General features: G+C 38.6%; 3 protein-coding genes and 1 pseudogene across 5 annotated transcripts in view; 2 read left to right on the top strand and 2 right to left on the bottom strand.

Annotated features, from left to right (window-relative positions):
• Nucleotides 1–23,128: 23,128 nt before the first annotated feature.
• LOC145782439 (uncharacterized) lies at nt 23,129–25,302 on the top strand. The gene has a single exon (XM_082594226.1). The coding sequence runs from the start codon at nt 23,218–23,220 to the stop codon at nt 24,364–24,366; it is 1,149 nt and encodes a 382-aa protein (XP_082450352.1). The 5' UTR covers nt 23,129–23,217; the 3' UTR covers nt 24,367–25,302.
• Nucleotides 25,303–27,082: 1,780 nt separating this feature from the next.
• Nucleotides 27,083–57,913, bottom strand: LOC145781985 (nipped-B-like protein A). Of its 3 annotated transcripts, none has more exons than XM_082593705.1 (44): nt 57,847–57,913; nt 55,278–55,437; nt 54,811–54,913; nt 53,758–53,831; nt 53,124–53,191; nt 52,752–52,950; nt 50,995–52,525; nt 50,848–50,893; nt 48,841–49,053; nt 47,548–47,808; nt 47,042–47,221; nt 46,600–46,805; nt 46,437–46,523; nt 44,780–45,029; nt 44,439–44,596; nt 44,003–44,184; nt 43,663–43,879; nt 42,267–42,346; nt 41,950–42,082; nt 41,285–41,515; nt 40,928–41,017; nt 40,499–40,609; nt 40,134–40,396; nt 39,507–39,714; nt 39,097–39,243; nt 38,801–38,935; nt 36,453–36,605; nt 36,187–36,298; nt 35,885–35,960; nt 35,652–35,790; nt 35,268–35,502; nt 34,962–35,116; nt 34,133–34,342; nt 33,928–34,014; nt 33,598–33,732; nt 33,145–33,312; nt 32,629–32,793; nt 31,940–32,035; nt 31,112–31,258; nt 30,657–30,979; nt 30,057–30,237; nt 29,640–29,736; nt 28,809–28,891; nt 27,083–28,395 (listed from the first exon to the last, which is right to left on the bottom strand). In XM_082593705.1, the coding sequence occupies exons 1-44, from the start codon at nt 57,911–57,913 to the stop codon at nt 28,222–28,224; spliced, it is 8,136 nt and encodes a 2,711-aa protein (XP_082449831.1). In that variant the 3' UTR covers nt 27,083–28,221. The 3 variants fall into 3 exon arrangements, with proteins under 3 accessions (XP_082449831.1, XP_082449832.1, XP_082449833.1); XM_082593706.1 differs by having other exon boundaries at nt 35,885–35,957; XM_082593707.1 differs by lacking the exon at nt 40,928–41,017.
• On the top strand, nt 45,039–46,110 carry LOC145782340 (uncharacterized; annotated as a pseudogene).
• A 6,359-nt stretch (nt 57,914–64,272) lies between the features above and the next one.
• LOC145782052 (serine/threonine-protein kinase PLK3-like) overlaps nt 64,273–65,275 on the bottom strand; it is a 5,892-nt gene continuing 4,889 nt past the window's right edge. Inside the window, exons 9-10 of the mRNA XM_082593785.1 lie at nt 65,201–65,275; nt 64,273–65,048 (exon numbers count right to left, since the gene is read on the bottom strand). The exon at nt 65,201–65,275 is cut by the window's right edge and continues 90 nt beyond it. Of these exons, the coding sequence (XP_082449911.1) occupies nt 64,857–65,048; nt 65,201–65,275 (267 nt within the window). The 3' untranslated portion in view covers nt 64,273–64,856. The remainder of the gene's footprint in view (nt 65,049–65,200) is intronic.

The raw sequence follows: 65,275 nt of genomic DNA, 5'->3' as shown, positions 1-65,275 counted from the left end.
TTTCTCTTGAAAGATAGGCTATATTACTAGATAATTTTATGATGTATTTTACAGCAGTTACGGACAAGAAACTTGATGAGTTTTATTTGAAACTATGAAGCTGGTACTGATCGCATTGACGTGGTGATTTCGTAAATTATTAACTTGGTCTTCAAAATTTGATGTTTGGCATTTTGCCCTAATTACCCTGAATTACACGAAGATGATGATTAAACAAAAGTAGCCTACTTCAAAAACGATTTGACCTTTTATTATAAAAAGGCCAACAAAATTAAACTATTTTATCAATTTAAAAACTAAAGTTTCATATCGACCTCACTTAGCCTAACTAAAAAAACTTACATGCCATAGGCTTAATGTTTGATTTTCAAATCCTATTACGAAGGTGACTGTGTTATTGCAATGAACAAGGATGTTAGTTTCAATGGCGAAAGAAGGCTTCGCCATAAAACAACAAACCTATTAAGCTTTGGGTCCACGCTTTTATGTTCTTGTTTCCAACACCACTTCAGTTTTGCGGTCATTCTACCAAGTGCATTTTCTCAATAGGGTAAAAGTTATTGTAGGCCAAGATTAAACGTAAACGGCCTATGTATTGTTATTTCATAAAAATTTATGAGGAAACCCTTATAAAGATTTCATTCGTTATTTTCCAACAAAGTGACAATGACTGTAACTTAGGCTTAGGCTACTGATAGGTTAGCTGGTACGACGTTTTTTAAGTATTCATTGCGACATAGTTGAAAACTTTAACGATTGGTCATACTAGCCTATTTTGGCACAAAATTACAACAGCGGACAGAAGGTTATTTCAAATTCCCTGCCCAGAAACAAAAAGTAGAAAATATAATGCATTGAAGTTTGAAAAATCTGTCTTTCAATTTATGCTCTTCATAACATACCTACGCTATGGCCCTTTTGAAAACATAAATAGGACATAGTCTATTTGTTGATGATGCAATGCGCAAACCTAGACTATTTTCACAAGCAGCCTAATTGAAAGCAATCACTACAAAATTTATAACTTGCACGATCACAAAACTTTTTAGCAGCAAATCACATAAATACGTTCAACTATTTTAGCTAGATTCTTGAAATTTAAAAGCGTAACATTAAAACGTCATAGCCTATGTCTACCAAGTTAAAGAAGGATTGTAACTTACCAGACCAATCAGTAAGTCGATTGCCTTCATTTGACTTTCAACGGTTGAAATAGCTTTTCTGGACACGCCTGGTAGACAAACCATCTACGTGGTTAATGTTTGCCTGATATTGCTAGGTGAGGGCCGATTAAGCTCGCACTTTCCCAAAGCAATTCTAAAAGAGCAGGCCTTCGCTCCTCAAATATTAGTCAAGCAATTTCAGATAATATTCGGCTTTGTTTCTTGGCTATTGTACATTCTGGTGCGCCATCGAGATATAGTTTATAAGATTTAAAATCGGCGGCTGGACGCCTTTCGTACAAAAGCCTACTCTGAAAGCGCGCTGAAAGTGAATAGAAAAGCCAATAACAGGGAACAATTTATCACGCTGTTTCAATTCAAACGAGAAACTTAGAGTACATTTCGCTTCACCAGAGAACAAACAAAGAGGCCCATCGCTTTTCCGGGAAAATCGAATCGTTTCAAAGCTTTCCTTCCCTCGTCAAACTACGTTGTCACAACCAAAACGTCTAACTTGTTTTTGGCAAAAGTAGTTACGTAAACTTTTGAGAAAAGCACGTTTATAGATGCGTTTCCTCAGCAACAGTTCTGCTGCAAAACTTACAAAGCCAAGCAATGTAAATCCACACTTTTTCATGCAATAAAAGCTGTTAAATTAGCTGAATCAGAACGTAGATTGACCATACAACCATTTTTATTGTTTCTTTGAAAAGAATAGGCCATTGATAGCAGAACACAGAGAGCGATCAATCACTAGTATTAACAGTAACTCAGGCTTTGAAAAGAACAATCTAGCTAAAACATAGAATAATTCCAAGAATAACAATTGTCTAACGTGAAAAGAAAAACAATTGTCTAAAATCTTTTCAAATGAAACCCGGTGACGAAATATATTTTTACCCAAAGCATTAAATTATTGCCAAATGCTGTGAATCACAGACTGTTGTAAAAATTAAATTTACCGACGCTAGAATTAAGATTATCTCAAAATACCACGCAGTAGCCTATGTGCGATCGTAAACGTGACGGCATGTTTTATCAATCATGTGGTGAAACATGCTTGACTTTCTCAATTTGGAGACTGGACTAAAATATAACTATCGGTTAAAAATACAAGACAAAAACAATCTATGATTTACATTAATCTGATACGGTATTTGTGTTTTCTAATAAATCAATCACAAAGCCAAGACAAGTGAGCTTATGTAGTCTCCCAACGAAAATACAGATAACTGAAATAAAAATAACAAAGAGTGTGTTCAGGTCACACAACGTAGAGTTCACCTGAAGTATTGCAACGTGGTGTGGTCACTTTTACTTAGTGTGGCCATTTTTTACGTAAGCCATAAAATTAGCATTTTCACTTTCGAGCTTAAATTTGAAAGAAATGTAGAAATATCTTTCTATTTGGCAAGCTCCTGTTTCATTTTCATTTCAAATGCAAAACGAAATAAAATATCTGGGATTTCGAAATGAAGCTTAAACAAAATAAATTACTGTCGAAAAGTAGTTAGGGATGGTTTGTTAGTCGGTAGATGAGATGAAATTGCAGTAGTAGGCTTGTCCGGGGAATCAAATGAGAAAGGAAGGTATATTAATTTGAGTATATGATGAAAACTGTAATTGCAGCGTTGATTCTAATTCACAGCTATTTTCAGACGAGGCTTCATTGTTTTTAGTAGAGTCTATCAGAGTGGCTCGCAAGTCGCGAGCAGTGCTGTATTCGAGGGTATACGGCGGTATACGCAGTATACTCTCTGCTTTTTCGAACAACTAATAGTATACCCTCTGGTTTCTCAAAGAGAGTGCCTATGCTATGTTATCGGCTGCGTAGCCGAGTGGTGAGAACGTCTGCGCGACGTTCGAAAGGACGTGGGTTCGACACCACTCCACAGCATGCGGCTGTGTCTTGACGAAGATACTTAATGGCAAGCCAAAATAAGGGGAGCAGTTGACTCGAAGACGTTACTTCGCTGCTTCCTGTCGTCTGTTGTATCGCATCTGTGATCGCAGTGTGCTGTATGTAATCGCAATGGGCGCAAATAAAAACACGATTATTATTATTATTATGCTATCCTTACTGATTCCTAACGTATGATGTTCTGCAAGAATTATTCATGTTATCCATTAAACTTTAGTCTCGAAGTAGACTTTACTTTACCTAGAGCCGAACTTTTAATAAAAAGGACAATACGAATTATTAAGAGTTTCAAGGAAAATCTGGGAGAAAAAACACAGTTGGCTTTAGCAGCGAAGAATAATTTCATGTTCAGAAATATTCCTCTGATACAGAATTCTAAAATGGTGCCAATTAACGTGAATCAATTCATTCAGAGTATTGTTAGCAGAATTCAAATGAGACTTTGCACTAATGCCGACACTGACAATGGTCACTTGGTCAGCTACTGGTTGATATTGCTAACTTGGAACCTGAAAAAATGATGGAAGGAAATTTGCGTCATGGAGAAGCAGAGGTGAGAAGAATTTGTAAACGCTTTGACATTGATGAAATACAGTCAATTCAAGGATTAAGAGACTTTAGGGAAAAAGTTGAAATTGTGCCCAATAATTTGAAGTCTCTCTTGACAGCTATTTCAACTTTACCTTGTTCGACAGCAGAATGTGAACGTGGTTTCAGTTTAATGAACAATATTATCACAGGTTTAAGAGCATCTTTGCTCATTGATAATGTGAGCTGTATGATGTTTATTAGTTGCAATGGACCACCGCTGGCTCAATTTACCGCTAAAAACAAGTAAGATCCTGGCTGCTAAACCACCGATCAGCTAAGAATACTAGATCCCAAATTTGTAAAAAGGATAAAGATGTAGATTCCTCTCGGCAGGTGGTTTGGAATGTATTCATAGAAAAATAAACAATTTGGTACCTCTCGTCCAATTTTGATGTTGATAATATGGTAGAATAAAGATTAATATTTTGCAAGTTGAGTATTATTTATCATTTTGGTAAATCTGACGGTATACCCTGTGTTTTGTTTACGAATACAGCACTGGTCGCAAGTAGCCTATTTTTGACTGGACACTGACTTTTAAGATGACTATGTTTCCTGAGCGTTTTTAAATCATTAGTTTAGCATTAAACAAGTCGCAAACCATTAGGTTGCCATTTTGTGAGGATTGCTTGAGCTTCGCTTTTCCACTTTTTGATGATAATTTTGTTACATTTGGCTAAACTGTATTTGTAAATCGATGAAGCAAACGAGTTTGAAAAGTTTGAAATTAGGATTTCAGATATCGAAGTCATCTAATATAAATTGGCCAAGCCAAGGTGCATAAAAATACAGTAGGCCTAGTAGCAAAAGAAGGTATACCCAGTGCAGATTCAATGAACTGCTTGTCCTAGATTTTTCTTAATCTCAAACCATCTCTAAAGTCTCAACAAGTAGGCTAGATATCAAAAACACACCTCGATAAAAAACAAAGTAGGTTATTCTAAAGAAAGTAGAAGGCCTTGGCTAATGCTATTGTACTGTGCTTGATTGGAGCATCCTGAGCTAATCGTATAATAAATTATTGCACTTTTTGGAAACTAACTGGTTTTTCATGATGGCACCGTGTGAACTTCTTTGATCAGCTTGACTTATGATAATTTAGATGTCACTTGGAATAGTTTGTCTATTTGTTGAAAACATTTTGCTGTTGTATCGAAAAAAATCATTTAATTTGTGGAGCACTATTAATAGTACTCCACCCATACACAGCTGCGGCTAGTGCAGCAACATCCCGAGCACGATAGTGGTGGGAATGACCTGAAGACAATGTCTATACTCTTGCGTAGTAGTTTATTACAGTAACAAAAATCAACTTGGCACTATTAGAACAAAAAGGGAAGACCGGTCAGACGCCCAGAAATTAAACCAACAACAGAGTGCAGAAATGATTGAATGAAATCAAACTTAAAAGTGAAGCCCATCACAAAGCTCTCCGGCACATGTCGATACATATTGAAAAGAAATGAAAACACATTGAAACGCATTGCTGGTTGCATACTGGAACATACTGATCATCTTAAAAACTATTGAAACTACTTTCCTATACATTTCGACTACACATTGAAACTTCTCGAAACTTACATATTGAAACCAACACATTCTGTAACTTATTAAAAGTTATATAATATCAAGAGTTAAGAATTAGACGAGTTAAGAGATAAGACTCTGGACGTTCCAGTTTAGGAACTAGAACGTAGATTGACGAGGTAGTATGCAAAAGTAATTCAAATATCATAATTAATTTTTGAATTGTTCCAAGTTTTATCAATGTTATTGGTTGTCTCATGGGTCCCAATCCTATGGGACCGATAAGACAGTGTTATGGGACCGACTTGACATACCCAAAGTTGCATAAAAAGTACAAAAAATTGATTGCGAAGAAAGGAAATTAGTTTATTTACACTAAAAGTGACACATCAGCATGAAACGTCATGTTCTTTTTCTCAATGTTCTGAAGCAATGGCAATATCCTTGTGTAGACTGTTTAATATGCAGACGAAACATTTTCTGAAATAGGCCTACATCAAATGCCACTTTGGCGTGTTGTTGTTGAAATTGGTTGTAGCAAGGATAATTTTATTATAATATGTTTTCAAGAAATTGAGGCAACATCCTCATTGCTTGGAAAAAACAGTTTGTCCCATCGGTCCCGCAATCAGCAACTTTAAAAACTATTTTAAAACAGAGGGGGGTTTGCGACACTTTTTAACCTTGAATGGGCGTAAAGTCTTAAAATTGTTTCAAATTAACGTGTGCTAGTTTGCACTAAAGGTCCTTCTTTAACAGAGACCATAAATAATGTCTCCTTCTCTTCAAATTAACACGTACTTTAAAGGGTAGACGTTAATATCTTAAAATTGTTTCAAATATCTTTTTTACTTTAAAAACTATTTTTCTGCTTTCCACACTATTGACAGCTGAAACTCTCTACTATCGCAAACCATGCTCCTTACTTCACTAATTCAAAACAACTTTACTGTAAACCATTGTTATTTCTATTATGCTCTACAGATTTTTTAAAATCCTATAGCTAAAGTTTACTTTTGGGTCTATAAATTTGTATTTTTCCACCACTATTTGCATAATTGAGCTGGATTCTATTCCTTTTTACTTACACAATCGGAGATACACATCTCACGTCCAAAATCAATATCGAGAAAAATTATTCACTAAGAAGCAAGATATCGCGCTGTCCCTTCGGTCCGCGTGTCCCATCGGTCCCGCACCTCTCCTACCTTTAACTAGCCTATCGATTTCAATTTAGTTGTTCTTTCTTAAAGGCATACTAAATGAAAATTTCAAACGGGAATTAAGCATTAAAATGAGTAAACTGAACATTCAAGAATACATTTCAAAAAAAATTACCGAAAAAAATTTGTTTTCAATGGCGCTGATAAGGCCTAAAGTCCAATGTTTCATTTATTTTCATTTTTTTCAAAATGACCAAAAAGTGCAAACACTGCTTGAGAATACGTCACTAAAGACAGCAATAACAAAAGCCACGTTACCACATCTGATGTTTTGAGCAAACTGTCTGATGTTTTGATGTTGAAATGTGTTGTTTTGATGTACATACATACATAGCCTACAGTCAAATCTCCCGCAGTAACAATTATTGCGCGATTAGCTGATTGCTATAGTCTTTAGTGACGTAACTGTACAGTCGCACGCTTCGCTGCTCAGGCCAAATCTCGTTTTGAAAGCTCTGGCAAAAGCACGCGCGCAATCGTGGTCAGACAGCAATGGGGCAAAATTTTATTGAAAATCGTTTTATGGTAGCATGTTAAACACAAAGAACGTGGAAAATCGCCAAGTCAGGTTTTTCCTTTAGTATCCCTAAACTTGTTTCAATAGAATCTAGACCAGTGGTTCTTAACCGGGGGGCGTGAAGTATCTCTCAGGGGGGGGGGGGGGGGGGCGCGAGCTCTATAACAATTTCAATTTTTTTAATTACTTTAATGTCCTAGGACCTATGCTGTTCGTCATATTCCGTATTTTATCTTATTTTATATTGTGTTCAGTAATTCTTGATTTATTAGTTAGACCAGAACTTTACAAAACTATTTTACACTGAACTCCTTCAGATTTATCAAATTTTCTTGACGCTGCTTCATTTTTACTTTTCTACGGCTTCATTTCTACGGCTGAGAGTTGAAGGAGACTTACGTTGTTCACTCTCTGGAGTTAAACCTCGCATTAAAAATCTAGTCGCTAAGAAGCAGTGTCAAGTATCTCACTGATGTGTACAATAAACAGACAAAAATGCAATTTTTTTGGTATGATACTTATTCAAAATCTAGGGGGGCGCGAAGCACATGACCATTATTGAAAGGGGGTACCTAGACCCTGGAGAAACAATAGACTTACAGGCCAATGTAAAGTGTAGGCTTACAGTCTCGTAGAAAACTCTAATGTGACTTATGGAGCTAATGAAAATACACAGAGGACAGACTAACTTTTATAAGCATTCCAGTTTATTGCAGACATGGCTTTTAGCTTACCGGTAACAGCATAAGCAGTATATGTAACGCTAAACGATCTTACATCAATGATTAACCATCATGGGCACAAGTGGCCACTTGAACGTCTTTTGTATAACTTTCTCATGTGAGACCTTCGATCGGGTATTGTAACAAAAGCTGAAAGAGCTTGTACATTTAAAAAGCTGCTGGAGTAGAATACTTTTAAAATGTAGGCTAAGTTACAAAAGATAAGATGAACCTTATGTAGCCTAATGTTAAGATGCTAATTTTATTCAACACAAAACGTTTAGGCTACCGCTGAAAAAATGGCCTAACTGCGCCAGTTCAGTTGTTTTTATTTCTGGCCATCACAGTTTAACAGCTTCGCAAAATGACAACTGCATTTTGACCTGTGATAAGCGTTTGATCACAATCTCATTTAATATTACTGTCGTGTCTTTAAACATACCGTAGCTATTTTAAGAAATGTAAAAAGTTACCTATGAGTAATTATTGTCCAACCGACGCGTATGTCTAGACTTGCCTAAACATGTTGAAGTAGGATGTAGATATTTGCTTTTATACAACAAATCATAAATCACAATTTCTTTGGTCTATGTCACAAATAGCTTTAAACGTAGACTGTTTTATTTAAATCAAGCTCATATGTTCAATTGTTGATAATTTCAATCCAAATGAAATTTCTAGTTTTTTCAATAGGAGACAAAAGCTGGCCGATTAAAACCTGCCCGAAACACATAAAATCACACGAATTTAACAAAAACCGACTTCACATCAACTCATTAAAGCCATGGTAGGTTGTTGGTATCCTAATATTATTGACTTAGTGAGCTACTTATAATCAATTTTTATTTGAAAAAATAAAATTTCATCAAATATCGCATAAAGCATATGACGTATACCAAGTCAGCAAATCAGTTGTGCAGACTGTGGGGTGCGCAAGGAGGGAGAGGCAAGGATGGGTCATCGTTCCTTCGTTCCTCTCCTTTAAAAAATGTTTGTTTCTTCAGCGTTGTTGTGATTGTGTATGGCAGACATGTTATTGTTTGAGAGTGGTCTAGGGTAGCAGGGCCGCGCCCGCATTAATCGTCCCCGTACCCTCTGGCAAGAGCCCATTCATTTCAATTTCTTTGATGTTTTTTTGGCTATTTCTAATTTGCATTCATCAAATGCTGGCATTTGCACAACAATCTAACCTCTTAGTGTAATTTATTAAGTTAAGAATCGATTTCGCTATAATAGCATCTTCAGCTAGCACATGTAAAAAAAGAAGAAAATTTGAAAAATACGTAAAACGAACAAATAAAGCAAACTCCGATGTTATCAACACGCATAAAAATTATATTTTAAATAGATGGTTACATAATATTAAAATCAAAACCTGCAAGCCTAAATCTTAACTGGTGTTCTCCCACGATTTCCAACAATATTCTGGTACAAAATTGGCTATTTGAAATGAAAAAATGTTGAAAACACTGTTACAAAAGCTCGATGTTCAATAGCTTACACCACGTAAGGCCATATTGGCAAACTTCCCGGTTGGGGACCCACCTCTGTTTAGGGGCCGATCCATATTTATATTTAGATGGTAGGCTTCAGCGTTTTTCGGCTATTTAAAACAAAAATGTGACTATACTGCTACAAAAGCTCGACATTTCATGGCTTATGTTGCATCTATCGCAGTGGTTCCCAACCTGGGGTTTGCGGACCCCTTGGGGGTCCGTGAGAAAGCATTTGGGGGTCCGTGATTACCTTGATAAATTTTGAAAAAAAGAAAAAAAAGCAATCTTTTTACTTTCATTTCTCTCTTTAAATGCAAATGTGTCAAGCTCAAGCCCGCGAGAATAAACTGTACCGGTATGCATTAAAATAAATCTATACTGCTGCCTACAGTGTGTACATTAACCTTAAACTACATCTACCACAATGCATGTCGATTTGAAAAGCAAAAGGAAGTCCCCTCTCAAAATTGTTTGAGAGTAAAAGTTTTCTATACGGCATGGCCTACTTGGCTGATATTTTTGGTCATATTAACGATGCTAATCGTGGCATTCAAGAACCAGGTGTGACAATAATTGATGCAGCTAAAAAACTGAAAGCTTTTTTAGCCAAGTTGCCGGTTTGGAAATGCAGATTGGAAGCAGGTAATTACGCTAACTTTCCAATGTTAGAAGATCTTATCTTGATGGATGAAACTCTAAGAGAATGTATTCTTTTGATCTCTATGAGAGAAGAATTTTGCGCACACTTGGAAACCCTGCAAATCTCATTTCAACGTTATTTTAATTTAGAACTCCTGCCGAACGAAGTTGAAACATGAAGTCGAAATCCTTTTCTTTTTGACTTGAACAACATTAGCGATAACGATCTCAGTAGAGATGACCTAATTGATTTGAGACCAACAGAGTTATTACGTAATGAATTTCATTCAAAAACTGTGGAAGAATTTTGGTGCTCACAACTGCAAACCTACCCATTCTTGGCAAAGGAAGCGATTATGGTTTTGTTACCATTCATAACCACTTACCTTTGCGAGGCAGGATTCTTGGCTCTTGTTACAATAAAAACTAAACATCGAAATCGCCAGGACGTTGAAGATGACATGCGTGTTGCATTGTCAAAAACTCAACCACAGTCCACAGTTCAGTCATTTAGTTCAGGAAAGGCAACAACAGCCCTTTCATTAAATTTGCTTACGTTCAAAAGTTTCGGCATGACACTTTGGGTCACCTTAATATTCAAACTCCGCTGACATTTCTTGAACAATTCATTCATTTTCTTATTTGCGCAACTGTTTAACCTGATATTTGCCGCAGGAGTCATAGCGGCAATGTAATATGACACAGTACAGTAGTTGAGTAGCATAATTATTACAATAGTTAATAGTATGTTAATTGAGTTTCAGGCAAAATTTAGGTAGGGGTCCGCAGAATTAATAATTTGCCTAAAGGGGTCCGTGACAACAAAAAGGTTGGGAACCACTGATCTATCGGGTTTTGTACTGTTAATCATCATTTGGAACGACCGTTTTGCAGTAAATCAGCGAAACCAGTAGGCCTAAATTTATGCTATTTTGTTAGACTTATAAAAGAAATGATAATGCCCTCTCGCTTTCTTGGAAAATGCGTTTCAACGGTTGCTTGGTTTTGAATCTTCATCTTCAAACTGACAAAGCCTTGATGGGTTATCCCTGGTAGTTTCGCATAACTTACTTGTAGAGGCTCTTGACGCAGGGCCAGTAACCGAGATTGACAGAATGAAGCTTTCGATTATTGAAGTGTTGTTGCTGGGGAATTATTCCATTCACTAGGTGCCGCTGAATGTAGAACAGTCTTTAGAATATGAATAGCATAAATAAACTTGTTCAACAATATACATTAAATGCTCATGTAACGGCAAAGATATTCGATTTTTGCAGCCAAAAGCGTTGACAAAAGCAGTCAGTTTGATACCTTTTATTTTGTGAAAACTGAGGGAAAAGAACTACACGTGTGCTCTCTACCTGTGCTTAAGTCGAACTGATTAAACTTAACATAGCCTAAACACGTTGCAGTCAGCGCAAGAATGTAGCTTCTGGAGAATCGGACATTCCTCGCGCTGATTGCAACAAGCAGTGCTTCCAGCATATTATTGCAAATACTACAACACCTCCCCCTTAAGTTCAATGACACTACAAAATACAACACCAAAATTAATACATTCCACCAGGCAGGTTAAGGCCAACTCGGATCTTCAATAAGTCGATTCGGTCTCTTAACCTGTCTGCGCGGTCGAACAGGCAAGTCCACGTTGACACTAGCGGAAGGTTTGACATTGCCCGGCGGCTCGATAGGCCAGGGGATAGACGCAGATATTCTCCGTCGGATGAATCTGCGGTTTCTAATTAACAATCGGCCGCTAGCAGTTTTAACAGTGTATTTCCGGTAGTCGTCCACAGCGACTATTTTCCCATAAATGTCCCACAGTCCGGTGTTCGAATTTTGTACTGCGACGTGAGTTCCGATCGGGAATTCAGGAAGACGATGAGCACGATTGTCGTAGTAGGCTTTGGTGTCTTCAACAGACATCTCTTTTCGCGTTTCAGCTTGTTGCCTCTCGCTCTTCCATTTATGAGAGAAGGCCCGATGATGTACTGGAAGGGTGTCTTGAGTCGGTCGTCCGTACAGTTTCTGAGCAGGTGTCAATCCGTCCTTCCTGCATGGCGTATTTCGATACTGCATCAAAGCTTTTGCTAGTTTATCTTCGTCGAGGTAGCGATGCGTCCATGAACGACAAATTAACTTTTTCATGCTCTTTACGGTTGCTTCAACTTTCCCGTTAGATTGCGGATAGGTTGGAGTAGAAGTACGATGCCGCACTCCCCATTCATGAAGAAATGTGGAGAATTTCTCAGACTTGAATTGGGGTCCGTTGTCAGACCAAATAACATCTGGTATTGCAGTGCGAGTAAAATAGTCACGTAAAGCTTTAACGATCACAATAGACGTAGTTGACGGCCAGTCTGTAAAACAATCTACCATAATTAGATAGTGTTGTGAAAAGGGCGAATGGGTTGATTTCTCAACACCATTGGCTCTTTGCACAACGAGGGGAGGTTATCTTGACATTTTTGACACGATAAAATTACGGTTTCAATGTCATGGTCTATGCCGGGCCAATAAACGGCCAAACGAGCGCGTTCCCTGGTACGGGTAACGCCTTGGTGAGATTCGTGTAAATTAGCAAGTATCTCACTTCTAAGTTTTTTCGGAATGAATAATCGACCACCATACACAATAAAGTCATTGTCAACTGATAATTCATGCCGTATCTTCCAAAAGGGTTTTAACGTATTAGACAATTGAGATTTATAATTGAGAAATCCATCGACGATGATCTGCTTTAGTTGGCGATAACATTGGTCGTTTGATGCGACTTCCTTGAGATTGACAAGCCTTAAATTTAAATCTACGCAAGCGTTGAGTTCTGCAAACCTGTGCACAGATTGGATACCGTTTTCGGCTATTTCATCATCTGGTGTAGGGTCCGACACAGGGCTACGAGACAGGGCGTCAGCGGCTTGATTCGATGCACGTTTTTGCCAGTGAGCAGTGAAGTTGTATTCCATGACCTTCGTCCTCATGCGCTGTAACCGTGGATTCTCAATTTCATCTAAACGCTTGTGGTTTAAAATCGAAATTAAAGGGTTATGATCAGTTATGACGTCAAAATGAGGCAGGCCTGCAAGACATTTGTGGCATTTTTTTATCGCCCAGGTGACACCCAGCATTTCTTTTTCGACTGCGGCATACCTAGTTTCTGAATCCGTCAGAAAGCGCGATCCGGCTTGAACCTTACGCCAGGTGCTGTCACTGCATTGTTGAAGTAAAAAGCCTAGACCACTGTTGGAGCTGTCAGTCTGTAATCGCGTTGGTTTGTTAACGTCGTAAAAAGCAAGAAGAGGGATTTCAGACAACGCTTTTCTCGCTTGTTTAAAACTTTCAGTAAATTCCGGAGTCCAGATAAATTCGTTTTTACTGCTAAGCAGGGGTCTCAAAGGGAATAAGTACTTGCTTACAGTTTTGCTGTTGCTAGACAACTGGTTAGCGAGACCAAAAAGCGAACGTAAGTCAGTGACGTTAGCAGGTATTGGGAAGTCACTAAGTGCATTACACAAGGAGCTGTCAGTTTTATAGCCTTCCTGGGATAGTTCGAATCCAGCAAACTTAATGCGTTGTTGACAAAATTTGAACTTATCCTTATGAAGAGAGATCCCTCGTTCTGCACATCTTTGAAGAAATTTTCTTACTCTATTGATGTGATCGGTTACGTTAGAGTCAAATATAATAACGTCATCTACTACCTTTCGACAGTTGTCTAATCCGGAGAAAGCTTCATCCATTCTTCGATTGTAATGTTCAGAGATTGAGCAAATACCAAATGGGGCACGTAGAAATTTGTACCGGCCAAATGGAGTGATTAAGTTTGTTAGCAGTTGGCTATTGTTTTCTAAAGGACACTGGTAGTAACCCTTTAAAGCATCAAATGTTGTGAAAAAACGTGCTTGTTTTGCATCAATGTCGGCTACAGCTTCAGCCGGCGAGGAAGATGTATAACGTTCACGTCGCACAAATTTATTTAGCTTGGAGAAATCGACGCACAATCTAATATTATCCGAATTCTTTTTTGGTGCGACCACGATAGGTGCACACCATTCTGTAGGTTCCGTCACGGCCTTTATAATGCCTTGATTCCAAAAGCTCTAACTCTTCTTTTAATTTATCTCTATAAGCATAAGGCACCACCCTAGGGATACTCACACAAAATGGTTGCGCCTGATCCATTAAGTGATTGATTGATTGATTTATTTTATTTCGTTGTAGGTAAATATAGTACAATAAATACAGCAATAAAAAAGGAATTTCCAGCAACGGGAATCTGCGAAGAGACCATGGGTCTTCGAGTCAAGCAGATACCCCAGATTCTAATAGAAGTTCTAAAATTGCGATAACAGTTAGTTACGAAATTTAAAAGATCACTATACGAATAATCGACATAGGATAGAGAACACAATGAATAATTCAATAACGAAAATTGAGACAAGGTGTTAGATGATGGTCACAGAGAAAAATATTTAGTAGCCAAAGTAGCCTATCGGTAGCATGAAGGTAGTACAAAATAGTCGTGCTAATATTTGGCGATGAGTGAATATTTGTGTCGCTTTTTAAAAGAATAAAATGACAATTTACGCAAGCTCGTTGGTAAAGAGTTCCAGACTTTTACTCCGGCATATTTAATGCTGCGCTGGAGTCGGGATGAGGCGTAACGTGGGACAAAATAACGTCTTAAGTCACTTAAGGGAACGTTCAAATATTACGTAACGCTTTTTTTCCGAATTTTTGACCCCCCCCCCATGTAACGCTTTTTTAGTACGAATTCAGCACAAAAACTACCATTCCGTACTCGAAAGCGTTACGTAACGTTTTGCTTGAACCCCCTCCCCCCAATGTGACGCTAACGTAACGCTTTGCATAAACCCCCCTCCCCCTCGAAGGCGTTACGTAATATTTGAACGTTCCCTAAGTCGATGTGAAATTCTTCTCCTTTCATTACACGCATCTTTCCATCGAAGACGGTTGGAAATTCTTCGACCAAGTCGTCCAGTGTAGTGCTCGTCGTTGCTTTCCGTGATACACTATTAATCTGCTTAGGATAAAACGATGGGAGAATTCGTAAAGTTTTAGCTGTTCTCCACGAGATTAACATGCCGCCTGGAATAGAAGGAAAAATGTGTAAAATGTCTTCAGTAGCTACCTCACCCAGCGTCAGCTGTACCTTGAGCTGTCCAATCTCCTTTAGTGGTGATCCATCGACTGTGTATATAGTTCTTGGTGCCGTGGTACGGCTCATGTTCCGTGCGTCTTCTCCGAGCAAACGTAAGGTCGTTTCATCGGCGGCCGAGATATCTGCTCCTAAGTCCGGCAGCACGGTGATTTTCGCCGATCCATTAGGTGACCTAACTTCTAAACTTACTCGTGGTGCGCTACCGATTCCACGTAGTGAACGCGTCGTTTCTTGAAACGTCATCAATTTTAGAGCTTTATCTGCCTTATTAGTGCTTAGCAACTGCAATTTATTACCAGATCTTGCCATGTGGTTCTTACATTGAGCCGAGAAATGGTTAAGTTTGCCACACTTAAAGCAGGTTTTATTGCGAGCTGGACAGTCTTTTAAAGTTTTATGCCACGGGCGGCCACACATGCTACAAGTTAAGCTTTCTTTACTCGCCGTTGTCTCTTTAGCCGTCTGAGTAAAATTTCTTTTGTTCCGCTTGTAGGCCGAAGCGTGGTTTACTCGATCTACTGTAAGATCTGCTCTTTGCCGACGGGCAGATTCGCGAGCTCGACAAATTACTACGCATCTGTCCAATGTTAAAGGCTTCTCTCTCAATAACTCTTCGACGGTCTCTTCAGCGTGAGTTCCTTCCGCGATTTGATCCCTCAAGGCTTTGTTTGCGCATTCTTCATTGCAGTACTAAGAGGTTTTCACTAAGTCACGTAACGATACTAAATAGTCATCGAAAGACTCTTGCGGTCCCTGCAGACGTTTTTTTAAATTTCTGCGCTCCACAGTTTCGTTTATAGACCCCTTCACATAGGCTTTCAATGCTTCTATGATACGTCTAGGGTTTTTCTCTTCGTCTTCTCTCAACCCCAAGTTGCTAACGACGTTGGCGGTTTCTCATGAGAACGAAAGTCTTAGTACATTGTAAACTGTAAGATTATCTTTGGCGGCTAACCCAGACACTGCTACATAAGCGTTCCATTTTTCTTCCCAAGCGTTGAAAGAAGCGCCTCTGTCAACTTCCAGGTCTAGTCTAGGGACGTCGCTTTTTCTAAACGTGTAAGCCATTTCACTTTATTTTTTAAAAGGATCTTTATCCTGTTTGCAGCGCCATGTTTGATACCTTTTATTTTGTAAAAACTGAGGGAAAAGAACTACACGTGTGCTCTCTACCTGTGCTTAAGTCGATCTGATTAAACTTAACATAAACACGTTGCAGTCAGCGCAAGAATGTAGCTTCTGGAGAATCGGACATTCCTCGCGCTGATTGCAACAAGCAGTGCTTCCAGCATATTATTGCAAATACTACAACAGGGATTATCCAGGTTAAGCTATAGGCTAGGCTACTTTTGCATCCGAAATCATCATTTTGTTAACTTTTTAAAACTTTTAAGGGCTTGCATTCGGAAAAAAACTCCACAACGTAAAATGCTTTTGGTTTTAAATCTTTATCTTCGGACTGAAAAAGCCTTGATAGGTTAATCTTGGATTAATCAAGTTAACCTATCTTCAGAATGCGAATCCTGGTTGGTAGGCAAGGTATATTTTCGCATACTTGCAAAGGCTTTTGACGCAGGGCCGGTTACCGAGATTGGCGTATTGAATTTATCCGATTGTTGAATGTTTTTGATCCGAATTTACAATCCACGGTTTGAAAAATATTTTAGGCACTGTTACTAAAAAATAGGTTCCTACTAACTTAGTGTTGATTTTTTTTGTGGTGGTCGAGATGGTGCTCACATGCCCTGTAGAATAGGCCTTCTTTTTCGTTATATACCTTCTGTACAGCCTATGTTCAGAATGCGGTAATTTTTCTTTAAAGTGACAGTAATAAATTGCATTATTTTGATATTTAAATTTTTAGAGAGAGGTTCAATTTATGCTTTGATTAAGCTAATGACATTGCCTGTCAATCAAACTATTATAGTTTTTTACTAATCCCTTCAAGCCTACTATCATGTCTTTCATATTCGCATATCTAATAATTTAATCCACAAATACTGTGATACACACAAAGACCGTGAGAATGTAGGCTATATTTCACCAACAGACTACCTTATAGGCAGGGCTGGGTTTAGCTGATGAGGGGCCCAGGGCACTTTCAGATTGGGGGACCCCCATGCGAAAAACTTTATAAGTAGGGCAAGTTTTTGTTGCACTAAAAACATGAGAAAGTTGCATTTAATTTTAACAAAAGTTGCATTTATTTATTTACCTTTTTACCATTCATTTACTTCGAAAGACTAGACACAACCAGTTTCCGTTTATGCGGTCTTGGCCAAAAGCCAAGTCATACTTCCACTTCTAATTTAGTTCGGGCGCTGTCGTGCTTGGCTGAGGTTGTTGAACTTCTAGCTTGCAAGCAAACTGTTGCGTCATAGATAACATTGAGATGCAGCTAATCCATCACATAGCTTTTGTTGTGCAAATCAAAGAGAATAGAACCATACTGTACTAGAAACAGTTTTATAGCATGTTTTTTAAATCACTCCTTTACATTTTGCTCAATACTTGATAAAAGTTGCAGTAAAAAGTTGCATGAAAAATAGAAAAAAGTTGCAATATAAAATTCCTACAAACAGCTTAAAACATCATACTACATAAATTCTGAGTATTTAGGAAGCTGCCGGAAGCTGTAAAAAAAAGTTGCAAAAGTTGCAAAAACTTGCCCTATTTATAAGGTAACTTGAAAGTCACCTACACCGCTAATGCCTTTACGCCAAGCTCAGTCACCACCTTGTGACTAAAAATTAATCAGAAAAAGGAGGCATTTTGCAGAAAATTCAGAGGCTGAGAGAAAATAATAACAATAACAAAAAATCACATTTTTCCAAGTCGGGGGCCTTCAAAAAGGGGGCCCCCGGGCAACTGCACCCTCTGCCCCCCCCCTTAAATCCGGTCCTGCTTATATAGGTAGACTACAGCAATGGCCAGACTATAAAGTAGTAGCCTATTGGGTTTCTCTTGACCACGAAAAATAAAATGATAGGCTATGATATGGGAGGATCCAAAAATGTCAAATTGTATCGAATGCCCCCTTTCCCAGTAACAAAATCTGCTTACACCACTGAACGGACCCTTAACACTCGTGGTTTAATGGATTGAGTAATTCAACTACGTCTTCCATGTAAAATATTATATGCGACGTCAAGAGTGTTACATCATATTGTTTGTTTTAAATCAAAAATCTAAATGAGTCTCCTATAGCTGCTGTAAACTAAAAAAAATATCGTCAATACAAGCTGAGTATGATAGGCTAATCTTATACGATAAAATGTACTGGTTATTATTAGAAAACGGGCGTTTTTTGTAATTTATTTTCATATAGTTTCGATTCGAAAAGCATTTCGAACCCCCCACTCCCCCTTTTAGAGAAGCCTGCGCATGCACTGCAAACAATAAATCAACGTAGATAAAAGGACATTTGTTGGCTGACAGACCAAATTCTTCTCTCAGATAATTTTGCATTTTTGCAAAACTTTAAATTTGTTAGCTCAGTTGTTATAGGCTGTTTTAGCTACGTTGTTAGGCTGTAGATTTTGGTCTACAGATCACTAGGATCAATGGCGGCTGGTGCTGTTTATGAGCAGTGGGGCTGCAAACGATTTCACGGGGGGGAGGGTGCTTCCTCCAGAAAAATTTAAAAAATCGCATTAAATTTGATGCGTTCTGAGCATGTTTTTACCCCAACTTTTGAAAAAATGCATTCAAACTTTGTTGAAAAGTTGATGTAGCCTATTCCGACGCTGTATTTTAAAAAAAACTAACAGTAAGTTTATTGCTTTGGAGACAAACTTTACTAACAACTTGCAAAAAGCAAAGAATACCGATATGTTTGGACTACGAATGGACGGATATTTGTGAGAAGAGAAAGTGAGAAAGAGGATCAGATTTGACATGGAGTATTTTTTGGGGTATATTTTCAAATAACCATTTGAGGTTTTCGATTTGGTGAAAAAGTAGCCTATGTTTCGCGACCCACCCTAATGTATACGCCATTTTGTATTTCTGCATCATTTCTGTATTCCTGTTTTCATACTGTAGCCTACTGTTAAATTTTGTATGTAGGCTATATTGTTTTTTATTTTGTAGCCTATATAATGTAGCCTATATTTGCTTTCAACTCCGACACCGTTCCATGTCAAATAAACTATGACACCACACGGGTGTGGCAGACTTGATAACCAGCTCGGTCCTTCTGCCACTCCCATCATCATCAGCAAACAACCTAACTCACATTGTAATCTTGTATTGTTTATTGTTTTTTTTTCACATGTAGGCAGGGGCGCCGGAACGATTTTTGACTGGGGGGGCAAGATTACGAAAAAAGGGCACTTTTGTTTACTAAAAGGCCAATTTTTTTTCAAGTCAAGACATAGGCCTAGCGATACGGTAATGCTAATCTATCAGCTCACTATGTATTGAGTAATGATATTGATAGTCTACAAGTGTCCGGTATACAAAGAAGGGCATCATGCTATTTTATAATGATGTAACCTACTGTCAAGCTTTAAAGCAGCCTGCGGCCATGGCCGCTAAGTAGTGCTTGAATGAACCGCCGGTGCTACCTCCTCAATCGGCCAGGTTTGGCCGCCGGTCTCTCCTAGCCAATTATTTAATTTCGCAATACAATGATCGTGGATTAACTGTCGAAAACATGCAGTATCAAAGAGTGACGCAAAGTTAGGTCAGCGCGTCATAATCGCCACTGTTGCATTGTGTGGGGAATATTTGTTATTGATGGAATATCCATCTGCGATCGCCAGCGCTGTAAGTCTTGTTTGTAATTCCCGACGTTTATTTTAACAAAGTCTTAATCCGAATTGCTAATTTACATCGGCTGGCAATATTGTCGTTTTTATGTCGATTCGATGTTGTCGGACATTGAACCGTTGTTAAAAAGGAGAACAAAGTTAGTTGACATCAATGGGGAAAACATTTTTTGATCATATTTTGCAAAAATTATGCTTCTTTTAGTAATGTCTTTTAGTAATGTACGGTACATCATTGAAATAGCTAAAACCTCAATTGCTAAGGCAACAGGATCAGATGTCAGTAGATGTAACAGAAAAAATATTTCGCACTTGCTAGTGCATCGTCAGTTCTGATAAAGGGCAGTTAAAGCCTACAAGTAATGTTTTAATCATTGAAATACTTATTTTATTACCTTGCCGTCATCGTCAACACATGTCGAACGTTGTTTTTCGTTGCTAAAAAGAATTCTAGGGGAGTAGCGAACTTTTATAAAATCAGCCACATTGGAGACACTCGTGCGAGTGTCGTTTGAATAGTACTGGATTACAATCCCGATAAAGCAGTTATTGCGTGGTGCAGCGATTCTATTGTAGGACGTCGCCCAGGCCCAGACTTCAACAACGCTAAGTGATCATTTTAGCATTGTTGCAAGTTTAATTCTATTTACTTGTGCTATCGTTATTTTTATTTTGTATTTTTGCCTCCAAGCACGCAGATTTGGCCGCCGAGAAGGAGCTCCCGGTAGGCCACGATGGCTGCCGAAAAAAAAACGAGTTTTAAGGCCTGTACTGTGTTGCAAAATTTTGTGCCGTAAATATTATTTTGAGGCAAAAATGAAAGATTATAATTAGGCTAAAAGCGAATAGCAGAAATTGTTATATTGCAAAATGTGCAGTAGCTTACATGACTTTAAAAGGGCACCATTGCCCCCTCTGCCCCTCCATCTGCAGACAATTTGAGGGCAGGGGGGCATTTGCCCCCCTGCCCCCCGCTTCCGGCGCCCCTGCATGTAGGCTACTGATGATGCAAAATAAAAGAACTTCTTATAGTAGCCTACTATAGTAGCCTACTGGTATTGAGCTTAGTCTTGACTAGCCTAGCCGTTGCATAGCCTACAAGAGATTTTGAGATGCCCTAGCACTTCCTATAACCTGGTGAATACTCTAACTCTACAGCTAACAGTTCTACATTCAGGGCTCATCGCTACTCTGCGAAATAAAAACTAACTTTAAAAAGTCTAAAGTTATTCGGTTAGGTGGGGCTGTTTTCCATGCAGCCCCAACAGATTCAAAAATTGCTGTAAAATATCAAAAGAGGTGGAACTTCAAGAATAATTTTTAGCCAATCAGAGCGTTTGAAATCCAGAATCTCGAGCTTCAAAAACGTTTGCCCAAAATCGGTATTGCCAAACGAAACTTTTAACATTTTAATTTTCGATCCGCAATTCTTACATGAAAAAAGTAACCAGGTCGGACAAACACAAAGAAAAACATATTTTCCATCTTCTCTTTCTTTCGGGTGGGGCTGCAGCAGCCCTATGGCACGAGCCTCCACTGAGTTTAGGATCATAATTATCAGCGAACCAAGCATCAACATTACACAATTCCTTGTGTCGAAAGGTTTCACTTTAGGCAGGACAAGCAAACAAAAGTTTTATTTATGATCTATTATTTTACTGATGTCATCGCAAATTAAACATGGACACATATATGTTCAAGTTTGCAAATACTGTACTTAAGCCAATTAATCCGTTACCTCAGTGGTTACGCGCCCGGCTCAAGATCACGCGGCGCAAGTTCGACTCTCGGGGTGTGCGCTTTAACAACGTATTTTCAGGACTGCTCTCCATTCAGCGGCACCTATAGTGAATGGAATAATTCCTTGGCAAGAACACTTTAACAATCGGAAAACTTCACTCTGTTAATCTCGGTAACCGGTCCTGCGTCAAGAGCCTCTATATTCTATAAGTATGCAAAACTACCAGGAAAAACCAATCAAGGCTTTGTCAGTCCGAGGATAAAGATTCAAAACCAACTAAAAACCAACCAATCAAACCAATTTCGAGTTACAGTATTATTTGTCCAAACTTTAACCCATCCGGCAACTTTAAAGCACAGTCTTTTCAAACAAAAAAGGGAATGAATTTTAAATAACATTTAGCTCATTTTATGTCACGTAAAAAATGAAGTTTGGTGACATCGTGATTCGTGAATAATTTCATACGCTGTTTTGAATCTTTGGTTTTCTACAAAAACTTTTGAATTCAGTCCTGATCTTACTTTTCCGCGAAATTTAAGCTCCGATGATGATCCTGATTTTCCGCGAAATTTAAGATCCAATTCCAGTCCCGGTCCACAGATGTCAGTCAGTCAATGCATTTAATTACTTAATTTAAAGTTAAACAATAAGCAAAACCTTTTAATTCTAATAAAAAATAAAGAGCCCAAAACGTAGATACCAAACTCAGGTTTAGCAGACGTTTCGAAAAATAAAATTTCTTTACTGGTGCTATAAAATGAACATAAAGATGCCATTAGATGAAGCCAGTTTAGTTTTCGAAACGTTTGCTAAACATAAGTTTAGTATCTCCATTTTAGGCTTTTTATTTTTTAATTAGATTGACCACTTGACCAGGTGTTCTAACCATTTTGCTCCTTACCTTTAAAATGTTTTGGTAATAACTAAACCTGTAAGCTGTAACCTAAATAACCCAGACTAGTAGTCTTTGAAAGATGGTTAATTATTTAAGTGAAAGAAAACTAAAGCATTTCAAGCTAAACACCGAAATGGCGAAAATGATCGTAAAGTAACAAATAATAAGTAGGCTATCTACAAAAACGCGAATTATTAATCAGAATTGGGCATTAAAAATTTTCTATGCAGTTGCACTGTCAAAGCTTCCAATGAATTTATTCTACAGAATGTGATAGGATCTGAGTCAGAATCTGCATAAATGTTTAATTTTTAGGAAATTGGTTGCTTAGTTAAAGTTAACCTTGGTGAGGCATAAGATATACATATAACTGGTAAAAGAGCCACATGCAGTATGCAAGCTGTTGGATAACCTGGCTTAGGTTATTCTTGTGCAAACTTTTATTGAAGCTGCTATACCTTGAGTTGTATTTTAGTGATAGTTACTTGTCTCAACTTTTTTGTCAAAATTCTTTTTATTTATGGCATAGTACGGTAATAAGCATTAAGCTCTGTGATTGAAAATGGTTAAAACTTAAAGAGGTATTTATTATGAGTAGGCCTACAACTAAATGTCAGCAATGAAAAATATAATTGAATGGAACAGTGCAAGATATTTTTTGTGTTCAGTTGTTTCTGTAATTTGTTTACTTGAAAATTGACATGGAATACACAAAAATAGAAATATACGTAGACTGAATGCAGTTTTCCAAGTTGAAATTTTTAGCTGGATAGGTAAACTGTTCAAAATTGTTTTTTCAAGAAAGGGAAGCCCAAGAAATATTATGCAATGGATTTGCCAGCTCAACCTCCTCTTAAATCTTTTTATGATATTCTTGATGTTGAGCGACACTGCACTTGTGATGATATTGCATCAGCGTGGACAGTAAAGAAGCAAAAACTCTCTTATAACTCCCAGGATTATAAACTAACTGAAAGAGCATACATAACTTTACATGACCCATTGAAACGTGAGCTTTATAACAAGTTTCAAATTGTTGAAAATGGTACTGATGATTTTAATGATCAGTATTACTTTTCAGAAGCATTTTTGAACAACAAATATGTAAAAGAGTATAAGAAGCAATTGTCTACAAAATCAACTGACTCAAAACTGTCGCAATCAGTTACAGTTTCTTTGGAAGATTTGTATATTGGAAGACAGTTAAATGTAAATATTGGTGCTACAAAGCTATGCTCTAATTGTAAAGGCATTGCAAATTTAACTGACTGCCCCCAATGTAAAACATACTTGGGCCGCATTCCTGGCATGTGTCCCTGTTGTCATGGCAGAGGAGTTATACCTTCTCCAAGTGCTTGTACAGCTTGCAATGGAAAAAAATCTATCCAAGTCTTTGTTCCAACACAAATAAATATTGAAAGAGGAATGAGGCATGGAGAAAAGGTGCGAACAATCTACCCTTTGCAAGGTGTGATTGCATCAAATATGCTTACATTAGAGCAAACAATGCATGGGACATTTACAAGGCAAGGCAATGATCTATATTTGAAGAAAAAAATTAGTCTCACTGAAGCATTGTGTGGCTGTCACTTGGTAATCACCCATCTTGACAACCGCAAGCTGTTTGTTTCTTCACCTGCTGGAAAGGTTTTACCACCAGGTTGCAAAAAAGTAATTAGGGGTGAAGGTATGCCGCTTCATAATGCAAATGGTGAGAAATTTGGGGACCTGATCATTGTTTTTTCTGTTAGTTTTCCAGGTAATTTAGAAGATAATGCGCAAAAGAACATAGAAGGATTATTGCCTGGCCGCCCAATTTTTAAAATGCCAGAAAATCCTGAAACAGAAGAATATCATTTCACAAAATTTGACCCCTCTTATAAACTTCTCAACACAAAAAGCCGAGAAGCTTATTATGATGAAAAGTATGATAAGAAACATCAATTTGAACATAAAAGTCAGTGTACTCATCAGTAGTCTGTATGTGCATAGCTTAACCATTTTATCTTTCATAACGTGATATATGGTGAAATGTTTTTTCCACTAACTTAGGGTTCACCAAACTCAGGACCAGATCTGGACCGCAAAGTTCGTCCACCTGGCCCACCGAACTGTATATATAAAGAATGTGATGTACACTGAATTAAAATCTGCACAAAGCAAGATGTGCTCAATAGATGAAATAGAATTCGCGCCAAATAGTCTCGCAGTGAGATGTGTGTCGCGTTTAATTATCTCCAGCCATATCTGCCGTGCTACAATGACGTCATCAATTTTCCGGGCCGATCGATTCTCAATCTCATTCATATGGTTGAAACTATTGTACCCAATTATGACATATATACCAGTTTTTGTGTCTAACCTACAGGTTATTTCTCCTGCTTCTAATTTTTGTACTTCATGCAACAATTTTCAATTGCTTGAGCACAAACTAACTGCTCATATGACATTGCTTAGAATGCTTACTCTCAAATGTTCTTGTGCGTCGGAAACTGTTCGGAATGAGCGGAAGAGAAAAGTATAATTAATTCGAGACCCAACCATTGTAATTTGTGTTGGCGAATGTGTGAGCAAATGCTCTGTGATTTTCATGCAATGGTTTTCGTGTGTATCGAATATTCTATGGAACTGTATTACGGCAATATAATATTTTATTGTTTGGTTTGACATGTAATTATGCAGATAACTAGATCGTAATTGATGTTAACTATTTTGTTAACTGGCAAACCTACATATTATTTTCTTAGTCTAAAGCGAAATATTTATGCTTTACTTTGCCATGTTATTGTAACGACAAACTTTTTCTTATCTGTGGTTCTTAATATTTTAAAGCAGGCTAATCAGTCTATAACGTCCGCGTTTTGTCGCTTCTACCTTTTTCTAGACCTCTGCTATGTTTGTCATATTTTTTTTTTGTTGTGATGGTCAGAAATAAAAACAAACTGAACAATCTCGACTAAGACTTGAAAACATATACTGTACTGCCAATGGAAAAAAGAATCTTTCCAACAAGGGCGCCTTGTAGGCTACTCTTTAAAACGTAGGATTATTCCGAAAAAAATTCCGTTTAGAATTTATGCAAGTGGCTGTTTTAATCACTCTATACTCAGTGATGGGCATTATCGTCGGTAAATTATCGCGATAAATTTTTATCGCCTATCGTTATCGTTCAATTATTTTTTCAGTTATCGTTAATCAAATTTCGCCAAAGGCAATATTTGATTATCGCCGATAAATTTTATTTCGGATCAACACACAAATGGAAACACCATGAAAAGTAATATTTTTACTAGCCACCTAGTTAATGAAATTAAATTGAAACCAGTTCTTCTTCAGTGCCTGAAGTGTGCGTGCACAGCAGGTCGTTGTCAGGGGAGGGGGCACGCCCCCCCTGCAGCGACGGCCCTGACAACACAATAAGCTTGGGCGTGTTGTCACAATTTTTTTGTTTTTACAAAAATTTGATTTTTTTGAAATCCTTTTGCGGTTGATAAATTTAACTAGTGGCAAAATGAAGTGTAAGTGGACAGCGTACGAATGATATAACCAAACCACTTGCATTGTAGGCTATATAGCAAAAGCACAAATCGACAAACCCCAAACTTGTGACAACACGCCCCGGTTTGCCTTATAGGCCTACTGAACAAATTTTATTACGTGGAATTACACATTTATAAACAAGTTGAAATTAATTCAACAAGTGCTTTGGGTCTTGTTTCCGGGCCTTCACATATTATCGACCAAGGCCGAGGGTTCGGTAGTTTATGCCAAATTTTGCTTCTGCTTCTCGTAAGCTGTCACAGCTGTGACAACTCGCCCCGGCGTACGCAGTCAGACAAAAGTTTTAATGGCGGCTAGAATAGGCACGCTATTAACTTCTAAAGTGTCAGCTAAACTTCTAACATAATAAGCTATAAAACTGATTTCATACTTGCAGCCAGACTGCTCTAACGAAAGCGTCACATAATTTTGAAAAGTTAGTGACATTTACATCGATGACCAAATTTTTGATAATAATTTAATTTAAGCTAAACCTGCTGTCTTTTCTTGACTTTGCTAACCTCAAAATGAAGATGATTCTTAACGAAGCACGTGCTACAAATATAGCCTCGAAGCAGTCAGTGCAAGTACAAAAAAAATTGCTGTGACAACACGCCCCGGTTTGCCTTGCTGTGTATGCATGTGACGCAGTTTCTCTATGTGACAACCTTCTCACCGGGAGAATCATTTGATGTTTGAACACCCCTAAACTATAATCTCCAGTGAAAAGTTTCGGTTGCCAACACCACTGTTGGATTTCTCAAAAATAAAACTTGTTAAAGTACCGTTAAACAGTCTTTTCACGGATGTCAACCGGAAAGAGTGAGTTGCAGTGTCAAAGCCCTCCAACATGTATTCAGCAATCACAGATGTACCCTGCTGCAGCGCTACCCAGCGAATACCTATTCGGACCGATGTCCAATCTACATGGCTTTAACCAGTAGCGTTGACCGGGGGTATTTTTTGTCCCGAGATGATTCTAGGGATGCGGTAATTAACAAAACACTGCTTTTGGGGAAACACTTCTCAATCATTTCACTAAGTTTCCCATTTGAGGTAAGATAGTTTTTATTTTATAAGTGTGTTTTTTTTAAAGTGTTTTGTAATAACCTGGTTTGACCTACAGTACATCACCAACAGACGATTTTAAAAATCAAAGGTGATCTTTATTTGATAATAATACATCAAGAAAACAACTTAAAATGTCAAAATTCTTGAAATACGCAAAGGGGTTAATACAGTAAAATTACGTGTTTTTACAATATCTGCAAAGTTCATGCGCAAGCGAAACTGGAAAATATATAAAAAGAAATTAAGAACGATGCTAGCGAAATACAAATAATACTAGCGAATTACCGTAGTGTGTTCGCTTGATAGCGCTAATTTATGTGTGGTAGAGTGGGCGAATCCAAAATGGTGATAGAATTTGAAGTCCAGTGGAGAAAAAACTTGAGCCAGCAAAATCTGTCCTTTTTACATTTGATTCAACATTTGCAGGTAGATTTCAGCAGCTGGGATGATCATCAAAATCGTTGAGATTCTGTTTTAAGAAAAAAATTGATGCCACAAAAATCCACTCGTAAAATCTTTGCACATAAAATTCTACTGTGGCTACATGCGAATTACAGAGCAAACAACGGTACTGAACATCGCTGACATAAGCATTTTATTTCTTGCACAAAGTTACGTGATTAAGTACAAAAATGCTGATCCATTGTACCGACCAGGTAATGTAATCTCATTAGTTCGAAGTTATTTTCAAGAAGATACGCTTGATCAACCAAGCGAAGCGATTGCAGTTTATAAACGGGAAACTACATCGGTGTGGTCAAAAGCTTTAAGATTTGAAGCAGAAACAAAGAATACTTTCGAAAAGCTAAAATCTTAAACTCACATTTCTGCAACACACAATCAGTATTTCCGGACACAATCCCAAGTGGCAGACAGACTTGAACAGAGCGAGGTCATAACTTTCCTTTGTGCCACACTAGTAAAGTTCATATTGCGCATCTGGGGGTGCGTTCATACCCGCGAAGCTTGATACTTCCACTCCGTGGAATAAAGATTTAATAGATCGGTATTTAGAAAATAGACTGAGCAACAGAGTGAAACAGTAATTAAATCGTAAAAATCTGCTTAAAACAAACATAGAAAATACATTCGGAAACACTACACGTAATGGCAGTGCAACAACAAACGAGAACGAGAGGCCAATCACCGGAATGTTTGATTGCACTCAACGGCTGCTACTTAACCTCATTTTTTCTGTCTTTGTTGATATTTGTCATCACGTCAAAAGCCATGAAACTCTTCTTCCGATTCTGAACTGCTCTCCATGTATTGGATGGGAGCCCTCTTCCTCATCTCAGGAGGAGGAAGCAGTGGATCCATCCCGTAAGACTCTTGATGTTGCTTTTTATGCTTGGACCTGTTCTTGGTCTTCAAAGCAGTTGAGTGACGAATCGCCTGCAGAATGATTTGCACGTTACAAGGCAGTTAATAAAAGTACAGTTGCTCCAGTTTCGTTTCTACCCGCAGCAGCAGTTCCAAATTTCTAGATTTTCAACACATCTACCCTGAAGTCACGACAACGTGCTACAAACTATATTCAAGGGTTAGTAATCTTTTAATCCACCAACCCAAGAGCCTTCACTGGTTGTTGGCGCATCAGGTCACTTATGCTGAGGGCTTAAACATAAACAAATGTCTAAAAAGTTCCGTTCTGCCTAGTTTTGTGCTATGATATTGTATATGAACTACTTATGCTAAACATTTCAGCAAGAAATCTTATAAGCATTTTTAAAAGGTTATTTTGGTCGCTTCATGTCTGTTACAAAACGAATGCAACAGCCCAATCATGCAAAGTAACATATACTGACGTCGAGAGTAGCAGCTGGTTTGGTTTCGTCGTCAGTGTCACGATCACTTTCCTCCATGTCTTCAGCTTCTTTTGTTGTAGCTTCTAGAAAACACGATAGAAAGATACTTAGCGTTTCGATACTTACAAGGACAAGGTAATTTAAAAAAAGAGTGATGGGTGAGGCAGCAAAAAGGTGAAGTGACGTTATCTTTCAAGGCAAAATATTATCATGGAATTTTGAAGCTAGGATAATGAGCTCAAGAATTCTTAAACTGGCGTACCCTGGCAATAAATTTTTTCACTCTTAGGTCTCTTGAGGGGAAATGATTTGCAGTAACTCAAAGTGGCAACACATGCTGTTAAATTAACAGCATCTGCAGGTGGCTGCAGCAGATGAGCTCAACCCATCAGAAGGCAGATTTAAATCAGCTGATTGCACTTATGCACGTTAGAAAGTAAATTAATTGAACGTTTTACCGTTGTCCGCTTGGCCTAGACTAGAGGGTTAGGGCCAGCGAATAGTAATTTCGATGGCGTGCGTTCGATTCCTAGTCCTGCCATTACTCTTTTTTCTGTAATTACCACTCAAAGCAAGAATCAACTCTCTGGCTGAGTGGTAGATGGGTCATAATGACTGCAGTTAGCTGGTTCATACAGAAAATTGTCCTATGTTTAAAGCGTCTTCCAGTCAAAATAATCTATCTGCTGCAGCGACCTGCAGATTACAAATACGCCTCAGTTAACTGAAGAATACCTAATTTTTAGTATTTTGCTAAAGTGTATTTGGAGTAAATCTAGTTTTAATGTCAATTTTAAAGTGCAAACAATATTCACTCGAAAATCTACAAACCTGCTGATACAGCTACGTTCTTCGCTGGGATTGTCTTCTCTTTGTCCGAATCGCTGTCTTCTTCGTTGGGGTCTAGCTTGTTCATCAGTTCATTGAACTAAACAAAAGAAACGTAACTGGTTGCAGCAGTGCCACCTCGAAACTTTACAATGTCAGTGATTTATTTCGCGTTTACATATTTCCATGACTGCTGAATGACGAAAAAGCAAAATGTTTTCATGAAAATTCCTTCAGCTTGAGCTCCAAAGCTATGCTACGAGGGCTACATCTCGCTCCAATTTAAGATACAGAGATAAAGTTGTTGGCCAAATCTACTGGTACTAGTCGCATCATTTATATAAAATTCCAAACTACAGTTTAAACCACAATCCAAAGTGATCGGTACACGCTCTCTATTACAACTGCATCTCGCCATACCTCCGTATATTGCTTCACCACCGCGTCGATATATTCTGGATCCCTGCAGGATATCATCTTCCGCTGACGTAAGATGTGCTGGAGAGCGGAGGTCGGATTGAAGCGGAGGTCTGGACGCCGACGATGACATTGTTTATCGTTTGCTCGGTTCACTTCCGTCGGGGAATATTTGTGGATTTTGCTGAAAAGTTTTTGAGTAAATTTTATGCTTATTGACAATTATTTAACTGAGGAAGTAAATTTAAAAAAAAAATTTCACGGTTTTCCTTAATGCAGTAGAATTTGCCTAATTCGTCACCTCAAGGGGATTAGAAAAAAAGTGACAAATTAAGTGAACTGATGACTTATGGAAACAGGTCAACTTTATAAATTATCATGCAACCGGGACCGACAAAAATGTGACGATTACGCTGAACTGACGAATTCTGCAGCATTGAAAACTTGTATTTCTCGTAACATTTTTCCAACAAAAACAACAGTTAAGATGCTAAGCATTCTTTTCTTTTAAGTCAATAAACTAAAACTTGAAAGTCAAACCTTGACTATTTGCCTGTGGCAACTATTAAATTAGATCAAGATTGATGAGATGGCAAGACTTACTTATCTGTAAATCCAAAAAGAGTTTTCAGATGTTGCTTGAGCCACAGCAAGAGCAAGCATGCAAGGGAGAGGTGGGTAAACTCTTCGATGGCTTCATCTCTCGCTGGCAGCCTGAACTCAATTGATTCCTCATCATCGCTATCCTCGTCTTCAGACGATGACTCCGATGAGCTTGAAGACGATGAGGAGGAGGAGGATTCGGAGAGACGAGACGGATCTGCATTTCTCGCTTCTCTTGCAAGCCACCTCTCTTCCTTTTCCTTCAGTTTGGCCGCTCTCCTCCTCATTCTTTCCGCTTTCTTCGCTTTTTTGCTTTGCAGCGACTGAACGTAAAGCGCAATAATACAGCGATTCTATGTTGAGCTAACATCCAAAACAGCAGATTAACTTTCACAGTATTGAAAAAAATTTAATTTAAGAGCTGGACCAGTCGCACAGCTTCATAAAAAACTAACCTCTTTGAATGACTGAAGAACGTTTGATCCTGACACGGAGACGTAGACTTCAATCTGGCTGATAAGGTAGAGCGGCTCATCTAGAGTGTGGTATGGGAAGTAGGCCAAGTTGTCGGCGACAAACACAAGCATTTGAAGATCGGTTTTCTGAATAAAATGGAAGTTCGATTAGAATGCTAGAGCCAGAAATGTGTGGTTTATTTTCTGAGCCATCGCTCGTGTGTCCCAACTATAAGCTAAGCGCAACGTTTCGTCGTTACCGTTGAGACGATGATCGTCGTATCTAGGTTTTCGCCAGTAGGTTGAAGATTTTGAGTAAGTGGACGGAAGGGCAAGGAAGCCAAACCTTCGTGTTAACCTTCAGACATGCCTTTAGATGTTGTGCCAAAGGCACAGTCGCATGCCCTTGAGCGGTGTCGAACCGGCGCCCTTTCCAGTGCCGTATCAGGGTTCTCGCCACTCGTCTATGAAGCCGACAGCCGATCACCGGATGCGACAGAATGAAAATGCCGTAAAAATACTTTTACATATAGGCAGCATTATTATTATAAACATTTTCTCCTTCGAAGCAGAGCTGGACAAGCATCACATGATGCCCTGAAGGGCGAGTGAGAATCTTCATATCGTAATATTTAAGCTAGCGGAAAATGATATGTAGTGGGGAGTGAAGAAATATCCGTCAACAAATATCACCGGGGTTTAAACGTAGGTCTGAGTTGCATTGAAAGTATTGAAATCTTAGCAGTGAAAAACACACAAGATTTAAAGTCGGTAACCGATTAAGGAACTCTTAGAGTGCACAAAGCCGTGAGCATTGAGCAAACTTACCACTGTGTCGTCGAACAAATGCAAGAGAGAGAGGAGAAGAGCTCGTCTATGTTTGCGATCGGATCGTACTAGCTGATACAACTGTGAGCAGCTTGCCTGAACATAATGTGACGTTGTAATTAGCCTTCAAGTTGTTCTCAGTCTGTTAACTGACACTCTGACAGGTATATATCTCCACTGACCCACTGGTTGCCGGCCCCAAGCCCGCCAAATGGGGAGGAGAGGTATGAAAGGCATCCGAGGGAAAATCTATGCCAAAACCCATATGAAGATGCGAATTTAACTGAAGTTTTCAGTCTGGAGGTACACCATTCTTGCCATAACAAGAGTAAAGAAAATATTTAGGATATAATTTTGCTGAACAGGAACAAACAGTATAGACATAAACATTTGTGGGTACTTCTCCAACAATTACTGGTTGTGCACGGTACAGCCGGGTTTCTTTGCAAGAAGTAGTTATGAGCTGTATCAGTGAGCCACCATATGGAAGAATTATTTGATTCCATTATTAAATACGATCTTCACAAATTTAAAATATATTTTGTGAACTGGGATTTTAATAAAAATGATGACGTTGAAATGATTTCCGTGACTTATCAGGTACAACGCGCATACCAACGTAAAGTTCCTGTGTATATCGTCGCATGGAAAAGTGCATTGAACTTATTTTTTTTTTTTACACCAGTCACCTTTATGGCAATCCCATCCTCGAGACTTCCGACCGATGTTTCCAAATATCCTCGAACGACGTGGCCTTCTGGCTGCACGTAGGATTGGAGCTGATACGCCAGCCGCATGCCCTGCAAAGCCTTGGTGTGGACAAAGCCATGATATCTCTTGTTCAGCTCCACAAGCTACAAAATATAAAATGAGAATTGAAGTATTGTAACGATAATAATATGAATCCATTATGATGTTCGTCCTTCGTGTGAGTAACGGCCGCACGAGTCTTAATCAACTTTCTTCTACGCATGGTTTCGAAGATTAGCGAGGTGCAGTAAAGCCTCTGTTGCAAGATAGACACAAGAAGGATGGTGTGATGGGAGTGCTTGTTGAAGACTCGGACTTTGCGCTGTCTCCGCTATTACGCATTCTACTTCTCAGCTTAACACCACGGCCCTCGGTAGTGTACATGCAGATGGCAAGCAAATGCACAGTAGAAGTATCCACGACAAACTGAGTGTGACATCATCCAAAATACTGACCTGCTGATCCGCTTCTTTGTGTACATTCGGCTCGGGGTCAGAGGCAGCGGCAATGAGGTACGGTACGCACTGTACCGGGTGGACCAAACCCTGCTGGAGGGTTAAGTAGATAGTGTGCAGTGCAGCGTGACGAACCATCACGTGACGATGGAAGAACGCTTCAAGGACCTGAAGAAAACCAAAGACATAGTACAGAAAAAGGCTTGGTCGTTTATTGAAGTTAATACGGATAGACCGAAAATAGAGTAACTTTCTTCATACATTGCATTGGCAACATGTTCTTACAAAGATGAACTAAATCAATAAAACTCATAGAAATAAATAAAATCGTTTAGTCTGTTGTTTGAATCACGCTAGAAACGACCTTTACTGGGATACACCGTATGGGATCACCAAAGAACCTCAAATGTGCGTACAAGTTTATTAGATCAACAGTGTTGCCCTTTGGCTTACCTGTTTTAAAAAGAGTTGCATCACAGACGACGCCATTCCACTGGAAACGTCACATATTTCTTTGATGTCATCATCTGCCACTGCGTCACTTGTTGATGACTTCCTCAAGTCGTCACGATACGTTTCATCATCTTCCTACAAAATGAAGTCATCAGCATGTTACACGTAAGCATGGTCCTGGTCCTGCTTTGATTTGTGCAAAAACGATCGCACATAGTTCCATATAGCCTTCTTAACCTTCTCTTCCACAAAATGAAAGCTCAATCACTTTTGTGGTTTAAAAACATTGGTAATTATAAGTTAACTCTACACCGGATAACAGGGGCATACGTGTTTGACTTTCTTGGCGCTCGCTTCAGCTGCCTCTTGCATCTTCACATCTTCAGTTTGGAGATAATTTTGAAGATTTTGTAAGACCTGTTGACACATGAGCATTATACGGTATTTGAGACATAAAGAACATTGGCGGGTGCAGAATTTCTAAGCACATAGACGCTTTCATACACGAATAGCAAGAAAGTGTACTGAAGTCTACCTGCTTTTTTAAGCTGTCTGACTTTTGATCACCATCAAGAAGAGTCTTATAAAGTTCTCTCGTCGCGTTGCGGAACATCATGTTCGGATCCTGCACCATGAGAAGACCAAGAGCAGCGATGGAGTATCCTCGGAGCTCCTCGGTCCCGGATGTCGTCGTGAGGTTGGCGAAGTAGAAGAGACAGTCGTACACCTTGTCTTTGACACAAACCTAAACAAAGGGTTGTTTTGTTCTCGCAGGTACCACCAAAGATCGACAATAATTGATGATTATTTTTGACTAATTGATGTTACAACATGCTGTGGAAAGCAGTCTTTCATTCGATTGAAAAGTATGATTTACGCTCAGACTGAGAAAGCCTCTTGCCAAGCCTAAACAAGGCAGTTTTGTAAATTGTTATAAGCTGGCTTTTAAAAGTGATGCTTTGACAATTTTCGGTTGTACTTTAGCGTTCGGACATATAAATTATGATTTGCTCTACAGCAAGACTAAATGCCGCTGAATGAAAAGTTTCTCTTGAGATGCGTTGCTTGACAGCATATGCCGGGAGCCGAACCGAAGTTGCTTGATCATGCTGCACTTTTCCCTTTGCGGTGCTGGGGATACATTGAGTGAGAATCTTGTTATACACAGACAGTAAGTGAAATTATTCAGACAGAAAATCAACCGTTCTTTTACATTGATTTAACATTCGCAGACGTTAACGTTGAATCGATGTAAAAATCGGTTAATTTACTGTCTGGTTAAGAACGAAATAAGTATATGATCAAACGACTTAATGAAGCAAAGATAGATGGGTGGTCGCAGGATTGCCATGGCAACAACTCACTTGCGTGTTTCCTTTGATATTTTCGTTATCAAAGTCGAAATTCTTGGCGAAGTGACCAATGATGAAGAGAGTGCGAAGAAGCTGCTTGTACAGCTTTGGATGAAATATACTTTGCGCGTTCTTCTGGTGTTGCGTCCGAGCGTTCGACAAGCCAGCTGCATGAAACAAGTTACAATTTCAACTTCAAGCATCCGAAACTCTTTGAGTTTACGGTTGTAATATCTCAAATAAAATTGAAAAATCGTAAAATAAATGCTAAAATAACAATGGAGCAACAAAGATCGTCAAAAGAAACATATGACTCACTGCACATCCGCTGAAAGCAATCCCATATCAGTCTGTAGTTGTGGGTCACTCGGCATGTTACTGCACCAAGGCAGGCTACTGCTCCAGAGACGATGTGGAAGCGCTGGGTGAGAATCATCCTCATCATATCCTCTTCTATGGATGCAAGGAATGCTTCTGATGGATGCTCCATGAGAGGAATAGCAAGCTCCAGGATGCGACATACTCCATAAACAGTGAGAACGTCGTCAGGAGTCTAGGAGGATGCAAATTATTGTTTAGTGTTTTTGCGTACCCCCAAAAAATAAAAAAATAGAAGCATCTGCCAGACAGCAAATCAGTCGTTTCTTACACTATAAAAAATAACTGATTTGCTACATGTGCTACAAGAGTATCAGATCTTACCTCGCATTTGGTGGCTAAGTACGGCTGCAAGGTCATGACATGTGGCACCAAGAGACGGGGCCTGATCCGTGCCAGCTGGACCAAGGTCTGGACAGTCGCGACCAACCTGATTGACCTGTTCTTCGCCTTCATAGCAGAGCTGCAGTAACCAGAAGAGAAGGTTGAAATTAAATAACTGTATTTTCATAAAAAACGTCAACGATCGTTATAAAAGTAAGAAATGAAATACAAACCTTTCGTTGCTATTTTTGAGTTTTTCCAGATTGTCTTCACCATCTGTCGCCATGGTTTGAGGTTTACTCCTCTCTTCTGAGTGAAAACATACATAATGAGCACTACTGGACCACAAATCGGAGAGAGAGATGTTTTTTATTTGCCCTTCAAATACAAAGAACACCAACATCCCTGACAAAACTATCCCAGAGCTCGGTGACAGTGAAAAATACGCTACCTTGTTGGAATTTAGGCCAAAAAAGACGGTATAAATGAGAACAAGAAAACCTATATCATCGTTGGTTGAAAAGTGATGTCATACCGGTTTGTTTGTTATCAGGATTCTCAAATATGATGACGTGCTGAACCAGACAGTCCACAATCTGCCGGCAGGCCTCCTCTACGCGGGGATTGCGAGTTGAAGTGTCGATTAGCTGCAATGGAGAAATGATCATTTATCTACTGCAAGGATTGAAACTAGCTTGCAGTGACGTCACACGCGTAACGCATCATAGGTCGCCTGCGTCAGCTACATGGTCGTAACTGTACATAAAACGTAAAAAAGATAAATTATAACGTAGATCATACGTTTTTAAAGAGTTGCTCTATCCATTCATATCCTCGTTCCCGATTAGCGGCCACAATATCTGTGATGAGGAGTGCCTTCTTCCGCAAGGACTCCGTGTCTTGAGGATTCACGGGAGAAAACCACATTTTCATGAAAACCTCGTGAACAAGTTTCTAGACATGAAAAGGCAGACAAGGGTTTAGTTTGTGTGACCGTAGAACATTTTGTGATAATACTGGCAATCATAGGCGCCGACTTTTATTTTTGCACGGGGTGGCGGATAGCACAATATGGCAACCTAAAAACTTTCAAACTGCATGTATTTGTTTGATTTTTACTAAGCGTGTGTCGTAGATGCAATTGTCTTTTCACACCTGATTTGTAGCTTGATAATTTACAAAGCAACTTTAAAACAAAGCACAGGAGGTATGTCGCGAATTTTATTGTTACGTTGCTGCTCTGACACTTAACATTTGGCAAAATATTTTTGCGAACAGCAGCTCTGTCAATCCAACTGTTAATCAACTGGTCAAGTTGTAACCGTGAAGCTTCAGCTTGATAAACATTTAAAATTAGGATGTGGTTCTATCGCTGTTGCGTCATGGTAGATCGCAAGCAGGTTTTTATGCGCCTGAATGCACTAAACGATCGCTCTACCTCGCAGGTGGTGGAAAGCAACGATAATCTTCCACCCCCCTGATCGTGCTAACGCCTTTTGGCAGTGGCACACTTTCGTTTCGTTCAGGCGTTTGGTCACTTTCATGCTGGCTAAAATCCTGACTAGACGCAACAAAAAATGACTCAATGGACGGCTGCAATTTTGAACGCTTTTTCGGTGGCATCTTTAAGCTGAATAAACCTAGAATGTCAGTGAAAACTTTTACTGGACGACTTTTCGTAATTTTTTCTGTGATGTAACAAGCAACTCCTATGTCAGACCAATAAATTCCCGCCTCACAGTTTGTCACGCATTGACACGCAATATTACTGCATGAAGTAGATAACAAAGTAGAAATTAAAGCATGAAGTAGATGACAGTACACTCCAACTGAAATCGGAAAATAATTCAAAATGCAAAATCTTGAGTAATTGAAAAAGGTTGCTTTTATTATTGGGAATAGGCAGAGGGTGTAGCTTTCCTCGAATAGAATCATGTAATTTACGTGTAAATTTGCAGAACGTTAAAACTGCTACTTTACTAAGTGCACTTTTTAAATAAAACTCAAAAAGTTTCAAACATTGCATTTTTTTTTTAATGAAATTTGAAAATAGATATTCATTTAGGGGCCTAGGGGGTGGAGCTATCAATCATCGAGATAATTTTATTTCCAAGTATTTTATAGCTGTCATAATAGCGATATTATGAGCAGTTTAAAATTTTTCAAAAAAGATTTTTGAGGAAGGCAATGGAAAGATCGTATTTTATTGATTAATAAATCCCATTGTAAACCTAACAAATGTAACAATGACTTATGACAAGTAACAAATAAACGATCGCAACAACAACAAGGAAAAAACTCGTAGCCACGTGTTGCGTAATCTTCACGTGGCTTGCTTGATGTTACGCGAGTATCATGCTTGTGACAAAAACAATCATTTTCTTCGCCATACTGTATTGGTTCACCTCTGGCTTTACGTTGACTTGAAGCGAAAACCAATGATCAAAAAAAGATTTAAACGTCCGTTCAAATTACATTTATTTGCAGTAAGTAATGTAATCTAAACGGGGTGGCTGCCACCCCGCCACAGCGGTTATGGGGTGGCGTGGCCACCTCGTAACCCCGTAAGTCGGCGCCAGTGCTGGCAATGCCGTTTGTACAAAGCTGGGATGAAACGTACTCACTGAGGCTTACGGCTATCTCGGTAAATCACCAGACTCCAACGTTCAAGGGTAATTAGTCATGAGAGTTAATTTTCCCATGAGTGCAAAATGTAAACTTGGAAAGAAAAAAAAATCGTATGATCGAGAGGAATAATAGTAATGTTTTATTTTGCGCCTATTTCGACAGCACACTGCGGTCAGAGGTGCAATGCAACAGGCAGCTGGAAGCAACGAAGGGTCAGGTGGTCATGGACTTAGCTGAATCCCATTAATGTGACATGCTATTGTGTCTTGCGAAGACACAGACACGTGTTCCGGAGCGGTGTCGAACCCACGTCTTTTCGAACTTCGCGCAGACGTTTTCAGCATTCGGCCACCCAGCCGAGTAAACAAACATACATGCAACGTTCACCACATCTCAATCGTTTTACAATCAAACCTCGTTTGATTTTTCAAGCAACGATTCAAGTTCGTAGAATGTCCACTAGACATAAAAAAGCCTACAAGTTCACGCGGATGACTGTTTGCTTCACATCCAAAACCCACCTTGATTCCTTCCTCATCATTGACTCTCCTTATCATCTTCACACAGGCATCAGTGAGCTGAGGCAGGTCAGGATACTCGTGGCACAAATCCCTTAGGATTCGGATCACCCTCTTCCTTACACTGACTCCTGTGTCCTGCATCGATTATGAGAGTCAAAATCAGCAATAACAAAAAACTGTTTCATTTTTTGTTGTTGCATTAGCATCAAACGCGACAAAAAAAATGTTTTAATAACGAAGCCTCTTTGACTTCTCTGAAAACGAGATCCCAAATCAGAAGTTCCGGTCCAACTTACCAAGATCCTAGCAGTCAGCATGCCGTAGTAATGTTTGACTAAGTCTGGTTTTAGGAGAATAAACTTTCCAACGAGATCGATGGCAGCCTCGCGTACGCTCGTGGAGGGGTCTACTAAGCTGGCTTGCACACCCTGTGCGATGTCCTCCTGTGCATGATAATAAATTGTACCACTGCCTCAACTTTAATCTTGAAATGAAGAGGAAAATTGAGCATGGTGAAATTTATGCATCAAATCTTAGAGGTTTTCTAAATTGTAAATAATTTACTATGTGAAAAAATGTTTACACGGTTGTGGTAGGATTTCTAAGCTAACCGCCAGAAATTTTAGCTTATAAAACTTTTATTATCTGATTAGAAAGTCTAGCAACCAACAGATTGAATGACATTCCACCAAAAAAAAACACTGACTCGTTCCATGATAGAGGGATCGACGGCAACCACTTCAGCTAAACATTTGATGGCTCGGGTCCTGAGGGCCACAGCAGGTTCATCGCGAACACGAAGAATGTAGGAGAGGTAGCAGTCGAACGCTCGAGAGAATGGCCTGGTGGAGGCGAGGTGACGGGATACCAAAGCCGCATCTTCGACAGTCAAGCCAGCAGCAAGCTTGTTAGCGCTGAATGCCAACGGTAAGTTGTTGTATGGATGGCACGTATACGTTATGTGTAGTTGATGCAGTCAGAAAAAGAATTTAAACGAATACACAGACTTAGCAATGCACACAACACTCACTATCTTTGCCATCTCTTACTTCGTTAAACGTGGGTTTTTAAGGCTTTACAATAAAAAGTTACTCCAAAGGAATGTTTTAATATCATATGACAAGGAATGTGCAGTCAGATGAAAAATATACGATTCCGACAGTTTAAATAAAACGAATCCGCGGGAGTGACAGAACCGTCATATTTCGTTACGTAGGCTAACGACAAACGACGCATTTGGCGTCATGGGGAAAGCAAGACAAAGTAATGGCGTCATTTGTACAGCTCTTAACATTGGCACAAAAGACAGTGAGATAATAATAATTCAACGTACTTTTGCTGCAATTGACTGATTTTCAGAGATTTTTTCGTCTCTCCCTCTTCTGTTTGATCTTTTGACAAATTTGATACCGCAACTGACGCAGAGAAGGCTAACTCCATCAGTTCATCTTTCTTTCTTTGGCAAGCTTGTAGATCTCTGCTCTGAGCTTCCAGCTGGTCCCCAGCGTCTCCTCCTTGATCCGGATGTTGCTGGAGTTGTTGAAATTGCTGCGAAACATCCCGGAGCCATTGACTGATGTAGAAGTTGTGTGCAAACTGCAAAGTAGAAAATTGCGTTACATTACCATCAAGCAATGTCTATTTAACGTTGTGATTTAACGTTTAAACCGGTGTTAGACTGAAAATATTCCAACTAACCAAAAGTGCGGGGTCGGCATCGGCATTCCTTCGTAAGTAGCCAAGCAGCAAGTACTGGAGGCGAGATATCAGTTTGTCTTCTTCAGTTTCAGTAAGTTTCTTCGAAGTCTCCTGTTAAGGTTACAATGTCAATTTAAATCGGTACAAGGGGTTTCTATACGGAGAATTTGTAATGATCGTCAGTCAATACTGGCATCTAATCTCGTCTGTTTCAACTTTAATGTCGCTTTTTCTGCACGGAAGTTCTATCATTCTAGCATTGCTACGTTGTTATTGAACAGTGCTGACGGTTGTCTCTGTCTAAAACTTTGTAATGAATTCTTACCTATACCGTCTTTCAAGCTGCATAAAATTACATCAATGATGAGGTTTTAGTTTTGTATTTCCTGGCTTTTATCACACTTTTATCAGGCAATCTAAGACTTATACTTTGATTTTCTTAGCTTTGGCGCTTTTGTTGCAATTCCTTCTGCCTGGTCTCACTTTCTTCTTCGGTCGCTTACACTTTTTCTGTTCATCCTGAAGCGATGTAGCAGAACAACATGAAAATGCACAAGGTTTGTTTAGTCAGACAAATACCATAAAAATGTCATTTTATCAACAGTCCAACCTTCGCAATACGGGGAACAAGAGACGTTGAACCGTACAAAATAGATTTTCAAAAAATTATAGACATTCTTTTCTATCCGTTTTTAATAAGCACAAATCGGAGGAAAAGGTTTGAGAAAAGATTTTTATCATAACATGAGGTTTTTGCAACTCAAGTCATGCAAGTAAAATCTCAACCTTTGTGTCATTCTCTTCCATGTTTTCTTTCTCTTCTTCATCCATAGGTTGATCTTTATCCTCTTGCTCGTTGGAAGCATCCTCCAGTCGTCTAAGAAGAGCTTGCACAGCGCCTACGTCAGTGCGGCTCGTCACAGCGTCATGACGTAATTTGGCTGCCACCACGCCAAGATAATCTAAGGACGCCACGCGCAAAGACATTTCGGTGGATTTCTTGCTAAACGTATGTACCTGGCGAGGAGAAAAAGGGAAAAATGTAGTTTAAGAACTGGGCTACTTCATTAAAATTTTGTATCACCTCAATCTCACATAGTACAAAAATTTTGTATCACCTCAATCTCACATAGTACAAAAATTTTGTATCACCTCAATCTCACATAGTACAAAAATTTTGTATCACCTCAATCTCACATAGTACAAAAAATTTGTATCACCTCAATATCACATAGTACAAAAATTTTGTATCACCTCAATCTCACATAGTACAAAAATTTTGTATCACCTCAATCTCACATAGTACAAAAACGACAAAGGTAATTGGGTATGACTGACCAAGCGTGAAAGTTCAATTCTTTTTTCTGTACAATGTTTTCAAAAGAAATTTAATTAAGAGAAATCCGACAACATTCATAGCACGGATACGGCTTGCATTTATTGATACATACCAGTAAACGGCCTAACACACTGAGCAGCATTTCAGAGGCGGGCCACTCAGGCTTATTCACAGTAGCCAGAAGATCGCGCACCACGTTCTCAAACATCGGTCTGTAGTCGATTTCTTCCAATTTGCTGGCACACCTAAAAGATATTGTTTTGGTAGATGAATGTAGAAAAATATTTGATAACTACTGCGAAAGAAGGTTAAAGAAGTGACTGTGTAGTGATTCTACCGATTTGCTTGTGTAAGAAAAATAACATTGCCGCAACAATATTACAAATATTAACTATGCAGACATTAACAAATATTAATTAAGAGGCTTACTTTTTCAAGAAGACGGATAAAAACTTTTGACCAGTTCTCACAGCAGTGTCGTAACTAGAGATCACTGTCATTTCGTCCACCTGAAATTTGAACGTTGAATCTGAGTAAAAAGACTAGATCCGACAGTGCAGCAAAAATTCCCGTCTGTTACTATTGAGTGAACCCGATTCGGAGATATCCTAATTAGGACAGCCTTTGTTGGAGATTTCTAAAATCCCACTGGATTTTCAAGAAATCACCGAATCGTTTTTCTCCGAAAATGGGTGCCTCCAAATTGGGAGTTCTCCGAATTAGCCTAGAGCTCCGAGTCGGGTTCTCCGAAACGGGCCATTCCAGAAACTATAAAAACTCATGGTCCAGCAGGTACCCGGTCAATTGGTCGAAAGACAATTGGTCGACAGTCATTTGGTCGACAGACATTTGGTCGACAGGACGTTTGGTCGACAGACATTTGGTCGACAAGACATTTGGTCGACAGGACATTTGGTCGACAGGACGTTTGGTCGACAGACATTTGGTCGACAGACATTTGGTCGACAGGACGTTTGGTCGACAGACAATTGGTCGACAGACATTTGGTCGACAAGATATTTCGTCGACAGGACATTTGATCGACAGAACGATTCATTTTAGGGTTAGGGTTAACTAACCCTAACCTAACCCTAACCCTAGCCCTAACTCTAACCTAACCCTAACCCTAACTGTAACCCAAATGTCCTGTCGACCAAATGTCTGTCGACCAAATGTCTGTCGACCAAATGTCTTGTCGACCAAATGTCTTGTCGACCAAATGTCTTGTCGACCAAATGTCCTGTCGACCAAATGTCTGTCGACCAATTGTCTGTCGACCAAACGTCCTGTCGACCAAATGTCTGTCGACCAAATGACTGTCGACCAAATGTCTTTCGACCAATCGACCGGCCACCGTCCAGCAAACGCTTCGGAAATTATGCGATACAACTTTCATCTTCAGTGCCAAGCTTCAACTACGGAAACATCATACTAAAAATTATGTTGACTTTTTCAAACAATAATTATGTTTCTAATCAAAAAATAAAGAGCCCAAAATGTAGATACCAAACTCATGTTCAGCAAACGTTTCGAAAACTATACTGTCTTCATCTTCAGTGCTATAAATGAATAACAGTATAGTTTTCGAAAGTATAGTTTTTTGAAGACAGTATAGTTTTCGAAACGTTTGCTGAACATGAGTTTGGTATCTACATTTTGGGCTCTTTATTTTTTGATTAAATTAACCAGGCGTTCCAACCATTTTGCTCCTAAATTATGTTTCTGTTTTTTATAAATTACAATCTGCATAAATATTTTATAAAAATATATTTCAAGTCACTTTAGAGTTTTTAGCAATTATTGAAATTATTAGCAGCTCTCGCACTTCATTTTGTAATTTCTTTTCGTTTTCCTCCATTGTCTCGTCAGGTGCTTCAGGTGTGGGGAGGTGAGCGATTGCGTGGATCATCTGCAACACCAAAGCTGATACCATTTGGATGTGCTGCAGCTCCGCGCGGCTGTTGCCACCAGATTGTCTCTTCCTCCCACCGGAAGTATCTTCTTCATCGGATGAGTCCACAATCTCTTCCGAATATGTCAGCCTGAACAAAGAGGAAAATTCTGAAGACTATTCTTCACTGATAATTTTACGCAAAACCCAACAACGATGCATACAAATATTGATGTAAAATGAGTCATTGGGAGTACCAGAAACCAAAGAATACCTATAACTTCTGAGGTTCCTCTTGCTAGTTGGGAGACGAGCCAGAGATTGGAAAATATCTTCCAGGATGAGAGAGCGGTGCTTGTCGTATCGTGAGAAGATGGAGGTGGTGAGACGAATGGCGCTCAGCTGCAACTCTCTGACATTTTCAACAAAGAACGGAGAAACTCCCAACGATGAAATCTGAAGTAAAAAAAAAGGTGTCACAACTTTTTCCCGCGTTTTTTCCACCCATTTCCTGCTGTCGGGGTAGGAAGGGATCTGGCGAGACACATCCTCAGCTTCCACTCATCACGATCCAGGGAGCTAGTGTTGGTCGCACGGCGTTACACCACAACAAAAACAAAATTAAATTGAGTCGAATCAAAGACAGGATCATGTCCGATTGTGAATTTAAAAAACAGGAGACAAAACATGCTTTTAAGCACAACCTTTACCTTGAGTATGGTTGTGTCAGTGAGAGGCTGCACGTCAACTAACTCCATCATTTGATTGAGAAGAATATTCAGTTTGTTGTAAAGCTGCAAAATGCTTCGGTTTTTCGGGCCTTTGTAATGAGCTCGCTTCATTCTTGTGCTCGCTGTGCTGGTCAGTTCTGTAATATAATGTAGGACATCACTGAAAACTTATAAATAAAAACTTTTTCATAGCTCAATGTTTGGCAAACGTTTTTTTCTTCATCCATCACAGATATTTTTATCTCATGTGGGGTAATAAAGGTTTGCCAACCAGTCATAAATAAAAAAAAAGAAGAAGCAGAGAACGGGCTTAGATTTACCTTTGTTGCTCTTTTTCTTGCCGGTTTGCGAAGGTGTTTTATAGACGAGGTCATATTCAGGATAGATCGTGTTGTTGAGCTGTCGACGTAGCAGCTGAGCGGCACTCTCTATGACGTCATCGATGTAGACGGCTTTGGGCATGGAGCGAGCAGTCATGACGTACATCGCCACGAGGGCAGCCTCGGTGGCTGTGTTGACACGGTCCAAGTCGCATTCACGATTCCATTTCTGTTCCTCAGATGTAGTTCCCTTTATGACATGAAAACAGAGAAGTTTACTTCACACTGATGATTGTAATCTTGTGGGGAAACTGAATTGTATTTTGCGTAAAAAGTTAGGCGTTACCCAGACCCAACGCATAGATAGTAAGCCAGCTTAAACTAAGCTAATTTGACATTGTAGGTATAAGGACGGTGAAAAAAAGATTTGGAACGTGTACTGAACATTTTATAATAATTTGATCAAGAATTTTCATTTACTTAGCAGTCTATTACTGTACTTTTTTTCATAGTTCTGGATGCTTCAGAGGAACTTGATAAAACGATGAAAACATTTTTGTACGCTGACAACTGAGTGCTTATGGGAGACAGATGGAAAGAGGTGGAAGAAAAGTATGTCAGATGGAAAAAATGCATTGGGAAACAAAGGTTTAAAAGTGAATGTGAATGAAACGAAAGCAATGAGAACAAGAACAAAACGTACAAATGAGATATTGGCAGTCAATGTTATGGATCCATGCGCAATATGTGGCAAGAGAGTAATGAGCAATTCTATTCAGTGTATTAAATGCAATTATTGGGTGCACAAGATATGATTGATGAGGGGAATGCGTTTTGATTGTAGAAGATGTGAGGGTATTGCAGCTGATGAAACGTACGAGAAGCATGTGAAATTAGGCTACGATGAGATGGAAGTTGTTACGGAGTTCCGCTATCTTGGAGATATGTTAGAAATAGATAATTGCATAGCAGAGACGGCAAAGATACGTGCGGATTGGAAAAAAGTTCAAAGAATTGTCAGGCACACTTTGTGGCAGAATGCTTTCTCGCATATTGAAAGGAAGGTTGCACAAGGCGTGTGTGAGAAGCGTGATAGTGAATGTTGGGCGATAAAGAGGACAGAGATTAGACGGATGCAAACAACAGAGATGAGGATGGTTCGTATGATGTGTGGGAAGACACTTTTCGACAAAGTTAAAAATGATATCTTGAGAGAGTGGACTAACGTTGAGAACATTGAAGAGTATTTGCATGTACATCGTCTGAGATCGATTGGACATCTTGAACGAATGGATGAGAACAATTTCACAAAGGAGTTAGGAATAAGGTAGTGACAGGAAAAATGAGAAAAGACCAAAGAAAACGTTGGATGACACCGTGAAAGATGACATGACAGAAAGAAACCTGAAACTTGAAGATGCCAACAATAGAGAGATGGAGGAGTCGCTGCAGACAACTGGTCGACCCTGATATTTTGAGATGAAACCAGGCTTCTTCGAAGCAAAATGGATGATGATGATCAATATTGATCGATAGCTTGATCGATCATACGAGATCTTATGTTCTGCGCAATTACGATGACGTAAAAGTGGCTCGCGTCATCAGAATACGTCACTGCCGTCCCAGCTAGACAATCATTGCTTAAAACAAGACTCACCTTCAGTTTCAAAGGTTTTGCGTTCACTCCGTCCCTTATGCTTGGTTCTAAAATCGTCAGAAGTCGCACAAGTGTCTTCTTCGGCAGCTGAAAACGACAGTTGAAATTAAATCATGACAAAAACAAGATCCGTGAGATGACGACATGGAAGAGAGAAACGTACCTGGTTGAGGACATCAATCGCCTTCAGTTTCGCTGTTTCTCCACTGAGATCTTGGAGTCTTCCTCTTGAGATGAGAAGACACTGAGGGATCTTTGCCATCCTGTCATTGTTCATGACTTCATCGATCAATCGAGGATCAACACTGTCCATGTCGTCAAAGATCTTCTTCACTAAGGACATGAAGCGCTGGAACGTACCAGACCCATCTGGAAGTTGAAAACACAGTTTACATTACAAGATTTTATTGTGCAGTCACCAGAAGCCATAATGACCAAATGAGCTGTGATTAGCAGATTTCTACCTCGTGTTCATTTAATCCGTTGTTTCAAAGATAAACCTTTAAAGGGGAACTTGATTTTAGCTTTTAGAAAAAAATCTCTAGCTTGGCTGGGGTTTGAGTACAGTCGCCAGTGGAGAGTTCATAACTTATTCATTAACTAACCTTGATGAAGCAATCGTAGTTCAGCTGCTCTTCTTCTCTCTTTCTTTCGGATGTCGTCTTGATGAGTGCGTTTCTTGCTTGGGGGAGCAAATCCAAGAAATTCTCCCTCGGACTCATCACTGTCCATGTTGATGAGATCTCCAACATCCGGAGAGCTGTCGTCACGTTTACGCTTTTTGCCTGATATATTTTAACTGCAGTTAAGAAAACCAGTCACTTTTACATGGATTCAACGTCTTCATACATGGAATCAACATAAAAAAATTAAGAATTTTGCTTCAGCGGGTTATCTATGGCTTATTGACTGTATATAACTCTTGGTAACACCAACAACTTTAGCACGTAAAAATTACACAATATGTTGGCAAGTTTTGTAGGTCTGTAATACAACAAAGCGAACTCTCTACCAAAGCTCTATAAAACATTATACTCAGAAACTTCAACCGTTACAAGCAATTTTGATAACAGCAATTCGCTAAGTTGGTTGATGTCAGGTTTTCAGTCACCTTCAGTGAGCTTAGCTGCTTTGGCTAATCTTTCTCGCCTCTTCAGTTTGATTCGATCAGCCATGGATATGTACGCATTGAAACCATCAGCTGCTTCTGGTAACTCGTCGATGCATTTTACATCGCGAGGCACGTTGTCCTTTGTCAGCTTGTTCAACACAACGCTCGGACCATCCAGAGAATGCTTCTTGTCTTTTCTAGAAGAGCCATGCTGCGCCTGGAAGGGCTTAGGAGGAGGTTTTCTTTCGCGAAATCTCCGACCTACCAAAGAAGATGTATTCGAAAATTGCATGTTGCTGCGGTCAGATGACAAAGTTAACTTACTCTGGCCAATAAGAAAAATCTACTTCCGGTAACTCAGTTTGAGATAAAACTAGGTTGATATATATTCACTTTTTCACACTTTAAAAACATATTTTTTGTTATATTGGCCGGCTCGGTGGCTTATACACACAGGCGGATGTTAAAAAGTTCATGGAAACAAAAGATCACTAAGGATAAAGTATTATCCAAATTCAATTCAAGCAAAATTCTCTTACAAATGGTAGTCAAAAGAAGAAAATAGAAGTATTTCGAACACACAAAAAAGGCAAAACTCGTCACAAAGATCATTAATAGAAGGGAAGATAAACGGTAAAAGAAACAAAGGCAGACCAAGAATGATTTGGACAACAAACATTACCAAACTAAGTTATAAAAGTGCAGTACGAACAGCTCATGGTCGAGAACAATGGCGCATTGTATTCAACCCTCAATACGAGGAAGGAACATAATGATGATGACCGTGGTGGCTTATAGTGTGTCTGCCTTTGAATCGATAGGCAAGGGTCCGATACTCCGATACCCTGCCTGGTTATACCAGAGACTTTAGAAAAGTGGCACGGAATCTTATTCATGCCTGGAACTCAGCAAAACAACGGCTTCAGGGTAACAATGTAATCGGCTGCGCTGACACTGTGTGCTTTGCAAAGCAGTAAGTGTAACGCATACCTGCGACAAATATAACGCTAAATAAAAACACTTGTTATTATTATGTTACAAGCAGTACTTTTATCGAAAAAACAACCCTCTCAGCATGACTTAAAATTATCAAATAAACAGGAACTATAAATTATGATGTCGTACATGTTTGAGGCAGAAAAGCTATGCGAGTAGACAATTGGCTAAATGCAGCACAGGCGGCAGTTTTAATCATTTGTAGCAAGATAAATTTTAAATCCTTTCTAATTATAATAAACGCAATTATGCATGTCTTTGACTATCCTGCAACCTATCATTTCGTGCAAATAGTACCGGTATTATCAAGGGGGTCGATGACAACAGCGGCATAGAGCTTTCCATTCATGGGCCACTTGGCCACGACATCCATGCCAGGATGCAGGTCTTCGAAGTTGGACACCTCGGTATCATCCGGATACATGATGTCCTTGAGCTTGTAAATATCAGCTTCCTCATCATCCGCAATAAATTTGACTCGGACATGCTGGATGTTAGAGGATTTGTGTCCTATGCAATAGAACCAAAACAATCAGGGTAAAAGATCCCCAGTACACCAAGCAGAAGTTGATACTTTTACATAATTTCAACGTATTCATACGCAACTAATTGAAAAATATTAGCTGCATCATGTAACAGCTAAGGAGTTGCTTTTTAAAATTTAAATACAAAAAATCATATTGAAAATATTTTTGTTGGTAAATTTGTAACAAGATAGGATATTCTAAACTAGTTTTTAAAACATGATTTGCGTGTCAATTGCAACACATTTTCATCGCGAATATCGTCTAGCAATGACCGTGGAACTAAACCTTAATTTCCCTTCCATTTAACAACTGCGAATGGCTGCGGTCTCAACAACACTTCTTTATTATATATTTGCTTTGGAAATGCAATTCTGTTGCTTTAAATAACACTCACAGTTTGCTTTCCTGCCTCAAACAATAATGTAGCACTTAATAGCTAACTGTTTGGAATAAAATTGAACACAGCACATGTAAAAACTATCAAATTACTTCAGCTTGCCTGTACTACTACTTGGGTCTCTCACATTCGGGTATTTCCCAGCTATCTTTAACTCATGCTGCTGACCTTTGACAACAGGACATTTAGATGATATTTTGACAGAATCGCTTAACTTCACATGCTCACGGCTTAAAGCAACTGGCCTTCTGTTCTGTTGAACTGAATGATCATGTGAAGTAAATCCCGTGCTTTTTAAAACGGACTGAGATGCGGCTTTGCTTGGAAACCGCTTAAACTCGTTTGGTGTGACTGCAATCCGGGCTTGTGGGCATTGCAAAAGCAAGCAGCGTTCTTGCAGGGTCTTTTCTGTCATCTTCTATTCAATTTTACACAGCACGCTATAGATGTTGACGCTACTGTATAAACTTAATCACCTACAAACCTGAAGTCAACATATTAAAGAATAACCTGACCCTGCACTAGCAGTAACAATGAAAAAATAAAAAAGCGATACAACAAAAGGTGGTTTCCCTAAATGTGATGTCAAAATTGCCATAGAAACATACTCGACCAGTTTAGGCTTTTCAGCTCTTTGAAGTGTTATTATGGAGGTGAGAAATGTTGCTACTTAGCGATGCCGTTAAGCGTCAGCTACAAATGCATTCTTTACTTATACGAAGCAGCTTTGCAATGAAATAATAGCAAGATTATAACAAAAACTGACTTTCTGGCAACACAAAAAAAACTCTCGCTGCAATTACGTGTTACTGTTTGGTGAGATTTATAGCTATTCCAAATAGTGAAGCTAAGCACAGTATCTATAGTCACGTTTACTTCAACAAACTTGTATTGGTAAAAGTGATTGTGCATGAAAACTGACTTAGCTGTTGAACAAAAACCTGTCATTTGATTGAGAATAGACTGCATAAATGTAAAATAGCTGCAAAAGAGCTTCGGCTACAAACAAACAACTCCAATTTCTCTGAGACTTGTGGCGTCTCGCACTTGATTAGGCACACTATTTCAAATTTCTGATTTTTTTTATATGGTATCAACTCTTCAAAACATCGGCCAATGAAATCTGTATACTGCATCAGCTCAGTAACTGCACACTTGCCTTCCTGATAATATAGCCAGCCTGCTAAAATACAAGAACAGGTAAGAAGAAGCAGGTATAAAAACACTTCGCTAAAACGTTATAACTTTGTTGATTATAGCTAAGATTTAATAAGTGTACTTGATATTTATTTTGCCTTAAATTACAGAAGGGTTTCGTCATACTTTTTATTTTAAGAATATGCTGTTGGTGCGTTCAAAACCTAAGAATACAAAACTTACCCTTTTTCTTCGGCCTCGCTTCGTGTGAAGACTGCTGCACCGATTGCTATTGGAAAAAGAAACAAGTGATTAGAAAAGCAATGATGATGAAACTGATATAAAAGCTGCCACAAAACGTTTGTGTATACAACAGAAGACGAGACATACCCTGGGAGTATTCATGTAGTTAACTCCACCGTGTGAGTTCCGGTTCGACTGCTGCTGTGGTTGATAGGTCTGCAGGTTGACAGAAGGGTCCATGCTTAGAGGAACAGATTCACGTTGGTACTGAGTGGAGACGGGTATATGCTGGTTGATTGATGGTTTACTTTGCTTTTGAATCGCATTGGATACGTTGTAATTATTTGATTTAGATTTCAATGAAGATTCAAAGAAGCTGGAATGACCAGGACCTTGCTGTTGTTGAGGTGTGTTCGCACGAGTGTTGGTGCTTTTCTGCATTTGTTGGTGAGGTTGTTGTGAAGGGGGGATGACGAGTAGCTGCTGCTGCTTTTGACCACTAAAGACCTCATTCTTCACAGGCATGCTCTGCATTGATTGGTGATGGGCAGGTGGCATCTGTTGTTGCGACATATGAACCGGTGTCATCTGTTGTTGTTGCTGCTGCTGTATTGTCTGTTGCTCTTGTTGAGTCCTCTGTTGAGCCATTTCGTAAGGTAAATTCATTGGTCCGTTGAGTGACTGATATAACTGTGCTTGGGCTCTTTGCTGAGCAATCATGGCTTCATTGTATGGCGGAGGTCTCGCATCAAAACTCAGACTAGGTGGTTTACTTGATCCTGGAGGAGCCTTGCTTCTGTTTTCCTGCTTTCTAACATCCCATGCTCTCTGTTGAGGAAATGATGCCTGCGCGGGGATTTCTCCACTTGTAGGGCGATCTGAAGAGCTGTGACTAAATTGTGGTGCCATGTTTGTTTGCTGAGGAGTAGGAGGAAATTGCTGCATTGACTGAGAAGACATAAAATGCTTCTGCATCATTTGCTGGGGATGTTGATCGAAAGGTGGGAAAAATCCTGGCATTTGATTTTGAGGTTGCAGTGACGGGACTGGAAAATTACTATTTTGACTGTAAGACGGCATATGGCTGCTAGAAGTCATGGACTGCTTTTGCACGTGTTTTGTATGATCCTGTTTCGGAGTCAATTTTTGATTTGCCAGGACAGGATTTGAATGCAATAAATTTTGATTTTCAAAATAATTACGAACGTCATTGGCACCGAGTTGCAATGGTTGGGATGAAGAAAGATGAGGAGACTCGGAAGGATTTTTCGACCGAGAGGAACTTTTTGAAACTTTATGTGAAGGAGGATGTTTGAGGTTTTGCATTTCACTTTGCGAGCTCTTAGCTTGCTGCGGCCGATTACCTTGACTTCCATGAGATTGAGACAACCGTTCTCTGTCTTTCGGCAAATTACGGACTATTGCAGAGGCATCAGGTTTCTGCTGGCTGCGAGAACTTGAAGATTCAGGCTCAACCGCTGTTGTTAAAGAAGATACTTTGAATGCTTGTTCTGTAGATTGAGGCTTGCTGCTGTCTCCAGAGCTACACGGTTTCAGTCTGGATAGTTTCAGCTTTATAGGTCCAGCTCCCTCCGGCTTGCTTTCAGAAGACACAATACCATATTCGTTTGCAAGCTTATTATGATGTTTCTCTTTCTTTCGGCTCTTCTTAGTTCGCCTGAAAAACAATGCCAGTGAGCCAATAAAAATTTTAAACAATCACAACTTATTTTTTAAATACAATATCTACAACAAATCAAGCATGCAAAGACCGATAGTCACAACACAGAAGCAATTCTCAAGAGAAATGCAAAAATTTTGCTCTTAAAATTCGAATTTCACGGCAGTTGAAACGTTTGAATTCAGCCATGGCTTAATGGATTCAGCTAATTAGAGATAATCACCGAATCTTTAAACAGATTTTTGGTTTTTCTTCTGTCGAAGTCTGTTCAACAGTCGGAAGACTGGGTGTGTAAATAAGCTTGTTCTCTTGAGCACCGTGGCCGCTTTCAGCAGTTTCAGATCTCTCAGATAGCCTTGGATTCCTTGGTTGGGGTGCAACAGCTTGCACTGGCCGGGTCACAGGAAGACGACTTGTATTTCCTGTGAAAACAGCAACACAAGCATGTGACCACTTGTAAGCTAAACGTTTTTACTCAACCACTGCAGAACATTAACTTAACTATTCGGATGTTTCCAATTTATATTATATGTAACAATACAACACCAGTAACTGGTACATACTATTAAAACGAGCAACACTATTCATTGTGTACCTGGGTAGGTTGGCTGTACACGTGAATTTGAAACAGTATCAGTTGAAAATGACGCTGGTATGGAGGTGCTGTGGATGTACAAATAGTTCCATGAGAAACGTTCATTGCAAGGGGAAACTGCTAAAACGTGACCACCCAAACAGAATATCAGTCGTTTTTTACGTTGATTACAACGTTGAATCAATGACAACTGATTTGCTGTTGTGGGCATATTGCTTTAACCATGGACACACAATAATATTACTTGTACAAAATCTTTCTTTTTAACTGTAGATCAATTCCAGCTATCACAAGATACTTTAATGTCATGCAGTATTGTGCAATGTGCATCCTTAGATTGACTTCATCGCAACAACCAAATCATTAGATGAATGAAAAAGAATGATTTTGATGTTAAGAGTAAAATTGGCATCACAAAACTAGTATTTTCACCTGCCGAGAGGTGGGATCTAATTTGCCAGGTTTTGAATAGTTCAAAATCTTGTGTATAATATAAAATCTTTCGATCAACGTACACTGGCACATATTAGCACAAAGCATGTGTTGACAATACATAAACCAATAACAGGGTAAGCCAAATTTGCTCAACCACAGTCTTCATGTCTTAAACATTAATTTAAACACAATATCTTACCGAACAACAGAACTAGGATTAACAAATGGCGCTGGATGGGATAAACTCGAGTTCAAACCAGCTGGCATGGGAATCTACAAGAACAATTACAAAACTTGACATAATCACAGTTGATTACATTTATACTTAATATGAACAATGTTGTAAATTGAATCACTAATATCACAGTAACTTTTACAGCCTGTTTCACCCTCTCTATGGTGACTTAAGTTGGCTCTGCTTAGCAATGTGCTTGGCATTGAGCACTCTTTTATGGTATTAACACTCAGGCCTCTAAACTCCCGAGTCCCGGAGACCACGGCTGCCGGGAAGTCGTGAAAAGGCCTCCAAAACCACCATGCTGGTAAGGAAAGCCATGTTTATTCGCCAGCTTTCACACACCAGCATTTTTCCAATCGTTGGTACGGTATTTGAAACTTTTTATCACTACTTGCATTTGTAGCCTAAACAAAGTCAAAACCTTTTTCTCTTCACTCACAAACTTTTTTCATAAACAAGGCAAAGTCTCCACATGCCGAATAGAAATATTTGAAAACACAAATTTATAACCAATTTTTTATGTTAGAAGCTGAGCGCAAGAATTTTGCAGGCAGAAAGAGGCTTTTATGCCATACTTGGTTGCCGGAAAAATAAAAGAACTTAGACACATGAATACCATTTATCGCAGAAATATGAACAATGAACATGTATGAATACTACAATGTATGCATGGAATATTTTTTCTTCTATTCTGTAGCAGCATGTACAAAACACACAGTAAATTGTGACTCATCTAGTACTTTCTATGACAAGATTTCATCAATTTTATTACCATCAATTTAATTCATCAATTACGCTGCCAACTGTTCAATAATAATAATATCTATATATTTCACATCAGTTTGGTGCAAAACAGTGTCAATAAAAACTGTTCAATGAAAGATTTAAAAGTACTGCACCAGCAAGTCATCAAGCCATTCAAGGTAACAAAGCAATCTTCAAATAAAAATAGTAAAAACAATTAAATTGAAGAACTTTGAAGGAAGTATAAAAAATAGGCTATTGAACTCTTACTGTGTTTCTGTGGCCATAGGCATCACTAGGTCGATTGAGAACAGCATGAAGAAGAGGTGTTGTGTTGACACCATCAAATAAACTGGGATCAAGAGGAGCATTTCTGTTGATAAACGACATATCCGTATATAATAACATAACAAATCTATGAACGATGTCTAAAAAACAAAAACAAAAAGTTTTGTTTATGTAATTTTTTCAGCTACCGGTACTAAACTCTGCTAAAGTACAAAGTCATGTTTTCAAAACAACTTAACTACAACAAGACAGGAACATTCTTTTGATTGGGTAAGGTATATATGTTATTTTTACTTTTGATTTATATGGTCGAACTAGTGCAATGATCAATTCATTGAGTCAAAGCGATGTGCTGCTTTATGCAGTTATACAACATATGCCTGACATACAATATATGATATAGCATATGAATATGAAATGTTTGATATTCTTTGAAACAAAGAGATTACATGTGGTCAGCTGCTGGGGCAGTAGAGAAGGTATCCACTTTTTGTGGCACTAGCGAAGCTCCAGGAGTGCTGAGAATTCGCGCCGCAGCTTCATGTCTGCTGTCATGATGAGACAATGGATGAAGTTGACTCTGTCCGGGTTGTGGCAAATCATCTATCACTGGAAGCAGCAAATCGAAATTTGAAAGTATTGAATATTGCAATATGGTACACTAAGAAACATATCGTCGACAATTTTAAACACACAGTCGCGCTTATAAGTTGAAGACCACTCACAATTTCTTGCTCCGGTTGCATTTTAAAGTCTCTTAATACCGGTAGCTTATTTGTTTTTGCTTATTTGTGCTTAATATTTTGTCTGTTCATTAATTTTTAACTAACAAATACTGAACATAGAGAAATAAAACAAAGTAACTTTAGCGGGTTTAACATGATGTATTACATACACAAATATAACATAATTAAAATAAACTCAAACGTTTTCGACACGTACATGTGTCCTCATCAGGAATTACATATCTGCAATATAAATAAAATGAAAATTGTAAGGTAAATTTGACTTTGCATTATAACTGTAACTGTATACTAACGACACTCCAGACTGAAAAGCACAAACTGAACGAGTGACACAGGAATGATTACAAGTAAATTATACGGTGGAAACAGATCACATGAGGTGTAAACTACAGGCATTTGACAAACAATTAGAACACACACAAGAGGAACAATGAGCCACAGGCGAATAACTGCCGGTTGAGAGACGGATTATTACGTTTGATTCTTAAGGCTTCCATGATCTTAGTCTGAAATTCAGATCTGCCTCGAGAGATTATTTTAAATTGGTCGATCGAGACATTGTCAGTGCACGTTTCACAAGAGGCGATGTGCTCTTTATTTGCACTTTTGGTTGTTAAGTTTGGGTTTAAGTGCTCCCCGGCCCTTGTCAACAAATGTCTGGTTGACATACCAATGTATATATGTCTGGTTTGCGTCACACAAACAACTAAATTTATACACAACATTCGAAGAAAGAGCAAAGAGGGTAGGCGACTTCAGTTGAAAATATTGGTGCACTTTAAACGTTTTATATACAGGATGAATGTCACATGAAAATTTCTTTTTTATAAGTTTAGCTAGGTTTTTGGCAAATCTTGTTGAATCGTTTCCTAAAAAGGGTACCGTATACTAATAAAATAACTAAAATCTACTTCTTCAGGCGTGTCTTTTGGTTCATCAGCCATGAAGGTGTTCAAAACTTTATTGAAAAAGTGGGAAGGATATCCATTTAAATAAAACATATTTTTCAATTTCTTGATTTCTTGCTGAAACAACTGATTATCAGAACACACCAAACGAGCACGAGACAACAGACACAAAATTAAACCAGATTTCCATTTGTAAGGGCATAGAGCGTTATAATTTAAAAGCAAGCCAGTGTTGGTAGGTTTTCACCAAATCCAGGTGTCAAAAGAATTGGGTTTAATTTCGATTTCAACATCAAGAAAAGCGATAGTATCATTAGATTTTTCAAGTGTAAATTGGATATTTTTATGCTGAGAGTTTAAGATCAAAAATGGCAAAATATCATCGACATAACGTAAATACAGTTTGGGATAAAAATCACGATAGAATTCAAATATTTTGGTTTCGATGTGTGCCAAGAAGAAGTTTGCCAGTGTTGGGCCCAATGGGGAACCCATGGTGACGCCATCTATCTGTTGAAACAAACTATTGTTGTACAAGGATATGCCTTCTGTGGCTAAATGTAATAATTTTATGAAATATTTTTTCTCAATGGGCAGTCGATTAGGTTGGTTTTCATTAAAAATATGGTCAGCAATTATAGTAATAGTTTCTTTTAGAGGCATGTTGGTAAACAGAGATACAACATCAAAACTCACCATGCGACTATCGGGTGGACACTTAAAATCTTTTAACTTTTCCATAAATTGTTCAGTTGAATTAAGCATGTAGTTATTAGGTATGTACGGTTTTATAATTTTGTCTAAAAATTTAGTCACTTTGTATTCCGGAGTGCCAATCATAGAAACGACTGGTCTCGCAGGATTGCCTGGCTTGGTAAACCCGCTGAAGTTACTTTGTTTTATTTCTCTATGGTTCAACAAAGCAAACTCTCTACCAAAGCTTTAAATACTGAACACAACACAAAACTTCAAAAAATATAAACAAGTTCATTTGTTTCAATATAATGGATGATCTCCTCTTTGCAAAACTTTATGTGAGTTAACGAATTACAATATGAACTCTTTTTAGTTTATTGTTGACAAACGAGCAAGTTATGCAAGAATGCAGCTGAAGAAAAATGCAATTTTACAGTAGGCTTAGAGGCTGTGGTTGCCTTATGTAGTAACTTTATCCATTGCATAGATATTTTTAACAACCCTACAGTTCATATCCATAAACTCTGAGCAAAGCATATAATAACCTATTATAATACTGAATGCATGTCGATTGCAATGTAAAATTACAATCGGCTATCAGATGATACAATGCCGTACATCATCTACTGCTAAATGTTTGTAATAGCCCATACCGTACTGTAACTTACATTCGCTTAATCCTGGTATTGGATAAGAAGGCAAAGGTATCTTGCTTATATCGTTGTTAAAATTCATGTTGATCAGCGTCTGTCTGAAGAAGATTTATCATGTTTATATAACATTTCAAATTGGTGTATTATTAAAAATTAAAATTCCTGTTAGAGCAATAATAATGTAAATACTTTAGGCGTGACCCAGCTAGTTACCACAATGGGAAATCACGATGCATGACTATTATTAATATATTATTAAGTTAAAGTATTTTATCCCATGTGCCATAGTTTACCGTAGGTTACTGCAACCATGAGACCTAGAAGTCAAACCGTGCTACTGTACGGTACCGTATGCAGTTATTTTACAGTTTGTGTACTTTACTTGAACACAGCCTAACGTCATCAAGATACGGTAGTGTTTGCAAAGAGAGAGATAGATAAAACTTTTATTTCGTTTGTTGCAAGAATAGAATGATACAATTACAAACAATACAATTAAAATAGCACCATAAACTACAAAGTAATGTAGTCTATGTTCTTGATGTTCAGATTGATCAAATCTATCGAAAATATTCCTTTTTTTAAGTAGTAGTCTATGCAAGTTTAATTTCCATCTTTTCAATATTTAACTATTGTTTTGGAAATCAATGGTGTAGCCTTCTCAATGACTGAACTAAAAACCATGACTTAAGCCTCTGCTGATCAACACCTATCACATCAAATACGAATTTAAACATATTGATATAGACAATTTAGATTGAGGACATACTCATCAGCGCATTGAACCACAGAAAAGTGATCAATTCAAGCACAACCTAACTCACAATTTTGCTTATTTTGAAAACCAAAATCAGATTTCCAAAAAGACTTCGGTCTATTCCGCAAAAAGAGAAATTAACTTCCCTTTCGACGCTAGGTGGCACAAACAAACGAAGAATGTATTTTTAAAAAGGAACTGGAAGTCTCGTCGTTTGATGCTTTTGCTGTGAATTAAATCCATGACATTTTCAGTATTCAATCAAACGCAATCAATTTGGAAAACACAGAACGGTACAGTATGGAGATGATGTTCAGTAGATTAATTTATTGCTCTACTAAAGCTTCTGCACTACTATTTTAAACCGAACAGAAACAATGGGCCTGCATGTTTCTCGAAACTCTTCAAAGACAATCGGTTGTTTGTCTTAAAAATTGTTTGATTGCGAGAATTTTTGTCATTTTCCGAAAAACAAAGATTTTTAATAAAAAGCTTATTCTTGGCAGTTTTAGGTATGCTTGGCTATTGAATTTAAAATAAATTTAGAAAACTTTTAGAAATTACTGGATTGGCTATCGTACTTGTGCGGGCATTAAACCACAAACGCATGTCTGGGCGGCCAAGATTGATAGAGTGAAGGTTCACTTATTTTTGAAATGCTGTTGACTATAAATTATTCTATTCGCTTACCATCATCATCAAGTTTCTTCCTCGAGGCCTATATTGAGGGTTGAAGCAGAGTTGAAGTGTAGGCTAAGTCTAAAATGTGTTATTGCTCATGATCATATGCGGGTCGTACCGCAACGTTTCGTTTCACAATTTCTTTTATTTTTATTTTTTTATGTTTGTTGTCCTAATCAGCCTTTGTTCCTTTTCCGTTTATTTTCCCTTGTAACCTTAAGTGATCTTCGCAATAGATTTTGCCGTGTTGTGTGTTCAAAATTCTTGAATTTTTCTTTTTTTGACTGGTTTCCTATGTGTAACATAATTTGTATAAGCTGAATATGGATAATCTTTAGTTTTCATAAAAAAAATATCATTTGTCTGTAGTCCATGAACTGAGCTCGAAAGCATCGATTAATTTCTCATTTTTTTTTGTGATAGACCTCTTAGCCTATAGGCTACCTGTCCAAGTTTCAAAATTGTCGGCTAAAAGAGAGTTGACAAAATATAAAATTTTAGTACTGCTATCTTTTGACTTGTTTCTAAATTTAAACTTTGATTAATTAAAACCAGGGATTCATAGAGTTACAAAATGACCAACCAGGCTACGTTATCTGACAAATGGAGGGTAGGCCAGGGCAGGGTAGAGTAGGCCTTTAGTTGGTTTTAAACAAGCTAGTCTTAAACTGCTAGTTGGTTTTAAACAAGCAAGCTTTGGTTGACTACATTGCTTTAAAAAAATTTAAAAGTAAGTTGTATTTATTTTTTTAAATTAAAAACAATAAAAGATAGGGCTTATCTGGCAAAACTTTACCCTCCACTTGTCAGATAGAGTAGCCGAGTTGGTTATCCAGTAGGCTAAGTCTACGAATCCTTGACTAAAATACTTTTTTAATTTTCCAAATATAGGCTAGTCTTTGTAGTTTTTATTCACCTCAAAATTTCATGATTACACTTTCCATCTTCAGTTATCAAATATTCAAAATAAGAATATAGTTATTATCATCGGTGTTAAACCCACAACAATTTTTGGCTGTTTATGATCATAGGCGTAGCCAGGGGGGGCGAAAGGGGCCATGGCCTCCCCCAAATTTTCAAAGTTTGTATTCCGAAATTGAACCCTTTGTTGAAAATATAATATAATTTGTATAAATTTATATCGTTTTCCAAGTCATCTGGCTATTAACACCCCCAGGACTTGTTTTAGACACACAGAAAGACACCAATAAATTTTGCAAATCGTAAATCGCGCAAAGTTTACGCGGTTTACACTTCTTTTAACTAATCTGTGAAAATAATTTCAGGATAGCTTATTCTGTTGGGTTTTTGTGTAGCTTTTGTGTAGTTGAGTTTTTTGTGTTCTCTAATTTTAGCCGCAGTTTTTGCCCGTTCGTGTGTAACAGCTACCACTTAAGTTAATAGCTGTTTATCTGCTAATAAATTTCATACAAATATTACCCTGAAAGTGTTTCCAGAAAGCGCTATAATCCATTATTTGACTGTAATTTTGCAAAAATTTTTCGATTATCCACTGATTTAAGTAGCATGTGTTTCTATTTTCCATTACAGTGAGCAGTAAGTTATAGATTCATACAATACTAGCTCTAGAAAATTTATCTTTGCTAAATTATCAATATTGAAAATTCAATAAACTTGAATGCTATTCGTTGTAGCCTATTCTCGTCGTTTGTTCTTTTTGAACCTTCTTCACCAGTAAAAGGATCAAAAAACTCTGCCTTTTACCACCCTTGAAGCACTGGCAGTGATTCAGACTAAATTTCAAAACAGATACTGAACAACCATGGCCTGTTATGAAGAAAAAACATAAAAACTTTCTTAGTCCGGTGTTTGTAGATTTACATTTTAAAAAAGGCTTTGAAACCAATCTTCTTGTCCAACATAACCTTCAAGCATGTTTAAGTGTCTGGTTAATTATGATCATGACAACCTCATTTGGCCTTTGATACGTTCCGAACCTACGTTCTTTTAAACATCACACACAGTCGCTCTAACTGGCAAAGCAGGCTACCTGACAATTGGCCCCCTTTTAAGACCAGGAGCAACGACACACGGTAAAAAATAATACGCCATCAACTAACGACACGCGGTGGCGCAATCAAGTAGAGCTCAATTTGCATTTTTTTGTCTTACATTTTTTTGTTTATTGCTGTCACTGCTGTGTAACGTTTTTGGAATGACAGCATGCCATAGCCTAAATTGTATAAAATGTCTCACCACAAAGGCTAAAAAATGTTGGCTTTTGCATTTTTTGCTTCATTTTAATAATCGGAAATAATTGACAAATTCCTTGCATAGAAACACCCACAAGCTCATTAGCAACATTATAAGACTGATTGTGATACTGTATTTTATTGCTATTTCAACTAATAGCCTACGTTGTTGGGATGAAGAATAACTGAAAAGTAGCCTACATAGGCCTAGGCTACCCTGCAGCTTTCGAGGATGAATTGACCAACAAGTTTATTCGAGGCCCAGCAAGCGATAATTCCATGTTTCTAGATAATATTTTATTAAATTGACACAGTTAACATTTACTGTAAGCACACAATAAAGTATTAATTGTTCAAGCGTCGACTATCATTATACAGAGTAAGATTACTGATTTCATACAATTAAATTCCGACTCCCATGCTCTTTGCACTAGCTCAGCAATGTAATTTTCTCAGTAGCGTGACAGCGATACGGCTTGTCAAGCTCTTTGTTACGTGTTTACAGTGAAATTTATGTAGGCTACAATGCGTGTTAAAGGTCAAAACAAAACCTTGCAATCCCTACATAGGCTAATAACGTGGAGTGCTATTAGCTGACAAGACTCTTTCTTTACAAAGTTCTCCAGCTATTAACTGGATATGTACAAAGCTTCCAAAGACTTAACTACTTAAACCAACATTAGCAACTTGTAAAGCTTTCAGCTTCTTTATTAGATGTTGGGAACCCACCGAATTATTTTACATAGTAAACCATTTCAGTCTCGAACACGTTGTAATGTTCGCAATTTATCGCTTCTACCTCGTGGATAAGGCGCTTGCTTTCATGCAGTCCTGATTTAATTCTCAGCTAAAGCTGATTGTTGAAAAACATCGCTCATCTCTACCCAGCTGGGTGAGCGTATAGTTGCTGAAAGAAGATGGCTGAGAGAAAGGAACTGATACTCTCGTGGAACTGATACTCTCGTCGGTGCCAAAGGCCTAGTCTAATGAGAATCTTATTTTCTCATCTGCAAAGTAAAGTGGGGCTAGACCTAATGGTAAAGTGGGGCTACAACACTGGCCCAGTTACATGCATCTGTGTCACCAAGTCCCAAACAACGGACCATCTTCTTGTGTGCCCTCAACTTATCAACCAGTAAGTTAGGCTACTACCCTCAACTTACCACTACTTTCAATCTAAAACTCCGTCGCAAAAGAAAAATGTGTCAACCTGTTGTATATCAACCACATCAGAAAACTCAATAAAAAAATAAATCCTTTTGATCGTTGGAAGTTAGTATGAGACTGCATTTATCTTTTCCTAGAGCCCGGCTATTGCAATCGCAAGAAACGTCATTAGCTTCGATAGTTGGAAATACAACATAAAACTAGATATAAGCAGAGGAGTCTTCAGCCAAGATGAGCTGAAAAGATGAGATTCCGATTTTCTCATTTTTTGCAAGACTTCCAATCAGCGTCACTGCTGTTTGAAACACAAAAGGCTTCGGTATTTTCTATGCGAGTCACTACTACTGAGTTACCATGCTCAAAATTGCACACAGGTCCTATCTTTTGAGGTTTGTATCCATTGCTTCAGCCAGAGTGTAGGCCTGTGTGCATAAAGGCGAAAGGGTATAAGGAATTCCTGGTTCTCTGGGATAACAAACTAACTATGTTCGTTGATCACCGACAATATGCTGCTAAACTGCCATTAAGGGCCGTGGTACACGATTTGAATTGGTGCCCCAACATTGGCCGCTAATCTCTGATGCCAGGTCGACGAGAAGATACTTTCAATAATGGCATTCAATTTATTTTTGCTTGACGTAGGCAGATCAGGTTTATAGTTTGAAACTTATAAACGCAGTTTTACTGTGACCTAGCTTTACCATTAGGCTCATTATAAAAGTACAGTAATGCAATCGAGATTGCTTTGCGCCAAGTCTGTGCTACAAGCTAAGTTTGGTGGCGAAAACCGTTCCTCAGACGAGGTTTTAAAACTATTTTTTGATGCTAAGCTATGGTTGCCATTTATTGAAAAATAAAAACTAATTGAATATGTATGAACAAGCCAGACTCACAACTTATAATTGCTGCTGGCCATGTTCAATTAAGTTGTTTTTATTAATTTGTTTCGGTTACACGAAAAAACCTCCTTCCTCACGCCACCCAAACGTATCTTCCTTCGAAAATTTTGTAAATCTTTTGCAAATATATAATGAAGCTGAAGGCTACTGCAGTAGGCTTACTGTATCAATTACCGCTATAGGGAACGTTCAAATATTACGTAACGCTTTTTTTCCGAATTTTTGACCCCCCCCCCTTCCCCATGTAACACCAACGTAACGCTTTTTTCAATCCCCCCCTCCCCCATGTAACGCTTTTTCACTACAAATTCAGCACAAAAAACTACCATTCCGTACTCGAAAGCGTTACGTAACGTTTTGCTTGAACCCCCTCCCCCTCGATGTGACGCTAATGTAACGCTTTGCATAAACCCCCCTCCCCCTCGAAGGCGTTACGTAATATTTGAACGTTCCCTAATTGGCACTTTAAAGTATAGGCCAAAGCCCACAGCTCTAAATTACGTGGTTTCCAAAAAGCCAATTAAAACAGCGCTATAAAATTAATCTCAAGTGTTGTGACTTTGCAAATTGCTAGGAAGGCATACCTGCGCTCAATCTTTGCAAACATACATATTCCAGTTAACCTTGGCATTTCCTAGACGAACACATTGGTATTAACTGGCTCAGCCCTAATTCCCACTCATGATTTCACACACTATTTGCTACAGCAGTGGACAGATCAGTTTAGACTCAAGTTTATTGGGCAAGTCGTCAAAGGAAAATACGACAATAAATAAAGCAACAACAAAATTCAACAAAGGACACAAAATAAATAAAATTCAGCAGAAACAAATAAATAAAAAAGAAATATGCTAAGCCTGTGAAACAGAAGTAGTTCAATGATCACTTTTAATTGTAATCGTCTCGTCGTTGGGTATAAATAATAAATAAAAAATTGGAGTTGAAAAACTCTTTCACGGTAACAGACACCGACGTCAATTGTTGACGATGCAGGTCTATTGTTTAGCAAATCAGACCAGTAGAAAAAATGTAGTCATCAAAAGATAATCAAATGGACAGAGGGGAAGAAGACGTTTGTGTGTATAAAGCTCAAATTCAATTAATTGTGTGAAAGCACTTGCCATTAAGTTAAATACCAGCAGGTTTTCAAGTACTGCATTGCATTGCAACAAAGCGATGGCAGTGCTAATAATCAAAAGTACAGGCGAACATCGCGCAGAATGGTTTGATGGGAAATACGTCGTTGTATGGAACTTTGCAATTGCACGTTCATTCAATTTATCTGCAGCGAACGAAACACAAAAACATTCAAGACATGACACGATCTGAATCCACTGGAAGGCCAACTTCATTGCAGAGGGTGCAGAAAGGATGCGACTTGCAGTCAACATCGGCAAAGATGGAGTGGAAGAGCCGATGGATAGCTGGCAGCCTTTTCAACATCGTAGCATCAGGGTGCGAGATGAATTGGTCCCTTTCATAAGTTGTAGACTTTCTGGTCTGTAAACAATTTAAAACGTTAAAAAATAATGACAAGGGTTGTCGTTGGGGAAAATTAACAGCTTTAACTCATTGATTGAACTAACAGAAGCAACGTGCAAGACAACTATTAATATAAAGATGCGTTTAAACGGTTTGAAAAAAACATTTACCGCGTCGACGACTGTGATGCGCATCGCTGATCGTTTGTGCAGGTAGCTAATGTTGACTTTGACGTGATCTTGGCA

This window comes from Aplidium turbinatum, chromosome 13 (assembly GCF_918807975.1).
Source record: "Aplidium turbinatum chromosome 13, kaAplTurb1.1, whole genome shotgun sequence".
NCBI classification, from domain to species: domain Eukaryota; kingdom Metazoa; phylum Chordata; class Ascidiacea; order Aplousobranchia; family Polyclinidae; genus Aplidium; species Aplidium turbinatum.
Note: the sequence above shows the minus strand (reverse complement) of the source record. Positions and strands in the feature narration are given on the sequence as shown.

Excerpts from the sequence above, each read along its gene's own strand:
- LOC145782439 (XM_082594226.1), top strand. The coding sequence starts at position 23,218 with ATGGATTTGCCAGCTCAACCTCCTCTTAAATCTTTTTATGATATTCTT.
- LOC145781985 (XM_082593705.1), bottom strand. The coding sequence starts at position 57,913 with ATGAATTTTAACAACGATATAAGCAAGATACCTTTGCCTTCTTATCCA. Across the intron at positions 47,809-48,840 it reads CGACCCCCTTGATAATACCG|GTCGGAGATTTCGCGAAAGA; the intron begins GTACTATTTGCA and ends CTTCTTTGGTAG. Across the intron at positions 36,606-38,800 it reads ATGATGAGGAAGGAATCAAG|AAACTTGTTCACGAGGTTTT; the intron begins GTGGGTTTTGGA and ends TTTCATGTCTAG.